The 72,089-nt window shown below is 38.1% G+C and overlaps 2 protein-coding genes, 1 long non-coding RNA gene and 1 other non-coding gene across 5 annotated transcripts; 2 read left to right on the top strand and 2 right to left on the bottom strand.

Annotated features, from left to right (window-relative positions):
* Positions 1 to 30,679: 30,679 nt before the first annotated feature.
* LOC110916080 lies at positions 30,680 to 35,075 on the top strand. 2 transcript variants are annotated; one of them, XR_002579485.2, is made up of 9 exons: positions 30,681 to 31,011; positions 31,937 to 32,063; positions 32,657 to 32,756; positions 33,810 to 33,914; positions 34,015 to 34,116; positions 34,217 to 34,270; positions 34,344 to 34,390; positions 34,665 to 34,746; positions 34,835 to 35,075. It is a non-coding gene; the product is annotated as an uncharacterized LOC110916080 (long non-coding RNA). The 2 variants fall into 2 exon arrangements; XR_004884924.1 differs by lacking the exon at positions 34,344 to 34,390 and having other exon boundaries at positions 30,680 to 31,011; positions 34,217 to 34,301.
* Positions 35,076 to 45,509: 10,434 nt separating this feature from the next.
* On the bottom strand, positions 45,510 to 46,577 carry LOC110918992 (meiosis-specific nuclear structural protein 1-like). Its single transcript, XM_022163272.1, has 3 exons — positions 45,915 to 46,577; positions 45,781 to 45,837; positions 45,510 to 45,710 (listed from the first exon to the last, which is right to left on the bottom strand). The coding sequence occupies exons 1-3, from the start codon at positions 46,575 to 46,577 to the stop codon at positions 45,510 to 45,512; spliced, it is 921 nt and encodes a 306-aa protein (XP_022018964.1).
* An 8,295-nt stretch (positions 46,578 to 54,872) lies between these two features.
* Positions 54,873 to 54,979, top strand: LOC118488765. The gene has a single exon (XR_004885300.1). It is a non-coding gene; the product is annotated as a small nucleolar RNA R71 (small nucleolar RNA).
* A 10,210-nt stretch (positions 54,980 to 65,189) lies between these two features.
* Positions 65,190 to 71,677, bottom strand: LOC110916635. Its single transcript, XM_022161342.2, has 2 exons — positions 71,161 to 71,677; positions 65,190 to 66,369 (listed from the first exon to the last, which is right to left on the bottom strand). Exons 1-2 carry the CDS (start codon positions 71,605 to 71,607, stop codon positions 65,302 to 65,304), a joined length of 1,515 nt encoding a protein of 504 aa, XP_022017034.1. The 5' UTR covers positions 71,608 to 71,677; the 3' UTR covers positions 65,190 to 65,301.
* Between the last annotated feature and the right edge of the window lie 412 nt (positions 71,678 to 72,089).

The following is a 72,089-nucleotide window of genomic DNA, read 5'->3' as shown; positions in this document are numbered from 1 at the left end:
AATTGAATAAGCTAACCGTCAAGAACCGTTACCCTCTACCTCGAATCGATGACTTTTTTGATCAGTTGCAAGGTGCTACGTGTTTCTCGAAGATCGATCTACGTTCAGGCTATCATCAATTGCGCATTCAAGAGGAAGACATCCCTAAAACCGCTTTTCAAACTCGTTATGGCCATTATGAATTCGTTGTTATGCCTTTTAATTTAACTAACGCACCCGCGGTTTTCATGGATCCGATGAATCGCGTGTGTAAGCCATTTCTAGACCGTTTTGTCATCGTGTTCATCGACGATGTCTTGGTCTATTCTAATTCGAAAGCCGAACACGTGCAACATCTGCATTTGGTTCTCGAACTACTCCAGGGGAATCAACTCTATGCCAAGTTCTCCAAGTGCGAATTCTGGCTGAAGGAGGTTCAGTTTCTGGGTCACATCGTTAATAGTCAAGGTATTCATGTTGATCCCGCGAAGATTGAAGCAGTTAAGAGCTGGATTACGCCTAAAAACCCGTCTGAAGTTCGTTCTTTTCTCGGACTAGCGGGCTATTATCGACGATTTATCGAAGGATTCTCTAAAATCGCTGTGCCGCTTACCGCCCTTACCCATAAAGACAAGCCTTTTGTTTGGGGAACTGAACAAGAGTCTACTTTTCAAACCCTCAAGCATATGCTTTGCAATGCTCCTGTTCTCACGTTGCCCGACGGAAACAACAATTTCATTGTCTATTGTGATGCTTCCAACCTTGGTCTTGGCTGTGTTCTCATGCAACGGGACAAGGTTATAGCTTACGCATCACGTCAGCTCAAAATCCACGAGAAGAACTATACAACCCATGATCTTGAGCTAGGCGCAGTTGTTTTTGCATTAAAGATTTGGCGACACTACCTGTATGGAGGTACGATCTTCACCGATCACAGGAGTTTACAATACATCTTTAATCAGAAGGAACTTAACATGCGTCAACGCCGATGGGTAGAACTTCTTAACGATTATGACTGTGAGATCCGTTATCACCCAGGCAAGGCAAATCTTGTTGCCGACGTGCTCAGTAGACGGAGTTATTTGCTCATTATTCGCAATACCCAAGCCTAACATGAGCTCGAAACCCTCATCCGCGAAGCCCAACATGCTTGTTTTAACGAACGCACCTTGAAGAAAAAGAGGATTTATCACGATGGAGCTCAGCTTGTAAGCAAAGCAAATGGGATCTTCTATTATCTGGACCGAATTTGGATCCCTAATCGAACCGATTTGCGAAAGATTATAATGGACGAAGCCCACAAATCAAGATATTCTATTCATCCCGGGGCCGATAAAATGTACCAGGACTATCGTTACAAGTACTGGTGGCCGGGCATGAAACGGGATATTGCTCTCTATGTTGGAAGTTGCCTAACTTGCGCAAGAGTTAAGGCCGAACATCAACGACGTTCTGGCTTACTCGAACAACCTCCAATCCCTATATGGAAGTGGGAGAGTATAGCTATGGATTTCATAACCAAATTTCTACCACGTCATCAGGTCACGACAGCATTTGGGTTATAGTTGATCGTTTGACCAAATCAGCCCACTTTTTGCCAATACGGGAATACTACAAGGTAGAACGACTAGCCCGAATCTACACCGACGAGATCATTTGTAATCATGGTACGCCTCGTGACATCATTTCAGACTGTGATGATCGGTTTACCTCGCGATTGTGGGAAACGTTTCAAGCAGCTCTCGGTACGTCGCTTAACCTAAGTACCGCATTCCATCCTCAGACCGACGGATAGACTGAAAGAACGATCCGTACTCTTGAAGACATGCTCTGCGCGTGTGTCATACACTTCGGTGGTAGTTGGAACAAATACCTACTGTTAGACGAATTCTCGTACAACAACAGCTATCATGCCAACATACAAATGGCACCATTCGAGGCCTTGTATGGAAGAAGATGTCGTTCACCTATTGTGTGGCACGAGATCGGTCATTCGCAACTAACTGGTCTCGAGCTACTACAAGAGACGACTGACAAAATCCTCCAGATTCGAGACAACTTGTCGAAAGCCTGGGATAGACAGAAAAGTTACGCCGATAGAAGACGCAAACCCCTTGAATTTAACGTTGGCGACTACGTACTCCTAAAGGTATCACCTTGGAAGGGTGTGGTCAGATTCGGCAAGAAAGGGAAACTAGCGCCTCGATATGTTGGACCTTTTAAGATTCTGGAGAGAATCGGAAAAGTCGCCTACAGACTCGAACTACCGGAGGAACTTAGTAACGTCCACCCAACTTTCCATGTGTCAAACCTCCGAAAATGCCTAACTGATCATGATCTAATTGTACCTCTCGACGACCTTCAAGTCAATGAAACGCTGCATTTCGTAGAAAAGCCTGTCGAAATCATGGATCGCCAAACCAAGCAACTCAGACGCTCGCGCATCCCTATCGTGAAAGTCCGATGGGAAGGCAAACGAGGCACGGAGTTTACTTGGGAACTCGAAAGCGACATGAAGGCTAAGTACCCGCGATTGTTTAAATGAAGATCTGAAGCGAGAAATTGGTAAGATCATTCACGGTGCTGTGCAGCTTTCAGCCTAATTTCAGGACGAAATTCCCTAAACAAGGGGAGGCTGTAACACCCCGTGTTTTCAAATGTCAAAGTCAAAGTCAAAGTCCAAGTCAAGTTTGACTTCTTTGACTGTAATTAGTCTATTTTATGTTTTATTATTTGTATTATGTGGAGTAAGTGTTGTAAATCAAAGGAATCGAAGTAATCGAATGTTTAATCGACGCGAAATGCCTTACGACTGTGAATTGTAGGAAGTAACAATGCGATAAAGTCAATCAATCAATAATCAAGCTAATCGAATCATCACTCGAACTCGAAACTCAATTATGCGACTTTGGTGTTATTATAAGTATGTGTGTGCCTTACGTGTTACCTGTGCGTGTTTACTTTATGTTATGTGTGGTGATCAATCGAATCGAAACTCGAAACTCAATTGAACTCAATTGAAATCGAATTATGGTGATTAGTGACGAAAGGATAGTGTGAAATATAGATGCTTGTATGTAGATATAGTGGATATAGTGGTTGGGATTAAAAGTAATTTGAATAGGAAACTCTATCATATTCATATCATCTTCAATCGAAATTGAATTATCAGAAATCGTCGCACCGAACGCTCAATGCACGCTGTTGATCGATCAGGCTCCTAGCCGATCGAACAGCCCAGCCGATCAGACGGACAATCCGATCGAGCAGGCTGTCCGATCGGGATGCCTGGCCGATTGGCCAGCTCTTTCCCTATTTGGAAGCCTATAAATAGGCCTGTCATTGTCATTCTTTCCACTTTTGGAAACCCTCTGACCGACCAGCTCGTGTTCTTCACTATTTCTCAGATTTCTCTCAATCCCGGTAAGATTTCATCCTAAATCTTGTACGTTTTTTATCTATGCTCACTCCTACACCTTTCTATCAATCAAATCTTGGTTTCTAACCGTGAAATCATCAAGATCTAAGTAGTCTAGGATGATGTCATCATGGTGTTCTTCAAGAACATCATGTTTTGGCCTCAATCCACCAAGAATCACTTGGATCTAGCCAATTTCCACATAAACAAACTAAGATCTATTACAAGATCTGAACATTTACATGGTGTAAAGGATTGAAAGAAGGATTTCCAACTTTCTTTCAACTCTTTTACACTAAATGCCCTCAAACCGGTAGAAACGGAGCTTGAGCCAACTCACTAATCATTCTACTTGTTGTGTGGTTCAAGATTCGGATTCTATCTACAAGGTTCACCGATTTCGGGTTAAACGTTAAACTACCGTTCCGAAACGTTCACCGGCCGGACTTGGGTGATTCCTGTCCGAGCAGGGGAAACAAGTAAGAACGAAGGTGCCATGGTTCAACTCATTGTCAAAATACCTCGATATAACGTCAAACAATCAGAACAACCAAGTGTTAGACGAACAGGCCGACCAGGTCAGAATGCTGACCGATCGAACAGGCTATTCGAACGAACAGTCCAACCAATCGGACATGTCAGCCGATCGACCAGGCCAGCCGATCGGCTAGCACATGGCCCCACTCCTTAACAATTTCAAGAAGCCTAGTATTGAACGAAGTGCGGTTCGATCGAACTACGGTTTGGGTTGAATTACTCTTCGGATCATGAGATACTATGCTTTAACACTTAATCGGTTTTTCAACTCGTTCGACGTATTGGAGTGCCACCCGATCGAACATGCTGTCCGATCAGGTGACATCCTACTGAGGACTTACTACCGAAGTGTCTAACCGATCGGTTAAGCCGGCCGATCGAACGGCCCGCTCGATCGATCGACCTGAAAGGTAAGAACACTTCAATGTTCTCAAATACTACAACGAAAACTTCAAAAGAACAAGCCATCATACACAAACACATCCTACTCAAAGGAAGAAACAATCCACTCGAACAGTCCAACCGATCGAGCCTACCAGCCGATCACACAGGTTGTCCGAACAGACTGTCTAACCGAACGAACAACCCGTTCGATCGAACCTACAGTTCGATCGACCAGGCTGTTCAACCCATTATCACTTGTTTCCATTTAACGCGTTACTCATCGTTATCCTATCGAACTATTTAGGCTAACCCTAATCTCAAGCGCTCCCTTCAATCCATCAATCAATCGCTGTGAGTATTCTCGAACCCTTTTTGCTTTAGCACTTTTGGGTGTTACATACATTACTTATCTAAATCACAATCAAACACACTACTCAAATATTTAAACGCTAACCGTTCTGCATGTATTACGTGACTAAATGAATGCTTGTTGTTATGTTTACACGTGGAATGCTGTCTACCTGCCTTAACGACGATAGTACTATAGTTTGGACTCAGCACCCATTCACATGGGGGTTGTTAAGGACAATTACTTGCATGGATTACGGTGGTAATCATGTATTGCGAACTGCCTCGGGCAGTCAACCCGCAGTCATTGGTATCGATAGATCCATGTCGATAATTAACATGCTTCGTTTTCCTCTGTGTACGTGCTGGTTATGCGTAAACTATTTCGAACTCTATATGCTATTATCAAACTTGTATGCTCACCTTTACATTTTATGTATTGACTATATTTTAACGTATGTGACAGGCAATTAGGATGCTTATCTGCTAGGAAGGCGAGCTTAGAATAAGCGTCTAGAGCATAGTTGTCTGTAGATCTTGCATATTAAGTTTCTAGAAGCATTTGATCAATATTTATATTTGAATCTGAGTTGTCGGAACAGAACATTTGACTAGTTGTTATCTGTAATAATTTGTTTTACTATTTGGGATACGGTATGGGACATATTAATTAAACTAAATAGTAATGATAGTTGTTGTGGAAACTTCTGGACAATTTGTTTCGCTCAGTGCCACGCCCCAATGATTCCGCCATCGGTTGGGGTGTGACATATTGGGTAGCCTAGCCTTAGTTAGGCAAGGACTGATCACCCATGCTTAAACAAGGTAGGGTTAACCAATATCCAACCATGATAATGACTAGTTAGGTGTACCATTACCTAACCTAGGATTATGTAATTGTGTTAGGACCTTGAGACATAACCCAGTCGTACTAGCGGCAGTTAAGCAATTGCTAATCAGGTGAGTCATCATACTTGTCTTTTAAACTGTGATAGTATACTCGTCCATAACTGGTAATAATGAGAATGCTGCAGTATGCATGTGTCTGTAGGGGTATATGGGATCCTATTATGCTTAATGAGGTGTGTCACTCTGGGAAGGGTAATAAGGTGTTGTACCCACAGGCATTTCGTGCTTATAAGGTCTAGCGACACACACTCATACCTATGTGACGGCCGTAGGGGGACACAGCTGGAGGACCAGTATGTCTCTTGTATGGTGGTTTATGACAAGTCAAATGTGACCTATAAGGTTCAATGAGGCCCAACCTGACTATAATGCGGTCACATGCCCATATTGTGTATGCATATAATGTAAATTGTGGTCTGTCTTTATAAAAATTGTATAGTATGAGCTCACCAGTATATATCTGATGTCGTTTTGAGTATACTTATCTCAGGTGAGTCATGAGGAAAGCTATAGGAACTACTTGACAGTTGTGGAGTTTTAAAAGATCAAGGAGTTCTTAGTTGCCAAAAGTTTGTATATAAATAAAGTGTTGTACTGAGACTATTATAAGCTTTAATGAAAGTTTAGTTTGTTTCCGCTGTAAGTGTATCAATTGTGCACAATCACCCGGGTTACGGGGTGGGTGTTACAGTTGGTATCAGAGCCCGAGGTTTTAGCGAATTAGGCATTGCAGGAATGCCAAATAACATGTTCTCAGGAAAAGTACTTGCATAGTCAATTGAGTGACGCTAGAAGAAGTAAAATATGTTGTGCCTTTTTATGTGCTATATATATGTGTAAATATATATATATGTGACGTATATAGTTGTTTTATTATAATGATGTATCATACATACTAGTAACTCTTTATACTCATATTCCTATAGGAAGGAGATGATGTCTGAACATAGAGATGAACAAGGGTCTAGAAATAATCAGAATAACAGAAGGAGAGAGGAAGATTCTTATAGGACTCGAACTCCCTCATAGTGTCAGGTCACGGTCTAGTACAAGCATGCGTCTAAATACTGAGGATATCCACAATATAGCTGTGGAAGTGGCTAAGGTAATGAAGAATGCACAAACCGGTAATGTTAACTAATCTGGAGAACGACATGAAGAAAGCTCAGCAGCCTCCATGCCAGTACAAAGGGAAGGAATGGGCGAAAGGAAAAACACTATTGCAACCATGCCACTAGAAGGAAAAGGTGAATATTCCAAATCAAAGGAATGTACACTTCATGTCCTGTAAACCTCAGTCCTTTGACGGAAGAAAGGGAGCACTAGAAGCTCAAGACTGGCTCAACAGAATGGAGTCAGTATTGGACATATGTGAGTGTGATGACCGCAACAAAGTACGGTTCGCCGTACATATGTTTGAAGCTGAAGCCCTTCACTGGTGGAACATTGTGGTCCGAACAGAGGGAAAAGAAAAGGTTAAGGAGATGAAGTGGGAGGAGTTTATTCATAAGTTTTTTGCTAAGTATTGTCCTCCCAGTGAGACTGAGCAACTGGAAGTGGAATTCTTTCAGTTAAAAATGGGAAATAAAACCTATCGAGAGTATGTTTCTCGTTTCAATGACATATCTCGATTGGTTTCTTATTTAGCGTTGACTGAGGAACAACTGATCAATAGGTTTATTTGGGGTCTACCCTCTGAAATGAGGGTGTTTATCAAATCCAAATCCCCCAAGACTTTTGCAGAAACTGTTGAGGCTGGCGTCGTCATGGCTGCCGAGATAATTCTGCGGCACGCTGAATCTCCCGCACCAAAAAGGAAGTGGGAAGAAAGAAAGGGGGACACCCAGAATAACAACTTTAAAAGGCCTAAAACATTTCCTCAATGTCAAAATTGCAAACGCTTTCATACAGGGGAATGTCGTTTTCCTTGTCCAAATTGTAAAAAGACGGGTCATGCTCTTCAAGAATGCAAGGAAAAGAAGAAGTGTTTCAAATGTGGAGACCCTAACCACATGAGATCTGAATGTCCCGAACTTAAAAGAAATGATAGGACACAACCAAATCAGCCAAAAGGGTGGGCATTTGTACTCACCACAGAAGAAGCCAAGACCAATACAGACGTTATCACGGGTACGTATCTCGTAAATGATGTATATGCGCGTGTGTTATTTGATACCGGTGCAAATAGAAGTCTAGTGTCGACTACCTTTAGACCTTACTTGAACCAGGCGTCCCAAACCCTAGATCATGCCTTTATAGTAAAAATGGTTGATGGAAGTCAAAGAGAGATAGTTGACATAGTTAAGAATTGTAAAATAAGCTTAAACAACCATGTTATCCCTATAGACCTAATGCCTATGGAACTTGGAGAATTTGACATAGTCATAGGAATGGACTGGTTGACACCATATCATGCGGAAGTTATATGTGACAAAAGGATCGTCCGACTCCGATTACCCAACGGCAAACAACTAACTGTATCGGGAGACTGCACTGGCAAGACTAAGAACCTCATCACGATAGCACAAGCACATAAATGCCTAAGGAAAGGGTATGTTGCCTTTCTAGCATATGTCGTAAACACTACAGAAAAGCAGAAGGTCGAGGACGTGCCAGTAGTACGAGAATACCCCGAAGTGTTTCCCGATGAGCTCCCGGCACTACCATCGGATAGACAGGTTGAGTTTCGCATTAACCTAGTTCCCTGTACATCACCGAATGCTAAGTCGCCGTACAGACTAGCCCCGACAGAAATGCAAGAACTCAAGAAGCAACTACAAGAGTTGCTTGACAAGGGGTTTATCCAACCTAGTTCGTCACCATGGGGAGCACCCTTCTTGTTTGTCAAGAAGAAAGATGGGACGATGCGCATGTGCATCGGTTATAGAGACTTGAATAAAGCCACTATAAAGAATAAATACCCTTTGCCCAGGATCGACGACTTGTTTGATCAATTACAAGGGGCAAGCTATTTCTCTAAAATAGACTTGAGGTCTGGATACCACCAAGTGAAAGTTGCACCAGAAGACATACCTAAGACTGCCTTCAGGACTAGGTATGGTCATTATGAATTTTTGGTAATGCCATTTGGATTAACCAACGCACCTGCAGTGTTCATGGACCTCATGAACAGGGTTTGTAAACCTTACCTCGATAAGTTTGTGATCGTTTTTATTGACGATATCCTTATCTACTCTAAGAACGAGGTAGAACATGAACAACACCCGAGAGCAGTCCTTGAATTGCTCAAGAAAGAAAAACTCTATGCAAAGTTCTCTAAGTGTGAATTTTGGATACATGAGGTGCAATTCCTAGGCCACGTGATAAATGAATGTGGAATACAAGTTGGCCCTGCAAAGATCGAGGCCATCAAGAAATGGGAAGTACCGAAGAATCCCACTGAAATCAGAAGATTTCTGGGGTTAGCAGGATACTATAGAAGGTTTATTCAAGACTTCTCAAAGATTGCAACACCATTAACCACACTAACCCAGAAAGCCTCTAAGTTTAATTGGGGACCTAAACAAGAAGAAGCCTTTAACATGTTAAAGCAGAAGTTATGTAGCGCCCCAATATTGTTACTTCCTGAGGGAACGAAAGATTTTACCATCTACTATGATGCATGTCACTATGGTTTGGGATGTGTACTCATGTAAAGAGGCAAAGTGATTGCCTACGCCTCTAGACAGTTGAAGATTCATGAACGGAACTACACAACCCATGATTCGGAACTTGGTGCCATAGTGTTCGCATTGAAAATTTGGAGGCACTATCTTTACGGTACAAAGTGCACTATCTATAGTGACCATAAAAGTTTAAAACACATATTTGAGCAGAAGGAGCTCAATATGCGTCAGAGACGATGGATGGAGTTATTAAGTGATTACGACTGTGAGATCCAATATCATCCAGGTAAGGCAAACATAGTAGCAGATGCTCTATGTAGAAAAGAGAAACCTCAACCAATAAGAATTCGTACAACCAGAATAGAGGTTAAAACTAGTCTCTTAGATCAAGTTAAGAATATACAACAAGAAGCCTTAAAAGAGAATCATATTGTAAAAGAAAGAATGATTGGGAGACTGAAGCAATTGGCAATGGGAAATGATAATATCCTTAGGTTCAACAATAGGATATGGGTTCCTAATTTTGGAAGAGTGCAGGATACAATCTTAGAGGAAGCTCATAAGTCTAAGTATTCCATTCACCCTGGCAGTGACAAGATGTATAAGGATTTAAGGAGAGATTATTGGTGGCCGAGAATGAAGCGATCTATTGCCCATTATGTGGAAAAGTGCCTTACATGCCATAAGGTGAAGGCAGAACATCAAAAACCTTCTGGATACTTGCAACAACTAGAGATTCCAGAATGGAAATGGGAGAAAATCACCATGGATTTTATCACGAAGCTCCCAAGGTCAAGTCACAGTTATGATACTATTTGGGTAATAGTGGACAGACTGACCAAGTCTGCACACCTCGTGCCAATTCGTGAGGACTATAAGATGAACAAGCTAGCTCAAATTTACATCAAAGAAATAGTCTCGCGACATGGGGTGCCTGTATCGATCATATCAGACAGAGATAGTTGTTTCACATCTAAATTCTGGCAAAGTTTCCAACAAGAGTTGGGAACCAAGCTTAATCTAAGCACTGCATATCATCCTTAGACGGATGGGCAGAGTGAACGGACTATTCAGACATTAGAAGATATGCTTTGGGCTTGTGTAATTGCTTTTGGTGGAAGTTGGGACACTCATCTACCACTCATCGAATTCGCCTACAATAATAGCTATCACGCCAGCATCAAAGGTGCACCTTATGAAGCCTTATACGGAAGAAGGTGCCGAACTCCTATCTCTTGGACGGAAGTAGGGGAAAGTCAACTATCAGGACCAGAAATCATTGTAGAGACCACAAAAAAGATCCAACAAATAAAAGAAAGGATGAAAAGTGCTCAAGATCGACAAAAGAGTTATGCAGATCAGAGGCGTAAACCCCTAGAGTTCCAATTAGGGGATAAAGTAATGCTTAAAGTATCACCTCTGAAAGGAGCGATTCGGTTTTGAAAGAAGGGAAAGTTGAAACCCCGATACATTGGGTCGTTTGAAGTAACAAGCAAAGTAGGACCAGTGGCTTATCGGCTAAAACTTCCTGAACAGCTGGCAGGAATACATAATACTTTTCATGTATCAAATTTAAAGAAGTGCCTAGTGGAAGAAGCCCAACAAATACCCCTGGAAGACGTACAGGTTGATGACAAACTCAACTTCATTGAAGAACCACTACAAATCGAAGAGAGGAAGGTTAAAAAGTTACGCAAGAAGGAAATCCCATTAGTCAAAGTCAAGTGGAACGCACGTCATGGACCCAACTTTACATGGGAACTAGAAAACATAATGAAAGATAAGTACCCTCATTTTTTTAAGTAATGACAAATTTCGAGGACGAAATTTTTGTAAGGAGGGAAGGATGTAATACCCCGAACCTTAATGTGCTGGTTATAAACGTGTGAAATATGTAATTTATATTTCATATATTGTTAAATGAGTAAGATGATTGTGTGCAAGGTGAAATAGCTTGACAAACCTTGGCTAATATAGGAGACCGTTAATATTATTAATTAAATATATTATTTTATTTACCTTACTCCGTTTTTAATGAAACTTAGGTTAAAACGTAGATAAAAATATGCTCGTTCTAATGACATATTCGTCGTTTTATAAAACGTCATATTTTAAAAGTTATACAAGAAAGACGAGTGAAGCAGCTGAATTAATATAACTAAGCTAGCTAGCTAGCACGTCAATTGTCCCACATCGCCCAGAAAGCCATTGAGGTGCTTGCTTGCTTCACATATATATAGGAGTTAAATTGTAGGATTTTAGATACACCAAAATTTTAACGGGAACGCTCTAGTATTGAGAATCCCGGGTATACGATACCCGTTGGGTGTTGTTAGTAGTCGTTTTTGGAGCACGAGTAGGAGCAGGAGTAGGGAAACTCTACATCAACGTGCCGTAGATAGTTTTGAGGTATACTCTCGTTTAAGTTTATGTTTAGTTATTTATTATTTATTTTTAGTAGTTAATATTAGTTTTATTATTAGTAATAATATATTAGTAGTAGTTGTAACGCTCCGCATTTCCGCACTTTCTCGTTTTAGCAAGTCATGTTGTACTTTCCATATTTGGACTCTTGTACTCTCTTTGTAACCTACTTTCATTTCGTTTGTAATTCGAGACTATTGATCATAATGAAAACGAAGCTATTTTATTCATGTTTGTGTTAGACTTATGTGCTATTGGTATTCAAATTTCACGTTTGAACGATATATTATCCTAGACTCTCGATTCGTTGTTACGCTCTAAGCTCGTTAAACTAATTGAAACTATTATGAGATTCGGATCCAAATTCTCGCAGGTCGAAAGCTTTGTGAAGCGAATAATCGTTTAAAGAATATTTTCTATTATTCATTATATTTGTGGTCATCATTTAAATTAATTAAATTAATGAATTTTGTTATTTAAAAGTGTATTTTTATTAATAATCTAGTTAGTCTCATTAAATTATAAAGTTAGTAAATATAAACTAACTTAGTTAGTTTAAACTTCAAAGTTAATCTTTTAAAACTATATAAACATAGTTAAATAAAGTTCAGGGACCGATTATGCAATTCCTGAAAGTATAAAGTGCGGGGACTATTATTGTAATTATTAAAAATTGGAATTTATAATAATAAGACACAAAAAAAAATAAATAAAAAGGATGCAGACCATGGGAATCGAACCCGGGTCTGTACCCTCACACACACGCGCATTAACCAGCTGAGCTGGGACTCCTCATTGAACAATATCAGCCCAGTAAAATATATATCAACTCGTTAAAACGGCCTGATTCACAGCCCAGCGTGGACAGACTCGTTTTGGGCGGGTTTTTGGTGAGTTTTTGAGTTTTAAATCATGTTTTAACATTAATTACTCAACCATAACCTAACCTAAACTCTCTCCTATAAATACACACCTCTTCCAAGCATTTTTACACTTTCACAACTCTCTACAACTCACAAATTCACTCTCAAATTAGTTGTAAATCTGCATTTTCGGATAGATTCATACTCTTGCACAAAAGTGAGTATAACTTGCTCATTTCTTAACGAAATCACCCGATTCTTTTTCCTACTTGCTTGGTTAATCATGGGGTTTGATTCCTTGACTTCTCCTTGGAGAAATCAGACCTGGAATTGCCCCGAAATTGACCAAAAACTTTCTGTTTTGTTACAAACTTATGTAAACTTCATCCAACTTGTGTCTAACACATCTCATACCAATGTCCTAATGCTTACAACCTCTCCTATGGTTGGTTAAGCTTAAAAACATGGTTGAGACACTTAAATCAGAGGTTAAAACCTCACAAACTTTCTGTTTTAATTAGGGTTTTACCCACAAGTAGTGTTCAAGTATGAAACTTGTTGAATGTGTGATGGTTGGACTAGCTTGGGCTATCCTTCATAAGAATCCACTCACTACTTGATGTTTTTCTATAAATTAGTTGTTGTTATTACCTTAATACTTGTATGTTCATGACCCTCCTTGTTGTTTATAACAACAAGTGTAGTGGTGAACAATAGAGGTGCCTAAATGGAAGCTTGTTCTTCCTACCTCATGTATGAACTCTATGTCACAAAGAGGTACCTAAATGGAGACATTAATCTCCTACCTCATGCTTGAATCTTAAGACTTGTAATCTATACTATCTAAGTTAACCTATATGTATATACCTAAGTAACTAAACTTGATGATAACTTAATAGTTACTTGTTAAGAATATGTTACATCATCTATGACCATGCCCTTGTTACGACTCTAATGGATCCTTGAATCCATGAAATCATACCAACTCTTTTGAGTTTAATAGTGTCAAGAACAAGAGTTATGTGTACAAGATGATTATTTTCACTTATGTTATTTTTATACATTTTAAACTCCGAATCTATAATCTTCCGATTTCCCCAAACTCACACACCTTTGCTTTCCCGTGTAGAAGGACAAGGTGCTCCAAACTAATTCATCCACCAAACTTGCTCTCGGAACATCAAGTCAAGACTTGTAAACCGTGAGTATACTCGATCCCTTTTTCCCCTTTACACTTTGGGATGCAACATGTATACCTAATCAAAACAACTTTTTATGCTTAAACAAAACATACTCTATCTATGAACGTGACATGAAACTATTATGAATATATGCTATGCTTGTATGCTCTATGAACGATTTGGAACGTTATATGCTCATTAACTTTGCTAGCCCACCTTAACAATTATAGCGCTATAGGATTAACGCCCCGCCCGCTATTCTAATTGGGTATTGTTAAGTTAAACATTACCACCCCGCTGAACGATTGGGATTAGGCTATTTTTATGCGTTGTATTCATGGGTTTGATCATATTGTGCGCCAAAAATTGCATTGCTAGTAAATTTATTCACTTAGTAACATGTTGGATATGAGTTTTATTCTATTATGCTATGTAGTCAAACTTGTATACTCGCCTTTGCTTTTGCATTGAACTCTATTTTAATACATGTTGCAGGTTAATTATTGAGACGATACTCAAGACGAAACAAGATTTAGGGTGGACTAGATACACACCTAGATTAATCTATCTTTGTTGTTATGTTACAATTTGAAACTATGTTGTTATTTCTATTTGAATCTTGTATGACAATTTAGTATTGCAATGAAATTTGAATTTAATTAAATATTGTCACATAGTGTTATGACGTCTCTAGCAATCTATACACACTTCGTCTCATCCCGATGTTTCCGCCATCGGTTAGGGTGTGACAGATTGGTATCAGAGCCATAACTATAGGGAATTAGGAAAATTGCCATGCTTTTGCCCTAATCTATAGTTCTAAGAATTTTGCCTCTTATGTGTTGTTTAAAACTTTTGTACTCGACCATGCATGCTTCCTAGCTATACTTTCGATTAAATTTATGTGCCTTTCCTAAGGCTAACACGAATACACTTATGCTATTTTTATACTCTTGTAACACCAACGAGAAGAATTTTCCAAAATAGGCGTGAAACCCACAATTTGGTAAACGACTCTCATTCTACCTTTAATCTATTTTTGCACGAAATTTCACCATTAAGCTAGGAGTGACATCCACAACTTAATGGTAATTTCCATTTCAACTCTAGTGGACCCTCGTTAAAGTGTCAAAATTTTATTTTGGCCGACGAGTACCAACCACATTTAGGGTACGAAATCGTCAAGTTAGGGGTGAAACCCGCATCTCGTCGATTAAGTCCCATTCCTCGATTTTTATTCTCGCCAAAGTCCCGAATGTTTCGATCATTTAGAGATGTGTAGTAACCGGAAGGGTAAGATACCGTTAATCGCTTCTCGACGAGAGTATCTTACTTATAGGCCAAAGCACAATATCTCTAAATCGAAAGAACTTTCGACCCACTTTGGAATAGTCGACGTTTCTCTACCCGAAACAATCCAATGTTTTATTGAGCCTCTCTTTTATGTATCTCAATTTACATGTGATTTTATACTTGAACGTTCATTCATTTCCAAATGTCGTTTTAATCATTTCGCACGTTATCGCAATCACAAACAATAATAATCCCTCGTGAACAAACTAAATTTACACTACTTTCGTTTATTCATGTTATGCTATGTGGAATTCATGATTATGCTATATGAGACGTTTAAACTTTTATGCTATGTTAATCAACTTGAAACTTTATGCTATGTGACCCTTTATGCTATGTGATCAATTTCATTTTTCTAAAACAAGCATTATGACCAAGTCTCACTCATTTCGTTATTTTGAATCTTAGATGTCTTCTCGTCACTCCAACGCGTCTAGGAAGTCAAAGTCTCGCTCCACCAAGAAGATGATGGCTTTCATGGCCGATCAATTTGCTCGCGTCGTTCCAAAGGTCATTTCCGAGATTCGAGCCTCTGAAACTCCTCACTCTTCCGTCGACTCTAAGGTCGAAGCACGCAAGCCCGTCTCGTTCAATTTCAAACACTTTTCATCGTGCAATCCAAAGCCATTCACTGGCAATGATGGGGTGACCGCCATGCTTGAGTGGTTTGACAGCATAGAGGTCACATTCATCAATAGCGAGTGCCCCGATGAGCTCAAGACGCGCAGCGCGACTGGGGTATTCCAAGCCCGAGCTCTCGAGTGGTGGACGAATGAAAGAAAGAAACATACGTTCGAACGAGCTGGCATATGCTTTGACATGGGAAGAGACTAAGGCCCTAATGATGGATGAGTTTTGTCCTCCGCATGAGCAATGAAAGTTGGAGGAAGAATTTTGGGTGTTAAAACAGATTGGTGATGACAACCTAGCCTACACCACCCGTTTCAAACAACTCTATTTCATTGTCCCTCACCTTGTTTCGACCCCTGATCGCAAGAAAAGCAAGTATATCAATGGTTTACCCCCTAGTATGCGTGACACAATCGAGGCAGCCAAACTCGATAGCATCGAAGACATTTACCGTTTGGCCGCGTCCTTGAACAACAACCGTGTTCGCGATAAGCAAGCCGCAAACCCCGTTCCTTCGAAGCCAGCCAATCAAATCACCCAACAATCGAATAACAATAGGGGAAAGAAGCGAAAGCAATCCAACCCCGTTTGTAACGCGATTGTGCCACCTGTTAACCCAAACCCTGTTGCTCCTGATAACGCCGAAAGGTCGTACACTGGGATTCACCCCAAGTGTGCCACTTGTAACTATCATCATCCCGTCAATGCTAGGTGTCGCCGTTGTGGCATTTGTAACCGTTATGGACACGACACCGCCTTTTGTCGATACCAACAACAACAAGCACCACAAGCTCAGCAAGCACCACAAGCTCAGCAAGCGCCACAAGCTCCACCTGCCCCTCAGAACGCAAGACCACCTAGGGCATGTTTCAAATGTGGGGATGTTAATCATCTTCGTCCCCAATGCCCTCAATGGATCCAAGAGCAGCAGCAACCTCCTCGTGGACGCGCCTTCAACCTAAATGCGAATCAAGCATGCAACGACAATAATGTCGTTAATGGTACGTTTCTTGTTAACCATCTTTATGCTTCGATACTATTTGATACTGGTGTGGATAAAAGCTTTGTGTCCCTAGAATTCGAATCATTGTTAAATTGCACACGCTCTAAGCTACCTAAGTCGTTTTCCGTTGAAGTCGCCAATGGCAAGTCCATCTTAGTCGATTCCATTCTCCTCGATTGTCGTCTTACTCTTAACGAGCATGCTTTCTCTATTGATCTCATACCCATGCAATTGGGTAGTTTCGACGTCATCATAGGCATGGATTGGCTTCAAAAGAATCATGCTGAAATCGCTTGTCACGAGAAATTCGTTCGCTTACCTCTTCCATCCGGTGACGTTTTACACGTTTATGGAGACCGACCTTCAAGGGGACTAAAGTTGATGTCCTGCACACAAGCGAACAAGTACTTACGCAAACAGTACTTTGCCTTTTTAGCCCACGTTGTGGAAGAAAAGGGCAAGGGAAAAAGTTTAAGTGATGTTCCAGTGGTGCGCGATTTCCCTGACGTCTTTCCTGAAGATCTACCCGGTCCTCCTCCTCCTCGATCTGTTGATTTTCGCATTGACCTCGTACCTGGTGCGACTCCTGTTGCCAAGGCTCCTTATCGTCTTGCACCTTCCGAGATGCAAGAATTGTCTTCTCAGCTTCAAGAACTCCTCGATAAGGGTTTCATTCGTCCAAGTACCTCTCCTTGGGGTGCTCCTGTGCTCTTCGTTAAAAAGAAAGATGGTTCTTTCCGCATGTGTATCGACTATCGTGAGCTCAACAAACTCACCGTTAAGAATCGTTATCCTCTTCCGCGTATCGACGACCTCTTTGATCAACTTCAAGGCGCTACCTGTTTCTCCAAAATCGATCTTCGTTCTGGTTATCATCAACTTCGAGTCCTCGAAGAGGACGTTCCCAAAACCGCTTTTCGCACTCGCTATGGACATTACGAGTTCGTGGTTATGCCCTTTGGCTTGACCAACGCACCCGCTGTGTTCATGGATCTCATGAATCGTATTTGTAAACCATACTTGGATCGCTTTGTGATCGTCTTCATTGATGATATTCTCATTTATTCTAAATCTCGAGCCGATCACGAGCATCATCTTCGCCTTATACTTGAACTTTTGCGTGTTGAACGTTTATATGCTAAGTTTTCTAAATGCGAGTTTTGGATCAAAGAAGTTCAATTCCTTGGGCACGTTGTTAGTGAAAAAGGAATCCATGTCGACCCTTCAAAAATCGAAGCCGTGAAGAATTGGATCGCACCTAAATCTCCTTCTGAAATCCGTTCTTTCTTAGGATTGGCGGGTTATTACCGTCGATTCATCTCGAATTTTTCAAAAATCGCCGTTCCTCTCACTTCGTTGACTCAAAAAGAGAAACCTTTTGCTTGGGGTCCTGAGCAAGAGGAATCTTTTCAAACTCTCAAGGACTTGCTTTGCAACGCTCCTATCCTCGCTCTCCCTGATGGGAATGATGATTTCGTGGTGTATTGTGATGCATCGAATCGTGGTCTTGGTTGTGTGCTCATGCAACGAGACAAAGTCATCGCTTACGCCTCTCGTCAACTCAAAATACATGAGAAAAATTATACTACCCACGACCTCGAGCTTGGCGCAGTTGTTTTTGCGTTAAAGATTTGGCGACACTACCTATATGGTACTAAGTGTGTGGTTTTCACTGACCATAAGAGCCTACAACACATCTTTGACCAAAAAGAACTCAATATGCGACAGCGACGTTGGGTGGAGTTGCTCAACGACTACGACTGCGAGATTCGCTACCACCCTGGTAAGGCGAATGTCGTGGCCGATGCACTTAGTCGTAAGGCTCATGTAGATGTCATTCGTTGTTTTCATATCTCGAGCGATCTTCACAATCGCATTCGTGAAGCGCAGTACTCCTCTATCAATGAAGGTTCCATGGCTGTAGAAATACGTGGAGCATCTGAAAGTCAACTCGTTTCAAAACCTGATGGTCTCCTCTATTGTTGCGATCGCGTTTGGATACCAGATCGTGACAATCTTCGTGACCTTATCATGAACGAAGCACACAAATCTAGGTACTCAATTCACCCTGGCGCTGACAAGATGTACCATAATCTACGTACATCCTATTGGTGGCCTGGTATGAAGAGAGACATTGCTGTGTACGTTTCCAAGTGTCTTACCTGTTCGAAAGTCAAAGCCGAGCACCAACGACCTTCTGGCCTACTCGAACAACCCGAAATTCCCGTTTGGAAATGGGATAGCATTGCGATGGACTTCATAACTAAACTCCCACGTACGCCTTCTGGTTACGATAGCATTTGGGTAGTCATTGATCGTTTGACTAAGTCCGCACAATTCATTCCCATTCGCGAGGATTTCAAGGTTGAACGACTTGCTCGTGTCTATACCAATGAAGTCATACGCCATCATGGTGTTCCTCTTGACATCATTTCTGATCGTGATGGTCGATTCACTTCGCGTCTCTAGCAAACTTTTCAGTCCGCTATGGGTACTCATTTGAATCTTAGTACGGCATTTCATCCTCAAACGGATGGACAGACTGAACGTACTATCCAAACCCTAGAGGACATGCTCCGTTCTTGTGTCATCGACTTTGGTGGTAGTTGGGATGTGCATTTACCTTTGATCGAGTTCTCGTATAACAATAGCTACCACTCCAGTATTCAAATGGCTCCTTTCGAGGCATTGTATGGTCGCAAATGCCGATCTCCTTTAAGCTGGCACGAGATTGGTGACAAACATTTTACTGGCCCTGAGATCATACAAGAAGCAACTGATAAAATTCTCCAAATCCGTGATAATCTACTTAAGGCTCGAAGTCGTCAAAAGAGCTATGCTGACAAGGGACGAAAACCAATGGAATTCAACGTTGGGGACCATGTCCTACTCAAGGTGTCCCCTTGGAAAGGAGTGGTTCGTTTTGGTAAAAAGGGAAAACTTGCCCCTCGCTATGTCGGTCCTTTTAAGATACTCGAAAGGATTGGTAAAGTGGCTTATCGACTCGATTTACCCCAAGAGCTCAACAACGTTCATCCAACGTTTCACGTCTCGAACCTAAAGAAATGTCTCGCTGATGAAGGACTTCAAGTTCCTCTCGAAGATCTTCAAATCAACGAAACTATGCATTTCGTGGAAAAACCTGTAGAAATCATGGACCAAGAAGTCAAGTTATTAAGGCGCAGTAAAATTCCTATTGTCAAGGTTAGATGGGAAGGGAAACGTGGCGCCGAATTTACTTGGGAACTCAAAAGTGATATGAAGTCGAAGTACCCTCATCTTTTCCCTACGTCTTCCTAAATTTCGGGACGAAATTCCCTAAACGAGGGGAGACTGTAACGCTCCGCATTTCCGCACTTTCTCGTTTTAGCAAGTCATGTTGTACTTTCCATATTTAGACTCTTGTACTCTCTTTGTAACCTACTTTCATTTCGTTTGTAATTCGAGACTATTGATCATAATGAAAACGAAGCTATTTTATTCATGTTTGTGTTAGACTTATGTGCTATTGGTATTCAAATTTCACGTTTGAACGATATATTATCCTAGACTCTCGATTCGTTGTTACGCTCTAAGCTCGTTAAACTAATTGAAACTATTATGAGATTCGGATCCAAATTCTCGCAGGTCGAAAGCTTTGTGAAGCGAATAATCGTTTAAAGAATATTTTCTATTATTCATTATATTTATGGTCATCATTTAAATTAATTAAATTAATTAATTTTGTTATTTAAAAGTGTATTTTTATTAATGATCTAGTTAGTCTCATTAAATTATAAAGTTAGTAAATATAAACTAACTTAGTTAGTTTAAACTTCAAAGTTAATCTTTTAAAACTATATAAACATAGTTAAATAAAGTTCAGGGACCGATTATGCAATTCCTGAAAGTATAAAGTGCAGGGACTATTATTGCAATTGTTAAAAATTGGAATTTATAATAATAAGACACAAAAATAAAAAGGATGCAGACCATGGGAATCGAACCCGGGTCTGTACCCTCACACACACGCGCATTAACCAGCTGAGCTGGGACTCCTCATTGAACAATATCAGCCCAGTAAAATATATATCAACTCGTTAAAACGGCCTGATTCACAGCCCAGCGTGGACAGACTCGTTTTGGGCGGGTTTTTGGTGAGTTTTTGAGTTTTAAATCATGTTTTAACATTAATTACTCAACCATAACCTAACCTAAACCCTCTCCTATAAATACACACCTCTTCTAAGCATTTTTACACTTTCACAACTCTCTACAACTCACAAATTCACTCTCAAATTAGTTGTAAATCTGCATTTTCGGATAGATTCATACTCTTGCACAAAAGTGAGTATAACTTGCTCATTTCTTAACGAAATCACCCGATTCTTTTTCCTACTTGCTTGGTTAATCATGGGGTTTGATTCCTTGACTTCTCCTTGGAGAAATCAGACCTGGAATTGCCCCGAAATTGACCAAAAACTTTCTGTTTTGTTACAAACTTATGTAAACTTCATCCAACTTGTGTCTAACACATCTCATACCAATGTCCTAATGCTTACAACCTCTCCTATGGTTGGTTAAGCTTAAAAACATGGTTGAGACACTTAAATCAGAGGTTAAAACCTCACAAACTTTCTGTTTTAATTAGGGTTTTACCCACAAGTAGTGTTCAAGTATGAAACTTGTTGAATGTGTGATGGTTGGACTAGCTTAGGCTATCCTTCATAAGAATCCACTCACTACTTGATGTTTTTCTATAAATTAGTTGTTGTTATTACCTTAATACTTGTATGTTCATGACCCTCCTTGTTGTTTATAACAACAAGTGTAGTGGTGAACAATAGAGATGCCTAAATGGAAGCTTGTTCTTCCTACCTCATGTATGAACTCTATGTCACAAAGAGGTACCTAAATGGAGACATTAATCTCCTACCTCATGCTTGAATCTTAAGACTTGTAATCTATACTATCTAAGTTAACCTATATGTATATATCTAAGTAACTAAACTTGATGATAACTTAATAGTTACTTGTTAAGAATATGTTACATCATCTATGACCATGCCCTTGTTACGACTCTAATGGATCCTTGAATCCATGAAATCATACCAACTCTTTTGAGTTTAATAGTGTCAAGAACAAGAGTTATGTGTACAAGATGATTATTTTCACTTATGTTATTTTTATACATTTTAAACTCCGAATCTATAATCTTCCGATTTCCCCAAACTCACACACCTTTGCTTTCCCGTGTAGAAGGACATGGTGCTCCAAACTAATTCATCCACCAAACTTGCTCTCGGAACATCAAGTCAAGACTTGTAAACCGTGAGTATACTCGATCCCTTTTTCCCCTTTACACTTTGGGATGCAACATGTATACCTAATCAAAACAACTTTTTATGCTTAAACAAAACATACTCTATCTATGAACGTGACATGAAACTATTATGAATATATGCTATGCTTGTATGCTCTATGAACGATTTGGAACGTTATATGCTCATTAACTTTGCTAGCCCACCTTAACAATTATAGCGCTATAGGATTAACGCCCCGCCCGCTATTCTAATTGGGTATTGTTAAGTTAAACATTACCACCCCGCTGAACGATTGGGATTAGGCTATTTTTATGCGTTGTATTCATGGGTTTGATCATATTGTACGCCAAAAATTGCATTGCTAGTAAATTTATTCACTTAGTAACATGTTGGATATGAGTTTTATTCTATTATGCTATGTAGTCAAACTTGTATACTCGCCTTTGCTTTTGCATTGAACTCTATTTTAATACATGTTGCAGGTTAATTATTGAGACGATACTCAAGACGAAACAAGATTTAGGGTGGACTAGATACACACCTAGATTAATCTATCTTTGTTGTTATGTTACAATTTGAAACTATGTTGTTATTTCTATTTGAATCTTGTATGACAATTTAGTATTGCAATGAAATTTGAATTTAATTAAATATTGTCACATAGTGTTATGACGTCTCTAGCAATCTATACACACTTCGTCTCATCCCGATGTTTCTGCCATCGGTTGGGGTGTGACAGTAGTAGTGTTAGTATTATTTTTAGGTACTAGGGTTATTGTCAGGGGCGGGTATTGGGTAGCCTAGCCTTAGTTAGGCATGGACTGATCACCCATGCTTAAACAAGGTAGGGTTAACCAATATCCAACCATGATAATGACTAGTTAGGTGTACCATTACCTAACCTAGGATTATGTAATTGTGTCAGGACCTTGAGACATAACCCAGTCGTACTAGCGGCAGTTAAGCAATTGCTAATCAGGTGAGTCATCATACTTGTCTTTTAAACTGTGATAGTATACTCGTCCATAACTGGTAATAATGAGAATGCTGCAGTATGCATGTGTCAGTAGGGGTATATGGGATCCTATTAAGCTTAATGAGGTGTGTCACTCTGGGAAGGGTAATACGGTGTTGTACCCACAGGCACTTCGTGCTTATAAGGTCCAGCGACACACACTCATACCTATGTGACGGCCGTAGGGGGACACAGCTGGAGGACCAGTATGTCTCTTGTATGGTGGTTTGTGACAAGTCAAATGTGACCTATAAGGTTCAATGAGGCCCAACCTGACTATAATGTGGTCACATGCCCATATTGTGTATGCATATAATGTAAATTGTGGTCTGTCTTTATAAAAATTGTATAGTATGAGCTCACCAGTATATATCTGACGTCGTTTTGAGTATACTTATCTCAGGTGAGTCATGAGGAAAGCTATAGGAACTACTTGACAGTTGTGGAGTTTTAAAAGATCAAGGAGTTCTTAGTTGCCAAAAGTTTGTAAATAAATAAAGTGTTGTACTCAGACTATTATAAGCTTTAATGAAAGTTTAGTTTGTTTCCGCTGTAAGTGTATCAATTGTGCACAATCACCCGGGTTACGGGGTGGGTGTTACACCCGTGATTTGGGCCGAGAGATATCGGCCCATAAACTTTTCTAAAACCTGTTTTTGATCATAAGCAACATGGCTAGGCAGTTTTAAAGCCCAAAAAAGCGGGCCATAGCACGGCCCATTGGACCCTTATTTTCATTGACCCGAACATGCGCCGAGAAGTCTGTAATAGGACGATCTGATTGGCCTGGCCTGTGCCTTGGGACGAAAGATATCTGCCTGTAAACTTTTCTAAAAACCTGTTTTGGATCATAAATAACATGGCTGGGCAGTTTTAAAGCCCAAAAAAGCGGACCGTAACACGGCCCATTGGAGCGTTTTTTTCATCGACCCGAACGTGCACCAAGAGGTCTGTATAGGACGGTCTCATTGGCCTGGCCCGTGCCTTGGGCCGAGAGATATCGGCGCGTAAACTTTTCTAAAAACCTGTTTTTGATCATAAACAGAATTGTTAGGCAGTTTTAAAGCCCAAAAAAGCGAGTCATAGCACGACCAATTGGACCGTTTTTTTCATCGACCCGGACGTGCACCGAGAGGCCTGTTATAGGATGGTCTCGTTGGCTCGGCCCGTGCCTTGGGCCAAGAGATATCGACACGTAAACTTTTCTAAAAACTTGCTTTAAAACATAAACAACATGGCTAGGAAGTTTTAGAGCCCAAAAAAGGGCCGTAACATGGCCCATTGGACCGTTTTTATCGATCTGAACGTGCACCGAGAGGGCTGTTAGAAGACGGTCTCGTTGGCCCGACCCGTGCCTTGGCCCGAGAGATATCGGGCCGTAAACTTTTGTAAAAACCGGTTTTCATCATAAACATATAATAACAAAAAAAAACTTCCGATAGTATATAAAAACCAAAATGTAATGTAGTTACGTATTATACAACTTGTACATGAGGATCATTTTCCATTGACTTGCACGTTCAGACGATATCAAAGATTTTGGGTAAGAGACTATCGAAGAATATTGCAAGCCTTTGCTTCATTTGGTACGTAACCATAGCGGTGCCTTCTTTTTGACATATGGGTTGCTTGTTGATCAATATTTTTAGGAAAATGCAAACCCAAACTTCGTAATCTCCCAACACCCTTGATTGTTGAGAGATCTTGTCGGGGTAAACAACCTTGAATGGGAAAGACATCATCAATGGCTTATCCGCATAGTAGTCTTTGATGCGTAGCCATATGTCGAAGGCAAAATTTTATATGACAAATGACTTATGTTCTACCTTTCTCCAAAGTTCCACTATCCAATAGACTACACATGTAGACATATGTAAGATAAGCATTGCTAAAAAAGTTTTCAATATATAGTGGCATATATAATATAAAATTATCAAGAACCTGTCATATATTGTAAGAGTTTCATCGCGAAGGTTGAACACCCCCAAAAACCAATGCAAGTTTCTAAGATTCAACGGAACATAAACCTATACAAGCATAAAAAATGTCATTTTTTGCTATATAAAGAGTTCAACATTGAAACATAAGTTACCTCGTCAACTTCGATAATTCGTGGAACAGGGTACATGGAGCCATCAAAATAACACTTCAAGTTCCTGGTCGACTCACAATCAAATACGGCCATTTGGAAATACGATGGTAGAATGTTCCAACAGTTGGTTCGTTGCCTCGATTCATACATCTTAATCATCCAATCGTAGAAATGTTGTTTTTGAAAAATTATATTAATTATAAAGATTAAGAAAAATAACAAAAAAAGAGAAAAATATTTTTCTTACATCATGATGACGGACTCATACGACCGAGTGGTCAAACGACAACTAGGTTAAATAGGTGACAAAGATAAGAAATACAAGATGAAAGTTACGGTCCGTGAGGACTTACACATGAAAGATACACACGTCAATGCAAAGATACAAAGAATGAATGCCTTGAAAACGGAATTAAGTTCGTTTGGTCTAAACCAATGAACTAAGTAAAGAAGGTTTCGGGGACAAAACCTCTTTAAGGGGGTAGACTTGCAACACCCCAAAAACGGGTTTGGTAATCAAACCACGTTAATATTAATGAACGGGTAAAATACCGTTAGTGGTAAAAATTAACCCCGCAAATGTTAGGATTTAAATAAATAAACCTGATATTAAATAAAAGGAGAATAAAAGCTTTCGAGGAAATGAAGTTCATAAGAGGCCCGAGTTAACGGGACTTAAAATAAAACGGGTTATAACTTCCCCGAACCCACTAAGTAACTAGGAATATTAACCGAGTTAGTTAAGTGTTTTTAAAATAATAAAGAACTTGATTTAGTAACCTTTTTATAACCTTTGTATATTAGAGGGACTAAAAGGGTTAAAAGTGGAAAAAGGTTTTTAATTAAAAACAAGAAATTAAAACCAAAACACACGCACGCACACACACACACACACACTTGTGATCTGGTCGATATTTGCACAGAGCCAAAAGGGTTCTCTACTTTGAAACCCTAAATCAAGAAATTTGACAAAATCCAAGAAGGGGAATGAATCAAATCAAAAACCAAGCTAAAATTAGTGATCACTCTAGTGAGGGGATCACAAGGTATGTTTAATTTTCCAGTTTACTTAAGTTATGATTCTATAATGAACACTCATAATCAGAATTCTGGAATGAACGTAGGATGAATGAGTGATATTGTGTTGAATCCATGTTTAGGAACAAACCCTAGTTGAAAAACTTGATGAATTAGTGTTGAAAACTAGGAATTTGATGAACACCCATATATGTGTTAAGTGGGTTTTTATAACAATGTGATGAACACATGAATTTGAATGTTAGATTGTGAAAATGATGATGTTATGATGCGAGTCTTGATTGTTTAAGAATGCTAGACATAAGGGCTTGATTTTATGATTGAAACTTGGTTAAGAAGTTAGTAATGAACTTGATAAAAGATGTATAAGAACCCGCAAGGTGCATGCTAAAATGCCCGAATGAATGTAGATATGAATAAAATCATGAAAGAAACGCGTAACTGTCTAATTTGATTAATTACGTGTGATATGGGATAATACGGTTTCTAATCATGATGTTTAAATTAATGGTACATATCATATGATTAAAGGTAGTTGACTTTTTAAAGTCAAACTAACCAATGATGAAGTCGAATAGTAGTTTCGACACAAAATCTGTAAGATGGAATAGTCGTAAGCATGGTTGCAAAAGTCGCTAGGCGCTCCCTAGTCGGTCGACCGGGGAGTTGAGAGTACTCGCCCTAGGCGGAGAGTACACGGGGAGTACTCGGACATACCAAATTATAAAGAAATTAGTTTTCAAAAATTAAATATGTGTCAAATGAAACAAATTTACTAATATTTATAACAAAATACATGAAATTGATATTCATTCTTTAATATGATAGGCATAGAAATTATGTTTTATTTTATTTTAAGTCAAACTCGGCCCGAGTTGACCTACTAGATCCGAATTTGGCCGATGTTGACCGCATTTGATCGATTCCAAGTAATTAGTCGGAGTTGAAGAAAGTCGCCTCGGCAGCCTACCTTGTAGCGACTACTCGGGGAGTACTCGGCCTTGGAGACCTTGTTTTACAACCATGGTCGTAAGTAAGGATGACTAATATAACCGTCTTATGAATATTGATGATAGTTTGACGCTTGACAAGCTAGGTGAAGCTTGGGAAGGAAGCGGGTCAAACGAATCAAGCATGAAGGAAAAACGTATTTAGGATGCAATGTAAGTAAAACTTACACCCTTTTTGTAAGATATGCATTTATTTGTAGGTTATAAATACGACAAAGGTTATATCCGAAATATGGTTCCGACACGAAATGATACAAGTCGGAACATATAAAAAGATGAAAAAACCATGTTTAATGGTAAAAAGGGGCCAAATGGTAATTTGGTCATGAGATGACATATATAAAACGAGTTTTTGAATGGCTACTTTATAAGTAAGCCTAAACAAATAAAAAGGGTAAAACGGTGATTTAGTCACGTGTAGACGGATAAAAGTTGAAGTTTAAAACGACCCCATTTGGCATAAGCCATGTCGGGTTAAACGTGTAAGAAACGGATTTAAGAGACATAACTAAATGGTGAGAATCCGAAATTAGTTAATTAACGAAATGGTAAATAAATACCACTCAAATATAAGCGCAAAATGTTTGATCGTTTAGACCAAACGGGTCAAATGGTAATAAGTGCTTGTCGAGTCTAATGCTCACAGGGTAAAACGGCTTATGGAAATTTGCATTGCTATGTATTAGCAAATTATTGAAGCAAGGTATTTAAACGGGTCAATACTTTGACCCGAGCCAGGTACGCATAAATAAGATTATAGTTAAACGTGCGATTTTGGTCAAATATTTAGTGAAAGTCCTTCGTCGTAATATGAGGGACTAAAATTGACCAAAATGCCATTGATCAATAAACCGGGAAAACGGCCTTTAAAGGTTGTTTAGAAATGAGTATTATTATCAAGTAAGACTTTGATAAATGTAAAAGTTATTGGCATAATCCTTTTTAGGTCAAACGCCCAAAAATGGGTCTTTCCGTAAAATTGACTAACCAAAGAGTAAACTTCGGAATAATTAGATTACCACAGTAAATCCACCACAAATATAGTTGTAGTGGAAGGCAAAACGGATATCTTAAAGTAGAAATAAGATGCGAGTAATGATGAGCGAAATTTATGCTTATATGCTAAAAACCTCTAAACGGGTCAAAATAAAGTAAGTGGTTAAATGTTGGTTTATGTGTTTAGAAAGTTGCAAAATAAACCGGTGAATGTAAACGCGTATGCAAACCATGTACTGGGAGCGAAAATGCTAATTTTTGACAAGCCCGGGATAGATAAAAATGACAAGAAATAACCATTGTTATATAACTTGTAGTGTGATGTTAAAATGAAATGGGTCGAATAATCACATCAAGGATTTATAAGCCATTAGCTTATAAATCAGATTTTATTGTGAACAGAGGTGATAAGCGCATCCATAATTTTATTACGGTCGCACAGAAACAAGAATCGTGTAGGATCGTGTTCGGCCCTAATTGAGTCGATCAGAAGAATCCCTATCCAAATCAAGAGGCGGAAACTAATGATTTGGTGCAATTTCAGCCAGATTCACTTATAATTGCTGTTGTATTGATCTTGTTAACGTTTACAGACTCTGACAGCATTTCGGCAGCACTTTGTGGCTCACCGGAAGAAAAACACCTTCAACACACACACTAGGTTCGCTTGAATGACCCTTTATATAGGCCAACAGGTTTCGCTTATACGGTCATGTCCGTATAAGCGGACCTATATGAATGACTAATAAGCGGACCTAACTTCTTGACATATAAGCGGACCTATATGAATGACACATAAGCGAAACCTTCTCTAACACACATTTCTTGGTTTTCGTGCCATGTCTAATCTATGCAAAACTAAGACTCGATGTAAGGCGTAGTCGACAGACGTAGTGCACCAACAAACTCCCCCTCGGATGTTGACGGAGTCTTCGAGTCTTCGATTGTCAATCTACAGTCTTTATCAGTCTTCAATCTTTCTCTGAAGTATTTGTCATTTCAAGAATCCGCAAACTCTATCTTCATCATCAACAAACTCCTCTCTCTCGGATGTTGACACAGTGTCTTCAGACTCCCCCTCTCAATCTGCTGGGATCGTAGTCTGGAATTCACAGCTTCAAAATTTATCTCAAGATTGATACCTGACTCTATTCCATCACAGAATAGTCACCTGGCACACATTTACTTGCACAATCTCTTCCCACACATAAGTTTCTTCAAATATTAAACCTTTCCAACAATTAGAAATTTTTGCCAGAAACTATATTCATAATTTTAAATACAGGATCTTTTATTGGCTCTTTTTCAAGCAAACTTAACAACATCACATACTCTCTCCCAAACCTATTCTTCATGTTTAGCACATTGAACTTCGAAAATCAGCTTTTCAACACCAGTTGTCGAAAATCTTTTTGGATTTTACAAAAATTTAAGCTAAAACACACTAAAATCTTTTTGGATTTTCTGAAAGAAAGTAACTAACACCACTTTGTAAAAACACGAAACAATGCAAAAAAAAAAAAAATATATATATATTTTTGTGAGTTTTTGCAAGAGGATCATATCAGTTTCTGAGACATATCATCAACACCGTTAAGCTTGATTTCATTTTAAGTTTTAAACAATTTACCTAGATTGTCAGTATGTTTGTCCTCTTAAATTTTCACACAATGTTCAGCTGTTTCGAGATACGCAATTAGTGTCTTAGATACTTAAACTTATCCGTGTGTCCCACTACTTGAATATACTCCCGTATCCAGATCCCAATATTCAGTCTTACAGGTGAGTATACCACAGCTGATATCTGTAAAGGGGTTATGTGCGAGGGCCGTGAGAGCTCAGGTCGATACTTCCGTATACGCAGAGAGATGACGGCTTCGACTTTTGGGGTGTCCCCTTTAGAGGATCTTTTCACTACAAAAAAAATGCCATTTAGTGGCACACACTTTTAATGACATTTAGTATTTGTGCCACTAATTTAGGTTTTTAATGGCACTTTGCGTAAGCCACTTTCATTAGCACACACTTTTAGTGGCATTTATCATTTTTGCCACTATGTTACATTTTTAATGGCACTTTGCATATGCCACTAAAATTTTCAATTGGTTTTTAATAACACTTTACATATGCCACTAAAGCTTTGGAGCATTTCTTTTGAAATTTTTCTTATTTCCCTCCTAAACCCTTTAATAAAATTTCTCTAAAAATTTGTTCCCTCCCAATATATTAGTTTTCCTTCTAAAGTCTTAAAAACACAAGTTAAAAACTCAACCAAAACCAATAAATCATCTTCACCAAAGTCAATTTCCCTCCGTATTAGTTTTTATGTTGAAAATCTTTAATAGCATTTTTTTATTTACATTTTTAGAATTTTATAGTTATGAATGTTTTTTGTGTAATGTTACTAACCATTTAAAAGCATCATCATTATTTATCTTATATAACATAATGACAAATTATTTATTAATTTATATAAAATATGTATGTTATATTTCTAGTTAAAGCTAGATTTTGTTACAAGAATACGTACTTTCAAATTTTGTTTAAAAACTTTAAGCTTCCCTCCCACTTATCAATAGAAATCTAATTCCCTCCTCTCAAAAAGCAATAATCTTCTTCCTCCCACCTTCTTTAACCTAAAACAGTTATCTCATCCTGTGACCCTTACCGATCAATCGATCCTCACTCTTACTTGAAAAATGACTCACCTCCCCTCAAATCGCTTTCACGAGTCTACCTTTGACCATCACACATCAACAGGTGTGTGGCATGTTGATTCTTTCAGCCTTCATCCGTATCATATTCTTCATCGCAGCTGTTGCAACCGTTCTACACCAGCAATCGGCTCTCCTGGATTACTTCGATTACAATCACCTACATCACCTTCCAATCGACCTCTCTTGTAAGTCTAAAGTGAAAGGTTTGAAGATGCATACCAATTGCTCGATGAAATGCATCAACCAAAATACTTTCTATTTCACACGTCTTACTAGATAAATGGGTATATGTCATTTTTTTTTTATGAAACTTGTGTTTAGCATGTGTGGGCCTCTAATAAAATAAACATGGGATTATGACCTTATATGGAAAATTTTGTACAGACCCCAACTCTGACATTGTCCGAGACTTATTCTGGTTTAAAGCATTCAATAAAGTTTAGTAATTGAACCTCCTGATCCTAAAATAACTTGCATCAAGAGTGGATGTCGACTGAAATCTTTCTAATTAGGAGGAGGAACTTGCCTGTGCTGAAAGATCTCCAATGCCTTAGAATCTTCTATATTGTAACAACATCAAATGAATAAAAAAAACTTGTGTAGTTGCTATTCGGCACCCTGTAGGCTTTAGTATTAACCATATATTAATTTAGATTAAAAATGTTTTACTTGGCTGATTGTTAATGATTACCTTTGGAGTCTTCTGTAGACATTGGAAATAGTCAGGTGCAACCTAAGAAGTTTTTTATGGATCCAACAATGGTTGTTTACTCCAGTGGTTATATTTCGACCCCTTATTATTATGAAGGTAATTGGTACTATAATATTGACTATTTGCATAATTTTTAAAGAAATTATAGCCATGGTTAGCGGGTCCAGTTTGTTAGTTGTGTATCTGTTTTAGGTAATGATGGGATTACGAGTGATTGGGCGTGACTACTCTAGATATGTAATCATAATGGAGTTAATTTGGCTCATATAAGAACTTGTAACATCGTTTTTCATCTATTATCCTATTTGCATTGTTTTAAACTAGTTTTCGTGGTTTTAATACAGGGTGTATATCGTTATGGTGCCCAAACTTACTAATACACTAGTTTTTATTTCCAGCATTTGACTTCAAACCGTGGTCTATACTCTGCTAATGTCATCGCTTCTACGGGTGAGATCACAACACCTGCAGCTATGGGCCAACAGCCTTTGACTGCTAGCACAATTAAAGCAATCTCTTTTAAAGGTGAGATCTCTCTTGATTCAAAGGGTCAGACCATCTATAATTTCTTCCAAAATCGCATTGCTTCAGACCATTTATTTTTTCTTGTTAAAAAACATATTGGTTGTTAGTTGGTTGTTCAATGGCTTAGTGATAATTACATACTGGCCTCTAGTTAAAAAACATATTTATAAAAGTTCCGTTTCGCCTTAAAAAAAAGAAGCCATCATGTGTAGGGATTTGTAATACATTTGAATCCAAGGGTTATGAGTAGCGATGCAAATGAGCGGAGCCCGAGTTGATAAGTGATTATAAAAATATGTAAATAATGGGCTCGTTTAGGCTCACGAGCTGGCTCAAGATCGATAAGTGAAGCTCGGGCTCATTTACTAATTGAGTATATAATAAGTCATTCTTATGTGGATTGTAAATTTACATAAGAACTGATGGGTATGAAGTGGTGACACCAAGTAAATAGATGAGAAACAATCAAGGATCTTGATTTGCTTATGATATGTCTGTAGAGCCATACTAGCTGTTGAGCAATTTATACGAGTTGATAATTTTTTAAATCTTCACAAACTGTCAACTAACCCTTTTAATTTCCCATTCAACAGATGTACTTAATTGTGTCATTTGGATGTGCATGCCTTTAATGGTTGAGGTTGGTTTGATGCAATTTTTAACTTCCCTTTGGAAACAGTCCCGTTAAAGCAGGTATTTTTTCCCACATAATCTTTTTTTCTTTTAATCCTATAATTGTTGTCATTTTCATTATTCCAGTTCGCTAGCAAATTTTGATCCAATTACTTTGAGTTTATTTGTTCTGCACTATATTCTATATCTCTACGGTGGAACAGGCTCACTTTAGAAATTAATTCGAAATGTAGCTGGTCAATTGGGTCAAAGTACCAAAGTTTTTTATACCCTTACGCCTCTTTTTTTATTTGAAGGCAAGGAACGACGTGCCAACCACCGTGACACCGAGCGTTGTGGCCAAGGTTGACGACCGTCGTCAGCCCCTTGGCTTTCCCCAGATGCGCGGAAACCCGACCTCCACTCGCCCGAAGGCACGACAGTGGAATAATCGGTAAAATCTCGCCTCCCATCCAAGTCGAACTGGTGCCACCTGTATTCTTTCTTCACCTGGATGCCGCAGAAAATAATGAGGAGAGTGGGAATCGAACCTGGGTCACAAGGAACACCAATTCTTTCCCCAACCACTCCACTACTACCTCATTGGCCTTATTTTTATAGTGTTATAGTTTTCTCCTCATGCTTAATACATTAATTATTTTATAACTAGGTTCGACTTGTATCACAATTATTACACAATCCATTTGACCCGCAAGTGATCCTCTAATTAATAACTTACCAGCATTAATGGGGACATAACGCCACAACCAAGACCATGGTTAAGGATGTAGTCTCTTAGTTTTTTTATCTTCATGAGGTTACCATACACCTTTTTTGTGCTTTATATTCAGTAAGAATCAATTGTGAGAAGTAAGAACAGTTATGTGTTGACTTTAGTGATCATGCTTTAGTCCATAACCAAAATCATGAACATGTTGATGGCGAAGGGGTTGATGCTGGTCAATATGGTACAAATTGTAATCATGTTACTGTGGATAAACTTGTTTACGTAATTCCCCAAACATGTGTTTCCTTGTTTTGGCTTTTTTTTTTGTTTGTGTTGGTGTAATGTATGCAACATTTTAAATAACTGATACTTTAGTTATAATATATATCTGTGTTTTGCTTTTGTAGGTTGATCCACTATGTGTTGCTGCCAGACAAGATGGGAAGATATTAGTCTCTAGTCTGTGGGTTGATCACAGTTTTGATGTCGGAGCGTCTGTGGATACAACCTTGGTTAGTACGCAAATCCGATTGGTTTTAGGTTACATTATGAATCTATTCAGGACTGAGTTACTGGTTTGTAACTAAGTATGTGCATTTGTATTTTTATTAGGTAATATACGTACCGGTGAGAGATTTGAATGGGATTCCAGGTGCAACGTCACTAGTTATATGTTTGACAGGATATCAACGTGAAAATCGAGAGGACATTATGGTTAGTCTATTTTCAATCGGCTTTTTTTACTGCAAACTTTCTTATTATACAAATAATGGATTTACATCATATGAAATTTTTGTTATGTGCTATATTTCAGACCATGGTTGAATTGATGGGGGCACAAGTTTCGAAACCGTTGATTGCAACAAAGGTTACTCATCTTATATGCTACAAATTTGAAGGTGTGTTGTATTAACTTTAATTCACTTATGCATTTTTTCTAGGTGGCTTTTTTACCGAACAAGATATTAAGAGCCTACCATGTTTACAGGTATGCGTGTGTTCTATTACTCCATCTAGAGGGGTAACTTCTAGTTAGCGGGTTTTAATTGATTAAAAAGCTACATCAGTACAAAAAATAGAGATTGCATGCTTAAAGAATATACTTTGGGCATCTTTTGACAATTGACCCTATTGACCCATTCACCGTATTTTTAGCAATGTTTTAGTTCATCAATTGACCTGTCTAAGACAGAAGATAATTGAATTTGACTCATTATAAACTGAAGGGTAAACATTCTCATCATGAACTCTCTTGTTGTTAGGTGATGGGAATTCTGACAACTAGGGGTATTGAAAAAACCACCCAATCTTTTGGCTGAAGAGCTTTAAGTGGTGTCAAAAGAAGTAAGTTTGCCTTTTATTAACTGCTCTTACATCTTGATAGTTATGGTTATCAGAACTAATCAATTTAACATGAATTGTGAAATTTCAGGTTGAGTATAGTCAGTTGGCTGATGTAGCGACAATAAGTAGTAAGTGCTGGGAACTATGAAGTGGAAGTATGACTACTAAGAAAACGTTAACACGGTGATTATTTAACTCGCATGAAGATTGTGAAAGAGGTCATGAACACAATGAAGTTTGGAGTTTTTATTCATACACTTGTTAGTTTATTTGAGTTATATGTTTGATCATTAGACGTAGATCGACACTTATTAGACATTTGGAATCTTTGGAAGATTGATTGAAATTTTAATTGAAGTGATTATTTTATGATTTCTACATTTTACAATTTTGTTTTTATTTTTTAATGTAAATAAATGATAATTGTAATTAATTAAAATTAATATTATAAACGTCAATGGCATTTAAATTGATGTGATTTTTGTGGCAAAAAATATGTGCCACTAAAAGCTCAAAAGTTTGTACTGGCAGATAAAAAAGTGCTACAAAAAGCCTAAAACTTTGTGCGGCACATTGAAAAAGTGCCACTAAAAGGCTTTAGCGTCAACGCTTCTTGTGGCACTTTTTTTGTGTGCCGCCCATTCTTACAAGGTTCTTTAGTGGCATTTTCTTGTTTTTCTGTGGCACTTTTTGCATGCCACTAGATGGCATTTTTTTGTAGTGTTTAATTAAAACAGCAGCGACTATCAATTTTATTGTTTCATCAACTTGCTGAGGGCGAGCTTATATTTCAAAGCTTTTTGCAGAAAGCATTATCCGGGGACTAGGTCAGTATTTCCATACAGCAGAAGTCCCGGGATAATACCCCAGATATCACTGAGCATAAAGACCTAGTATCTCAGAATACGGGACCTTTCAAACAAGATTTCAGGGGTTACCTATATATCCAAGCAATTTTGTTAACCCACAGAATAAGCAAGTTTGATTTTAGGTTTATATCTCGTTACAGGTTACTAAATGTGCGAAAACCTACTGACACATCCACAGTAAGATTGTTTATCACATTTTGACTTTACATTTCTTTAGCATGTCGTGATAGTCCACTGATGTATCAAAACTCATTTTTCAGTTTTATCATGTTTTTGACTTTTTCAAATTTTCTGATGTTTTTGGATTTTCTAAAATTTTCTTACTCCCCCTAAAATTCAAATACATCTTAAGAAAATTGAAAACAAACTATACAGAACATGACAACTGATATCGAATTGCCTCAATTCTCCATCCGTTTGGCGTAAACAATCAGAACTCCCCCTCACAACAAACTATTTTCCCATAATGATTTCAAAACACTCAAGTTTGTTTTAATCAGAATGGTTTTTCCGGAAAATAAGTTTTGTTGATTTTATCACTTGTAAAGTTGGGGATCAAATCATCACATTGTTTGCCAACTTTATGAATGATAGTTAACTCAAGTTCAAATTAATGACCTTGATTTAACCACTTGTAAGATCAACCTAGTTCAAATTCTGAACCACTTGTAACAACAACAATCATACAACTCAAACCTGTTTTTCAACCAATTACCATCTGTTGGTTGAATTCTCAAGGTGCCGATTCCTACTCCACGCTTACAAACCTGGGAGTTCCGGCAAGTCCTGCAATAACTTCTCAAACATATTATACAAACATGATAAAGAATGATGCCGATTCATGATCCACGATTACCAACTTGGGATCTCCGGCAAGTCAGGTTTTTACTCTTTGAAAAAAATATCCACCCAAGCCTGACCTTTCTTGGGTGTAACAATCTCATCATATTTTCTTTCAACAGACTTGTGAACACGTCGTTTAGAAGCATAAAAATCTTTGACACTTTTGGCCTTACCATTGACCATTTGTCCAAAAATACGTTTCACATTTCCGTTGAAAGTCTTTTCAACATCAAATTTTTTCTTGTCAGAATAAAATTGATTTGAAATTTCAACTTTTCCAACTTTCTTCATAAACTTTTCAGCATGCAACGGTGGAAAATTTTCATTGTTCATAGTTGGAACTTTTCTATCAATCTTTTTCTCAACACGTGGCTCCTCTGATTTTGTGGAATCAGATTCATCACCAGACTTGTTACCTGAATCTTTCACAACCCATTTTTGATTCTTTACATTTTCTTTTCTTCTTGAAGCACTCTTTGAACACTCTCCTTTTTCAAAAGTTGAATTTTCAAAGCCAGTAAACTTCCGGGTTGAAAGTTCAGTTTTCTCGACAACCTTTTCTTTCATTTTACCAGAGACTTCCTGTTTTGGCTTGAATGTCTTTGGACAATTTTTCGCAACATGACCAACAGTTTTACACTGAAAACAGGTTCTCTTTTCAATCTTCTCCTGAACAACATTCTTCTTTAACTCTTCTTGCTTCTTGGCAAGGAATTCCTGATTTGTCTGCTTTCTGAATGATTGTTCTTTCTCAGCTTCTGTTGTTTTCCCTGAAACAAACACAGTTTTTGGTTTATACATTTTTTCATTTTTATAGTTTTTCGGTGGAACAAAACCTAATCCTTTCTTTTTGAAATTACGATTATGGTTTGGTTTCTTTTGGAAACTATAACCACAATTGTAACCCATTTTCTTGTTAATTCTTTGTTGATATCTTGAAGTGTATTGTTTAGGTTTTCCGATAAGATTTAAATATTTTATTTCAGAAATATTAATTTCTGTTATTTTGAAAACCTTTTGAATCATTTAAAGTCTGACACTTCTTATTGGAAAAGCATCATCAGAATATAATTTGTCAGAATCTTTCAAAGTATATGCCACTTTGAATGATTCATCCTTCAAATTAGATTTTGATAGCAAAAATTGTTTGTCATAAACCCGTTTGTCCTTTTTGACTGATGGCTTTGACGCATCGGACTCAGACTTTGACTTGGGTTTGGACTCCATGTTTGACACCTCACTGTCATCTTTATCTAACACCTAATCGACCACACTTTTTATCAACTTTGACTCATGATTAGTGTCGGATGACGTGTATGTCACATCAATATTTTCAGGAAAGTTATACGATGGCCCAGACTCCCATTCTAAGTTTATTGCTTTTTCGACTCTCTCGGAATTTGGATTTCGAGGTGAATATCCTTTTTTGACCGGGGGCGGACATCTATTGTAGACCACACTTGATTTCTTACCAGAAGTCTTCACTTTTTCTTCGTCTTTTGTCACATATTTCTTTTCTTCGGACGTCTTCTGTTCTCCAAACGTCTTCAAATTCTCCACAAGCGGATAAATCCTGTCAACAACAAAAGTAGAACATGAGTAACTTTCTAATAATTTTTTAACTTTCTCAGTTTCTATCTTTTGTGTTGCTAACTCCAACTCCAGATCAGCACATTTCTTTATATGAAAATTGGCATCATCAAGCTGTCTCAGATATGCTATCTTCAGTGTATTCATTGCCACAGCTTATTCACCACTCGAATCAGTATACTTGTTGATTTCTCTGTTCATTGTATCATAGGATTCTTTCAATCTATTTATATTATGCAGCAATTCATTGTTCTGTTTGATTAAAGAATCACAATTCATGCACTTTTCAGGAATTTTGACAGGTTCTGCATCAACTTTGACTTCAAATTCAGGAACCTCTTTGACTGTTCTGTTTGATCGTAAAAATTCAGCTCTTCTCTTTTTCTCAGCTTCAGCTTCAGCTTTTAATCTCTCTTCCTCTTCTTCTTCTTCTTCTTCTTCGAGCTTCCTTCGTCTTGCTTCAGCAGCTTCTATGACTTTTCTGCTTCTTTCTGCACATTTCAAATCATAGGCTTTAGCAATGAAAGCATTAACATTTGAAGTGTTTTTGGACATCTCTTTGGCCATGAGATCTTGATCTGGGCAAAAATCGTCCCAACAAAAACCTTTATCCAACTTTTCATCATCTTGTTCTGCCAAACCTACTTTGCTGTTTGTTGGAATATATTTATCCCATGAAAAATTTTCATATTTGCTTAGACATGCTCTTTTTGAACTATCAATTCCATCTCTCCCGTGAGCAGTTTGTGCCTGATGTTGTGCTGGTGGTGTGACTTGATGATAAATCGCCTTTTTGTGATAATCGTTGTTTCCAAAAGGATTCTGGGCTCCAGTAGCTTCACGATTTTTGCACTCCCTCTTGAAATGCCCCTTTTCCCTGCAACGAAAACACGTAACTTTAGATTTATCAAAACCTAAAGTTGAAACATTTGCATCACGGAAATCATCTCTTCCCGTAATTTGTTTAAACTTCTCAGCTCGTCTCATCACACTAGCCATGCACCATTTTATGTCCATTAATTCCATCTCCTCCGCATCAATTTGATCGTAATCCTCTTTCGTGAGCATTGGATTACCGATCTTTCCAGCCACAAAACTACTATAAGACTCAAGAACCATTCCCAACAAAGACATTTGATTTTTAGCAATCTCTTCAGTGTAATCTTGATCATTTTCAAGACTAAGAACAATATTGCACTGAAGTTTTCTTCCATTATTTGTTACAGAAATGTTTGGATCGAATGATGAAAATCTCGTGCTGCTTGATCCCTGGGATGATTTCTTTTCAGAAGAATCTTTCACACTGAATGCGGTTTCAATATTTTGAGAATGACTTGTCGTTCCAGGAACACCACTCTTGTAGTATAAGCTGATGTCTTGTTCTCCATCATAATTCTTCATCCTGGCTATCTTCCTTTGTTCCATCTCTTGAGCTTCCAGGTGTTTGATGAAATCTCCCAGTGTCATATTCTTGTAATCTTTTCTGTTGGATCTCAGCATCATCAGAAACGTTCCCCATGTTTCATGTGGTAGCGCATCTGCAAGTTTTTCAATCAATTCGTCAGTATCTTTCTCAATTCCAAGTTTTGTCATATTTCTCACCAAGTTACAATATCTGTCAATTATTTGCTTGGTGTTTTCAGTTTTCAAACCACGGAATAAATAGAATTCTTTCTTCATGAGAGACATCTTATTTTTGAGCATATCATCACTTCCAACAAATTTTGCTTCCAATTCTGTCCAGATTGAATAAGCAGTTCCATCATGTTGAAGCAATATCAAGATATCTTCTTTTATCGCTTGCTGAAGCAGACTCACCATCAATTTCTCATCTCGATATTTCTTTTTATCTTCAGTACTCATTTCTCGAATTGTTTGTTGCACACTATTTGTAACGGGTCTAACATATGGTTCTTCAGTGTGTTCCCACGCATCCAAGTGATAAGCCTCGACCCAGTTTCCAAATCGTTCAGACCACACGTTATAATCATCAATATCCATGAGTTTAGGCGGTTTCTGAGACGTTCCGGTTTCATGTTCAATTAAAGCATTCTGAGTAATAGAGATCGGGCTAGCAAAGGCATTATAGAATTCAGTGTCCATTGTTCAAAATTCAAAGTTCACAAAATTTCCAAATTTAGACAATATGTTCTTTTAAGCGAAACACTAGCTGTCACTATAAGCGAAACTAGGTTTGACCAGATAAGCGAAACCAGATTATACAAATAAGCGGAACTCCAAATTGTTACAAGAGCGGAACCTTCAAACTGTCTTATAAGCGGATCTCTTGAGCGAACCCTCAACAATCAAGTCCCTATAAGCAGACCTTTCGAGCGGAACTACAAGTTGTCTGTTCAAGCGGATCTACCTTATGTCTGTTCAAGCGAATCTACCTGATGTCTGTTCAAGCGGATCTCTTGATGTCTGTTCAAGCGGATCTCTTTAGCGGAACTACAACTAAGTGTCTTTGGAGCGGACCTGTGATGAACACAAAAGCGGAACTACTGGTGCATTTTGAAGCGGAACTATCAACTTAAGTGACACTGAAGCGAAACTAACTGTCCCTTGGAGCGAAACTACACTGTCACTCAAGCGAAACTACTGACATTTTCGTCCACAAAAGCGAAACTATCAAGTTCCTTCAAGCGAACCTATCTGCTGATGTCACTTTTTGAACATGCTCGTATAAGCGAAACCCCAAAAATCCTACTTTCTAGGTCGATTTTAAATCTGAAACTTTCAAGGGTTTACTAACACATGATTCCGAGTGCAATGTGTGAAATTGAGCTGGTTTTACCGTAAAAATTTTAGAAATATTGAAGAAAGTGTAGAAAAACAGATGAAATGCAGCTGAAATGGCAAGAACTCCTCCTCCTGAGCTCTGATACCACTTGTAGGATCGTGTTCGGCCCTAATTGAGTCGATCAGAAGAATCCCTATCCAAATCAAGAGGCGGAAACTAATGATTTGGTGCAATTTCAGCCAGATTCACTTATAATTGCTGTTGTATTGATCTTGTTAACGTTTACAGACTCTGACAGCACTTCGGCAGCACTTCGTGGCTCACCGGAAGAAAAACACCTTCAACACACACACTAGGTTCGCTTGAATGACCCTTTATATAGGCCAACACGTTTCGCTTATACGGTCATGTCCGTATAAGCGGACCTATATGAATGACTAATAAGCGGACCTAACTTCTTGACATATAAGCGGACCTATATGAATGAGACATAAGCGAAACCTTCTCTAACACATATTTCTTGGTTTTCGTGCCATGTCTAATCTATACAACACTAAGACTCGACGTAAGACGTAGTCGAAAGATGTAGTGCACCAACAAATCATGTAAAACGGGTGTGTATATTGAAAGTTATACTAAGTTTAAGTTGAAAGTTGGATAAAACACATAGCTGGCAAATGCAGCAACAAAAAAAAAAGAAACCTTCTATCGAAGTTGGATCCTCACGTCGCGCGACAAGTGGGGAGTAACCCCGTCGCGGCACGCGACACCTGTCGCGACACGTGACAAAAGAACACCAAACCCGTCGCGGCACGTGACGGGTGTAAAACCTGCTGATTCTTGTTGTTTTGTTTGTTTGACTCAATGGGCTTGTTATAACTGGTTATAAAACCATCAAAACTAACTTTTATGTTGGTTTTGATTCTAGGTGATTGTTATAGGCCTCCAGATGAAGATCAAGCTACGAACAAGAACCGAACACACGTCTAAATGAAGCTTCCGCAATTGATCTTGTTTTATTTTATTAAAAGTGAATTATGTAAACACTTATAACATAGTTTTTGAATGTTTTGAACATGTCTGAGTACTTTGACGTAAAAGTTTTTGTTAAGTGGCATTTTTGATATAAAATGCTTACCTTAATGATATAGAAATGTTAAAATTACTAAGGGTCTTACATTACAGCTTTAATCATTTGATCCACCATCTTTGGACAATCTAAACCTTCTTTTAGTTCAATCATTTGTTTTAGTTCTTGTTCCGGATGTTCCAAAACCTCACCAATACTCCTTTTAGTTTTTTCCCCAATATATTTGGAAATGTGATATTCATGTGTGTTGAAATCACAATCCCAGCTTTCAATATCATTTCCGTTTATATCTTCATATGAGAATATAGTATTCTCATTACTACCCTCAGTCTCGCTTTGATCTTCATGATGAGCATCATCATTTATGGGGGTCGGTGTAGCAGTTGAGGTTTTGGCGTTTTGGTCTCCAGTCATCTCCCCTTCCCCTTCTCCTTCTCCTTCCCCTTCTCCTTCCATTTCAACTTCATTGGCGTTTTCGTCAACTGTTTCCACTTCTATGGCGTTTTGTTTTCCAACCATCTCCTCATCCCATTCTCCTTCATTTTCACCTCCTACTTCCATTTCCTTTTCACCTTTAACTTCTTTTTCAACCTCATCTTCATTTTCACCTTCTTCTTTCTCAGCTGCCTTCCTTGCCGTTTTCATCAACAAATTTTGACATGTTCTCCAACAATGTCAGACATTGTGAGGTTGTTTGGTGGCAACAATGTGTACCAAGAGGAAGCCTGGGATGATGCCACGATGAGGACATTATTAAAACAGTCAAATATTGAACATCCAACAATGTCAGACTTGCCCACTTTCCACGTGGCATCATCCCAGGCTTCCTCAAGGTCACGATGAGGACATTATTAAAACAGTCAAAGATTGAACATCCAACAATGTTAGACTTTCCTACTTTCCACGTGGCAACACCCTAACCGTTGATCGAGATCACGATCCGTGTGCATACACACTCGTTAGCGATTAACGGAAGGGAAAAATAACCACTCACGGAAAAGTACTTTCCGTCAACTTTTCATCAACAAATTTTCCCGCCCAAATTTCGGCTATAAATAGAAGGATAATTCAGGTATAATTCTCAAGTTACATTCACTTCACCTTCACTTCTTCTTCTTCATCAAAACCTGTACTTATTCTCACGCCGGAGGGTGGTCACGGAGAGAACCTCCATTCTCCCCGTGGTGAGTCTAACGACTGTTGTTTTGCAGTGATTGGTAGAGGAAGAAGATTATTCACCCACGAATCGAACGAGAAGGTTTAACCCCTTTTATGCAGATTCAAACCCCCTGGTACACTTGATTCCGGTCAATTAAACCAGTGTTTCTTCATTGGCGCCCACCGATTTCTCAGTTTTAATTCATCTCTTTTCATTTCGATTCACTTTTTCATCTCCGTTTTTCAAATGAAAGAAACCCCGACAAACCGTCAATCCGGCCCTCGGCCAAAATTCGCTCACAATACCCAAGTCGAAGGGATTGTGGAAGAGGCTTCGGATGATAACGAAGTTCAATACAATGATAATCATCCGAACAATCCTGTTACTCCAGGAATACAGCCTGAAATTCCAACAAGTTCAATATTACCTCCCGGAGAGACCCCTATCTCCTGGTATGTCAGATCCCAGGGAGCAATAAATGCCGTATATGCACAACTTTCTACACAGACTGATCTTCCCACTCAGTCACGAAGACCTGCGTCTCGCACACGAGTACCATCTGTGCCTCATGCTTCCCATCATGAAGAACCATCACGAATTCAGGTAGAAGACACAGAAGTTTACTCTAGATCTCCCGCAAGGTATGAGTCTACTCATTCCGAAAATCGACGAAGAGAGTATCACGATGAATCTCATTCTCACCGAAGGCAATCGATTCACTCCCGGTTGGGTCCGCGTTCCTACCAGAGGTGGGACACCCACACCAATGAGTATGACAGAACATACCACGAGGGAGACAGTACAAGTGTGTTCAGCCGGTTGCAACCGGATTACAAAAGTTATAAACCTCGCGCGATTTATAATCCAGAAGCAGAACACGATTACAATTTAATCTACCGCCCGGCGGAGGCAGCGGAGAATTCCAAGTTTATCAGTGAGAACGCTTTAGCTCCCTTGGAAAAAGCAAAACTCTCATCCAATGTTGGCAAATTCAATGGCATGGCAGATCCGGATGATCACCTTCGTGTTTTCACTAGTGAAGGTCTGGTAGGAGGATGGACCTTGCCAATGTGGTGTCATCTATTCATCCAAACTCTCACATGTGCCGCGCGGCTATGGTTCGATAACCTACATGTCGGTAAGATAACAACGTGGGTAGATCTGAGAGAAAAATTCCTAGTGCATTTTAGCCAACAGTGAAGGTCTATAAGGAGGCGGACGTAATAAATATTTGGAGGCGTGATGACGAGAGCTTAGAAGATTTTATCACACGCTACAACAAGGAGGTGCTAGAGATCGGGGATGTCCATGAACACTTGGTTAGAGCGCAGTTCAAGTATGTTGTCCGCTGCGATGACATGATCAAGGTCCTGTCCGGAACAGAAGGGCTACCAAAGAGCTGGGAGAAGCTGATGGCGGTAGCCAAAGTATATGCCAAGACAGAGAAAAACCTCAGCACTAACAGACCACCACCACCGCACAGTCGCCACAAGATATGAGCGCGAGCAGCGGAAAAAAGTTCAAAAGGAATTGGCGCAATTCAAATTCAAGAGCGTACTCATCCGAAGACGCGCGAGCTACCATAAACAAGCTTGCGGCGCAAAGGGAGACAAAGCAAGAGAATAGAGAGCGGCAGTGGACCCCCCTAACGAAAACTCCGGCGGAGGTGCTCAGCACAGAAGACTATCAGTTTAAAACCCCTCCGCCAATGAAGAATAAGAGGGGCCAAGATCCGAATCAATATTGTGACTATCACAAGGATAATGGTCACACCACGAACAATTGTATCTCTCTCCGCACCGAGATTGAAAAAGCGCTCAAAAGTGGTGAACTCACCCACTTATTGCAGAACGTGCGGAAGGATATAAAGCAAATTACTCGCGGCGATGAAGGCCCGAGTAAGAAAGCAAAGAACTAAGTACCGGAAGAAGCAAGTAGCATACAATAGTCTCTTCACATGTTGGTCAAGTTCTTTAGCTTACCAATCCATGGCGTAGGACTATAGTATGAGTAAGTTAAGTTTCATTTAATTATCCTAAATAGACGACTTTGTACCACGGCCTCTACGCCCTATCATGAATCAAAGCAAAGTTCTATTATTTTTGTGTTTATTACAAAGTGCATGCAATTCCTTTTGGTAAGCGCAAAAACATTATGGTAAATATAACACAAGTCTCATGAGTGGTTAGCGATCATACACATCGCACAAGGCCCAACCTTACGTTCACACATGATCTTTATACCACATTTATTCGCCTTACTTAACCAAAGCAATTGTACTCATGCAAAATATTGTAAGTCAAACACACATCATACTAGTTACTGGCGTACCACACGCCTTAACAAAATAACTATAAACTTACACGACAGTGTATTAAAGTTACTTGCGCAACAGCGCATTAACAAACCGGGATCCACATCCCAATACCTATAATTAGCTACCAATTGTTCATACAAAGAAAGGAAAACCTAAGCTAGGTCTTCGTCTTCACCTTCTTCCCTGTCTGGCAAATTTTCTCTTAAACGCGTCATAAACTCTTCAGAATGTAGCGCGGCATTAATAAGATCCATGACCGGAAGCTGTAAAGTATTAAATTGTGTCTTCGCAGCAGCGAGAGCAGCTTCAGTATTAACACCATGGGTTGCAGACTTACTAGTGTCCCAGACAACCTTTAAAGCATTAGCCACATGGTGGGAACACTCCACATACCCCTGGGCGTAACCATCATTCCGAAGCAACCAACAAATGAGCAACTGTCTTGTCTAGTTCTTCAGAATTAAGAACTGATTCAGCGACCTACACAAAAAGAAGAAACAAGAATCAAAAGGCGCACCAGTATCGCCAAATATTATCAGAGATAAAGATAAACTTACGCTTGCAATCCCGTGCTCTTTCAACCATAGCATATCACTCTTCAACGGTTCAAGCTCACTCTCCGCCGTTGCTCGCGCTGTTTCAGAGTTCTCCAACTTATCTTCTATTTCAGTAAGAAGGAGGGAAGTTTCAGCCTGTTTGGTCCGCTCAAGATTTAAATCTTTTTTGGCAGTCTCAACCTCCGTTTTAAGTTGTTCCTGCTCAGATAATAAAGCAATAAGTTCTTCTATCTCCTTATCCCTAAGAGCAAGAGTAGCGCAGGTATGTACCTCTCTATGTTCACTCCTTTCCCTATGGGAACGCGCCTCATCCCACGCTGCCTCAGCTTCAGCTTTTTCTTTCTTCAATTTTTCAAACTCCGCATCTTGTTTTTTCAACTTCTCAACTTCAGCTTTAAAATTGTTGATAACATTGCGGAGGCTCATCTTCTCAGCATTATCTTTCTCAAAAATCTCTTTCCAATTTTTGCGCTCCTTGGAAAGAAGGGCAGCCTCAGCTTCTGCTTTTCTCTTCCATCCCGCAACCGACCATTCTTTAGTTTTTCGGTCATTCTCAAATTTGGCCTGATCAGCTTCTAATTTAGCCCTCAGCAGGGCAGCTCGGTCCTCATCCTCAGCGGCTTTCTTCTTGAATGCTTTAAAAGCAGCCCATTCCTTATGCATGCTATGCCATTCACGCACTATACGGTGCGTAGTGGATGTATAGGAAGCAGCCTCTTCAAGATAGGCATGATAAGTCTACTCATGAGGACGCCACTCTTGGAACTTAATTTCCCCTGTAGGAAAAGTTCCTTGCAGCCACTCACGGCACACATGCCAATCAGAGAAAGTATCCCCTTTCTTCAACTTCCACACCGGCGCATGAACTTCATCCGCCTGTTTCTCTAAATAACATCTATAATAATAATAATCCCCCAGAGTTTCATCCGGGCGGATAGGGGAATTTTCATCAGCTTGAATAAAAGAACCTGGGTCTCCACCAGGATTCTTCTCGATATTCTCAGGGACATAACCAAACGCCGCGGAAGGAGAAGTTGTTATAGGAATCTCTTGAGCAGATTTTCCTTTCTCCGGGTCCCGCACAACAAATTCAGGAGACTGTGGATGCCCAGCATCAACATCCACAGCCTCCGGGCTAGTAACTTTCTCCGAATCCACAGCAACATCAACAGGTTTTTCAACCTCAGGGTTCTCTGCCCCAGCAGCCTTCTCCGCCTCATTATCGCCAGCAGCTTTAGTGCTCTCTAACTGCTCGTTAATCGGGGCGCGAGGAAGAGAGGGCAGAAGATCCTCATTAACCACGAATGATGGCTCCACGTGAACAAGAGAATTTGGCTTTTCTGCAAAAACAAAAATATATATTACAAACATTCAACGCGCATAAAAGGTAAACAAAGAAAAACACCTACCAAGAACCGGTTTCGCAATAAAGGCATCAAGGTTGCCTCTTCTGGTGATTTTCTTCTTCTGAACCTTCTTGGCAGGCTGACCTTCAGCCTCAACATCAGTTTCTCTTTCCCGCTTTCTTCCTCAACAAATGCTCAGGACTTGACTCTAAATCAATAGGGTCCTCAGGATTTGACGGAGGGAGGTCAGCAGTATCCCTAGGTTCCGGCTTAGGTTTCCTCACAACTGCAGGCGCAAGACCCTCCAATGAATCAGATACCACCACATAATCACACCAGGAGTCAGAGGAATGGCGCATACCATTCCTCTCTCCTCTCACATTTTTGGCTTTGGAAGATTGAGCTTTCTCCGCATCACTCTTTTTTGGTGCAGCTGTGGCAGCAGGCACGAGTTTTTTCTTTTCAGGACCTATTCCTAGGTTAGACAGATCACCTACTAAAAAACACAAAGTTTGCAAAAGTTATTCAAACGCGCAAAAACAGCAAAAAACAGTATTGCAATTATAGTAAAATTACCAGCGCCAGTTGCGGGTTGCGCGGCCAAGCCCTCATCCCGTGGAAGAACAAAATTCTTCAAAATCCGAAGTTACCAAAGCTCCTCGTCAGCTTTTTTGGGAACAGTGGCCATCTTCCCACCTTCTCTCTCAAAAGCAACAACATACAAAGAAACGACTGCAAAAGAGAGAAACGGAGACAAATTCAAAAAAAAAAACAGCAAAGAAAGGGAAGCGAACAGGGCAAACCCCAAATCTTACTTTTACCATCTTCCATATACACCGGTTTCTCCTCCCGATTCATCCGCCAGTTAAGACTCATACTAGCACCAACCAGGGCTTTCTCCGGCAGAGCAATTGACGGAACATCCTTCAAATCCTGGTACCAATTCTCGAAAAAGGGAGTTTGAATGGTCTCAGTTGGAACATCCTCTTTTCCCCTAAAAGTCATCTTCATCGGAATCACCCCAACTTTAATAAAAAAGAACTTTTGTTTCCAGTCATGAAACGACTTTGGGGGTTGCAGCAAGATATTCTTCGCAGATGCCCTTTGCATAAATGAGTAGAACCCCTAGGAACAGTGCATCTGATGAAACACCCGGAAACGGGTAACCGTCGGATTGATATGCATTGTACGGCAGACGAACTCAAAATGACGAACCCTAACCATCCCAATAGGGTGCATCTGGGAAATATGGAACTTGTAATACGAAAGAATGTCAAGAAAGAATTTCGTTGTAGGCAATCGAAAATTGCCTGCAGAGAAAAAACCCAAAATAAAGTGATATACCCGGCAGTAGCATTCGCCGCCGTCTGACCCTCATCAGGGTATCGAGCTTTCCAACTATCAGGGAACTTGAAGTTTCGAACCAAACCATCGAAGGTTTCTTTAGACCACTTCAATGGTGGAAGACCAGTAGCCATTTCTTCAGAAGAATCTTCGTGATGGTCTCCGGTTGACATAGAGAGGAAAATAACAAACTCTTTCAAAAAACTGACAAGGAAGACGAAGAAGAAAGGGTTTTCAAATGGCAATGATTGACGAGAATGAGCAGTTGGAAGATTTATATACCCACCGCCATAAATAACCAAGATAACTGCAACAACACCTTTTTCGGGATTGGCACGGTTATCCAAGCATCAGGGGCGAGTGGGAATAAGCAATAACGCGTGTTCACGCGCGCGTGAGAGACATGATCAGCAACATACAACTGACAGCGACAACCTGTCACATGTCAACAGTCATCACTGTACCTTTTCACCTGCCCAAAGTCAAGATTTTCAAAATCAAAATCATGAGCAAGAGTATCTTCCACAAAAAGATTCTCTACTTTCGCGCCAAAAACTCTACAGCAAAAAACACTCATCTCTCATAGTCCAGTGCTCCACTTATTTGCATAAGAGCAACACTAGACTTGGGGGGGGGGGGGGACTTGAAGGGGTAAGGTCCCAAAAACCTTGCACAGGTGCTTGAGACCATACCACAACCTCGTCTTAAAGCCTTCTTTAATAGACCTTGCGCGGCCGCGCACTGGTTCTACAAAAAAAGAACTTAGAACGAAAACAATGTTCAACATTTGCACGCCAAAAGGAAACTAACAAATCCTTGCGCCGACCTCCATAGAAGATAGGATAAAAATCCTAGCAAACACTTCCGCATAAATAATATCCAGAGTTGGATAAAAATAACTTTTCTGTTACCACAAAAATTAACGTGAAGAAGAGCCACACAGGATTACAGCTGTATCCCTCTAGAAGGCTCCATCATGTACCACCATTCGGTTATAACCGAATGGCCACGTGGCATCATCCCAGGTTTCCTCAAGGTCACGATGATGGTACGAAATTGAAGGAAGATCTACACTTGCCCACTGATGCGTGTGTAGTGTAATATATTTTAGGTGTATATTTTAAGCCCTTTTACACTTTTTAGCCAAGTTTTAAATTTACAAATACGATATTTACTAACACTAAACACACATATGGGCAAGTGTACCCATCGTGGACGTAGTATAGTGTTGGTAAGATACCGAGGTCCTCCAAGGACACAAGACCTTTTCGTACCGGTTAATCCTCAACGTCTAATCAAATCAAAAATTAGAAAAAAGGTTTTTAAACTAGAAAAATAAAACTAACTAAAATGCTGAAAAATAAAAGTAAAAACAGATAGACAAGATGAATCACTTGGATCCGACTCGTGTGTAGTGTAACCTTTGATTATTTCCGCACTTTTGCACTTTTTAAGAGATTATCTTAGTTATTGTAGTAGGCCCCTCTTTTGAAGGTGACGTTACCCTCAACCCAGTAGTTTGAGTCAGCAAGGATACAATCCTAAAGGGTCGGATTATTGAAAGATAATTAATTAAGTTACTAATGCATAATGTGGTAGGCCCCTCTTTTGAAGGTGACGTTACCCTCGGCTAAGTAGCCTGAGTCAACAGGGATACAGTCCTAAGTAGTCGGGTTAAAGTTTTAATAGTAGTTTAACTTATGAGGGGATCAAAGAGTTTGGACCCCCGCCATCCAATACCAGTGGGTATTGAAGGAGGTCCTACTAAATTTGACTCAGGTCTTTGCAGGATCTATACAGTGAACAATGGCAAGACTCTTACCAAACCGTTCCCTAAACCCCCGACCAGGTAGCCAACATATCTCCATATAGACCGTGGAGATATGAATGGTGAAAATCTTTTATTTTATATAGACAGTAAAATAATGCCAAGACACCACGGACAAACGATAAGGAAGAATCAGCTTGAACATAAGAAACTAGTTAATAAAGTCATTAATACATAACCAAATAAAAAGTGTGAAAAGATTAAAAATAAAAAGTATTACACTAAACACTTGTCTTCACCAAGTGATGTAAGAGTCTTAGGCAAACATGGCCTTTGATTGTCAAGAACTCTTACGATCAATCTTGGATCCCGAGACGACTCACACACTCTATGATGGACAATGGATGATGGTGTTGTGATGGTGGTGGGTGGTGGGTGAAGTGTGAGAGAGGTGGTGTGCCAAGGGATGAGTTGCAAGTGAACCAAGCACCCCTATTTATAGGCTGAATAGAAGCTCGGGCACGGCCTCGTGTCCATTAGGCACGGCCCCGTGTCCATTGGGCACGGCCCCGTGTCCATCCTTCTCTCTTTCTTCGTTAATTGCAGTTTGTCTGCATTAGTTGATCACGCCCCCGTGTCCGCTGAGCACGACCCCGTGTGCAGAAGCGTATCTGTACTATCAAGATTTCCCTAGATCCTGCGAATCTTAGAGTTGACCACGGCCCCGTGTCCGCTGAGCACGACCCCATGGTGGGCGATAGAAGCTTCTACAACTGTCTTTTCTGCTGACACTTGGGCACGCCCCCGTGCTCATTGAGCACGGGGCGTGTTCAGCCTTCTGTTCTCTTGTTTTGCTTGGGAAGATGATGTCGGGGAGGCCAGGCATGCCACGTTTGTCCCTTTTCTTGTATTTATGTTAGATTTAGCTGCCTTTTTGCTTCTTTTGTTTATTTGAGCTCATTTAATCCTGAAAATACAAAAGGAAGACAAAAACACACTTTTTCCAACATTAGTACTAAAAAAGGGTTAGTTTTATGCCACAATTGATGTAATTTATATGTTGCATTTTGTGCACATCAAATACCCCCACACTTGAATCTTTGCTTGACCTCAAGCAAAACTCCTTATAATGTGGCTTTACACTCCCAAATGGAATGGGTAGAAGAGAAGGTTTTTTTTGGGCTTGTCATAGAGTGTCGGGATTTGCAAGATTCTTTATTAAGTTTTATTCTTATTTATTTACAATCCTATTCGTCATGATTTATTAAAAACATTTCATAAGATAAATTACTTATTAGGGTATAACATGCCTTTCTTAAAATTTCATTTATATACAAGTTCACATACCTCACGGGGGAATCACTCAACACTCGGCTGAAGATGTATTTTAGTGAATCACTCGAGAGCGGCATGGAACTTAATTCTACCATAAGCTTGCCAAGCAATCAATCCTCCTCCTTTTTAACTATACACCTTTGTAAATATCAAGAGGACTTTTGGGTGAAGGGTTAGGCTTGGGCTAAAGGTGGGTGGTTGGGTTAGTGGTTAGAAAAAGGCCGAAAGGCGTAAAAAGCGTCGGTTTTCATAAACTCGTTATTTTTTAAAACTTTTTATTTTGATGAAGCATTTCTTTCAAACAAAGTTATTTTTGATAAACTTGTTTTTTTTCAAGAGTCATAAGAAGAACCGAACTTGTTACTAAAACAAAGGGTTTAAAATGAAAAAGGGTTTTGGTGGGTAAAAAGGGTGTTTGGTTTGGGTTAAGAAATGAAAAGGTTTATGCTCAAAGGGGTTAACTAGGGGGATTTTGGGTAGGTGGTAAAAGAAAAAGAAAAATAATGGTGTAGAAATAAAAAAGGTTAGTCCTAATGCCTCCATCATTTATTTACTTGGGTTTAAGTTGGTAAGAACCGGGAATGTATCGTCGTGGCAAGTTCTAGAGTCATAAGAACCAAGCGGCTATTCACACAAGAAACGAAAAATGAGCATTTAGTTTAAAGATATGTATTTGTATGCTCAATAAGGGCTCAAAACTCACTTTTGTGGGAATGGGTTTTTATGTGATCAAGTATATATAATCAAATTTTAACTAAGCTTGTCATGTCGTTTCGTAATTTTCTTATGTTGGTTCTTTTTATCACGACGCTATCGGTTGTAAATTTGTAAAAATATAACCTTTTTAGAACTTGAATTTCCCAACTTAAACCTAGACAAGTAAAAAAATGAAAAAAAAAATTTGAACAAATTTAGGGTGATTAGCGGTTCCAAAAGAGTTTTGTGTAAGGCTTGTATTTAGGACTTGCAAGATTCAAAGTTTTAGCATCCCCCCCCCACACTTAAATTACACATTGTCCTCGATGTGTCCCAAAAATAAGTTTTTAAGTTGATTGAATGTGCAAAAAGGTGTGAAAAAACAAAATTTTCTGTTACTGGGCGTCTGGACACGGCCCCGTGGTGTCCGGGCACGGCCCCGTGTTCGGATCGCTAGTAACAATAATTTGTAAAAAGAAACAGAAGCCTGGACACGGGGGCGTGTTCAGTGAGCACGTCCCGTGTCCAGTTACCTGAACTGGGCATTTTCTGCAGATTGTGCAGCCCGGGGCCGTGTTGGGCGGGCACGGCCCGTGCTGAACTTGCTGTAATGAAGAAAATTTTGTCGGATGGCCCTGTTTTCGTGCATGGGGTGCTGGTGCAAGTTTCCCTTGTTATCCTTCACCATCCCGGGTTTGTTTTATTCCTGAAAATTAAAACTAAACTAGAAAACATAAAAATTAATCTAAACTAAACTAAGGATAGTTCTGCGGAATGCCTCCGTGGTGCGCCACGTTTATAAGGGTCTTTGGCTAGACCCAAAGCCTGGTCATATGTTACCCAAGTGGGATGTTTTGCATCCCATGCTACACCATCGAGAGCATCATCCAAGCTTGAGTCGATGACCTTCATGTAGTTAACCGGGTCTTCGTCTTCTACTCTTTTTCCAACCCCAAACTTCACTTCCTCCTCCCCAAACTTCAATGTTAGTGTTCCGTCATTCATGTCTACCACTGCTTGCGCTGTGGCTAGAAATGTCCTCCCTAGGATGAGAGGGACTTTGGCGTCTTCTTCCATGTCTAGTATGACAAAGTCGGCCGGGAAGACGAAATTGTTGACTTTGACCAATAGATTTTCAGCGACACCTTGTGGATATTTGACGGATCTGTCGGCAAGTTGTATGCTCATCTTTGTAAGGCTCGTTTTTCCTAGGCCGAGTCGTTTGAACATTGATGCGAGCATGAGGTTTATTCTAGCCCCAAGATCGGCTAGTGCATTGCGAATGGGGGATTCCCCAATTGAGCAAGGAACCGTGAAGCTTCCAGGATCAATCTTCTTTTGCGGGAGTTTGTTGAGTAGTAAGGCGGAGCATTCTTCGCCTAAGTTAACTAATTGCAATGATTCAATTTTCCTTTTATGAGTGAGGAAGTCCCTCATAAATTTTGAGTATTTAGGCATTTGAGTTAGGACTTCGATAAATGGAATATAACATGCAATTGTTTTAGTAAATTTTCGAACTTTGCGAATTGCTCATCGGTCTTTTGACGAATTAACCGACCGGAGGAGTCTTAGTAGGCTCTTGAATTGGTGGAGAAGCCTTTTTCTTGTTGTGGCGTGGGTGGAGCTATGGATTGGCTTCTTTCAGTTGGCGGTGACGGAGCCTCTTCGGAACCCACGGTACGGTTTCTCAATGTTATGAGATGTACTTGCGCCTTTGGGTTGGTTTCGATATTACTTGGTAACGCGCCTTGTGGTCTCTCGAAGAAATTTTGAGCTATTTGATTTAATTGTTTTTCAATGTTTTGAATACTAGCTTGTTGATTTCTAAAATTCAATTCCAATTGTTGAACTCGATCCGAGTTTTTCTTTTCGGTGTCGGAGATGAGGCGAGATACAGTATCTTCAAGCCTTTCTCGTCCACCTTGTTGTTGAGAGAAATTTTGTGACTCGCTTCTTGGTTGTTGAAAGTTTGTTCGTTGGTTTAGATTTTGTTGGTTACTACTATTGCTGGGTTCTCTCCAACCAAGGTTAGGGTGGTTACGCTATCTTTGGTTGTAGGTACCCGTTGGAGGACCCGACGGCCTAGGTCTATTATCAATGTAGTTTACCGATTCTGTTTGATCATCTAATTCTTTCATACAACTCCAATTTTCGTGTGGCCCACCACACCTTTCACAAGCCATGACCGAGGCTGTTTTTGCCATTTCTAGTTTTTTGAATTTTGAAGAAAGGGCCTCGATTTGGGCTTGTAAAGAAGTGCTTTCATCAACCTTATGGGTGCCCGGGGCAATAGATTTCTTGCCTCGGGGAGTGTGCCACTGAAAATTGGTTTGAGCAATTTCCTCAATTTGATTGTATATTTCGTTTGGGCGACGATTACCTAAAAGTCCCCCGAAGCTAGAGTCAAGTGTTTGTCTTGTTTGTGGCAACAACCCATTGTAGAAAGTGGATACTTGTTGCCACACCGCAAGACCGTGATGAGGACACTTTCTTAGTAGCTCCTTGAACCTTTCCCAAGTTTCATATAAGGATTCCCCATCCTCTTGTGAATATGTATTAATTTCAATAATTAATTTAGCCGTTTTAGCAGGAGGAAAATACTTATATAAAAACTTTTGGGCTAGTTCATCTCAGGTGTTTACCGAGCCAACTGGGAGCGCGTTGAGCCAAGCCTTAGCTCGGTCTTTTAATGAAAATGGAAACATTCGAAGGCGGATGGCGTCGTTTGATGCTCCATTGATCCGAAAGGTATCACATATTTCTAAGAAGTTAGTAATATGTAGATGAGGATCCTCGTCCGCAAGCCCGTGGAAGGTTGCAGAGTTTTGAAGCATTTGTATCAAATGTGGCCGAAGTTCGAAGTTGTTGGCTTCGACATTCGGTGCATTCATAGCGACGCCTAGATTACCTACGGTGGGTCGTAGGTAATCCATGAGGGTACGTTGGTCCACCATTGGAAGTGGGTCCCCCAAAACTTTCTCTTGGTTTTTAGCTTTAAGTCTTTTTTCTGAGTAAGCGTTCGGGTTCTTCTAGAGGTTCTTTTATGTCTCTACTAGAACTGGAGCTCATACACTACGTAGAAAGTCCAGATGTGGCGCCTGGGTTCCAAGTCCTGCAATAAAAACAGAAAAGAACGTTGTTCAGAAGGTTCACCACCGCCCCGTGCTCAGATGAACACGGCCCGTGGTCGGAGATACAGTGATTGTTTTCCGGATCCCTGTTACTGGGGAGTTGGACACGGCCTCGTGTTGCACCGACACGGCCCCGTGTTCAGCTCTCTGTAACTCGGAAAATAAAAACTGTCAGTGACAATGCTCGGCACGGCCCGTGCTGATCTCTGCAGAAACTGAAAAAATCAAGAAAATCCTAAAAAAAAGAAAAATTAAAAAAAAATTAGGCCGTTGATTCCTAATTTTCTTAAAATCCTTGTGTCCCCGGCAACGGCGCCAAAAACTTGATGCGTGTGTAGTGTAATATATTTTAGGTGTATATTTTAAGCCCTTTTACATTTTTTTAGCCAGGTTTTAAATTTATAAAACACGATATTTACTAACATTAAACACACATATGGGCAAATGCACCCATCGTGGACGTAGTATAGTGTTGGTAAGATACCGAGGTCGTCCAAGGACACAAGAGCTTTTAGTACCGGTTTATCCTCAACGTCTAATCAAATCAAAAATTAGAAAAAATGTTTTTAAACCAGAAAAATAAAACTAACTAAAATGCTGAAAAATAAAATAAAAGTAAAAACAGATAGACAAGATGAATCACTTGGATCCGACTCGTGTGTAGTGTAACCTTTGATTATTTCCGCACTTTTGCGAATCTTAGAGTTGACCACGGCCCCGTGTCCGCTGAGCAAGACCCCGTGGTGGGCGATAAAAGCTTCTACAACTTTGTCTTTTCTGCTGACACTTGGGCACGCCCCCGTGCTCATTGAGCACGGGGCGTGTTCATCCTTCTGTTCTCTTGTTTTGCTTGGGAAGATGCTGTCGGGGAGGCCGGGCATGTCACGTTTGTCCCTTTTCTTGTATTTATGTTAGATGGGTGGGGTTCTAGAGTGAACACTAATGTATTTGCGAACTGAGTGAACAAATCCTGGCCATTGATCTACACACGTGTATGGCCAGGATCTCATCATCAAATCGTAAAATACACTGGTGTATTTCAACATCAAATCCTGGCCATTGATCTACACATGTGTATGGCTAGGATTAGTTCACTCAGTTCGCAAGCTACACTAGTGTTCACTCTTGAATCTAATCCTATGTTAGATTTAGCTGCCTTTTTGCTTCTTTTGTTTATTTGAGCTCATTTAATCCTGAAAATACAAAAGGAAGACAAAACACACTTTTTCCAACATTAGTACTAAAAAAGGGTTAGTTTTATGCCACAATTGATGTAATTTATATGTTGCATTTTGTGCACATCACCCACTTTCCACGTGTCAACACCCTAACCGTTGATCAAGATCACGATCCATGTGCATACACACTCGTTAGCGATTAACGGAAGGGAAAAATAACCGCTCACGGAAAAGTACTTTCCGTCAACTTTTCATCAACAAATTTTCCCGCCCAAACTTCGGCTATAAATAGAAGGATAATTCAGGTATAATTCTCAAGTTACATTCACTTCACTTTCACTTCTTCTTCTTCATCAAAACCTGTACTTATTCTTACGCCGGAGGGTGGTCACAGAGAGAACCTCCATTCTCCCCGTGGCGAGTCTAACGGCTGTTGTTTTGCAATGATTGCTAGAGGAAGAAGATCATTCACCCACGAATCGAACGAGAAGATTTAACCCCTTTTATGCAGATTCAAACCCCCTGTTTCAGTTGATTCCGATCAATTAAACCAGTGTTTCTTCAAATTTTTTATTAAAATCGCTAGTTTTTGTATATAAAAAAAAACTTTTTTTCAAAAAAAAAATTTGTAGTGCACATGTGTAATAATACACATGTATAGTACACATACACATGTGCACTACAATTTTTTTTTTAAAGTTTTTTTTATATACATAAAATAGCGAAAATTGGTTTAAAAGAATTTTTGGTATGTTTTTTAGGCTTTTAGTTAGTTTTTGAGTTTTTGCGATAAATAGTGGTTTTCATTTGAACCTTCCCCTATATATATATATATATATATATATATATATATATATATATATATATATATATATATATATATATATATATATATATATATATATATATATAGGGAGCCGCTAGAATGAAAACCACCCCGAGTTGTAAGAACCGCGAGAACTACACCCCACGGGTGGGCGTTCACCATGATTTTTTTTTACAACTAGATGTGTGTATTATAAACACAGCCGTAAAAAAAAATTTTAAACGCCGCGGCCGAGGGGGTAGTTTTTTACACCACAAGTTTGGTGAAAAAAAAAAAGAAAAAAGAAAAAAATTAAAAACACCAAACTTGTGGTGTAAAAAACTACCCCCTCGACCGCGGCGTTTAAAATTTTTTTTTACGGCTGTGTTTATAATACACACATCTAGTTGTAAAAACAAAATCATGGTGAACGCCCACCCGTGGGGTGTAGTTCTCGCGGTTCTTACAACTCGAGGTGGTTCTCATTCTAGCAGTCCCCTATATATATATATATATATATATATATATATATATATAGGGGGCTGCTAGAATGAGAACCACCCCGAGTTGTAAGAACCGCGAGAACTACACCCCACGGAGCGCCGTTCGCCGCGATTTTTTTTTTACAAGTAGATGTGTGCATTATAAACACGGCCGTAAAAAATCACGGCGAACGGCGCTCCGTGGGGTGTACTTTTTTACACCTCAAGTTTGGTGTTTTTTAATTTTTTTTCTTTTTTCTTTTTTTTTTCACCAAACTTGAGGTGTAAAAAAGTACACCCCACGGAGCGCCGTTCGCCGTGATTTTTTACGGCCGTGTTTATAATGCACACATCTACTTGTAAAAAAAAATCGCGGCGAACGGCGCTCCGTGGGGTGTAGTGCTCGCGGTTCTTACAACTCGAGGTGGTTCTCATTCTAGCGGCTCCATATATATATATATATATATATATATATATATATATATATATATATATATATATATATATAGGGTATATATATATATATATATATAGGGTGGGGTTCTAATCCTATATATATATATATATGTATGTATATATATAGGGTCAGGATTTAGAGAAAACGGTGGAAAGTGTGAGAACGGTTATGGATTGTCCGATCAAAACAATCTATGGACGCGGTGGCGTTTTCGTAAATAACATCAATTTTATTACGTGGACGCGCTTCATTAAGGGTAAAAAAGGTAAAACATCATTTCTCACATAGAACGCCGTTGAAATATAAAACGCCAAATAAATACAAAACGCCAATTTTATCACTACGTAGTTTTTTCTGTGTTTTTATTTAAGCTCTTAGGCTACAAAAACGCCACAAAATGTGAAACGCAATAATATATAACGCCAAGCCTTACATCCGGATAAATGTTAATTACATTATTTGTTATAAAAATAATATCCCGCCTAAACTACGCGCCAAAAAAAATCCTATAAATAGAAACGTCTCACCACATTCCGTTTATCACACAAAAAAACACAAAAAAAAAACACAGTGGTTGCTAAAAAATACAATTCACTGTAAATCGCTAAAAAATACAATGATGGCATACATCTTTTCTTTGATACTCAGTAATATTCTGCATAAAGTTTCGCTGAATGATTTGTTAGGTGAGTGGAGTAAGATTTTGCTGCATGAGATGGTCAAAATTCAAGAAATAGGGACTGATGACACCCATATGTCATTTTGTCTTCTTTATTCTTGAAGAAGGTTCGGATGATTAGAAGAGACCTATCTCAGTGTAAATGCTACTTTGGCCTCGATGATTATAAAGAAGACGACGGGCAGATAGCATCCACCCACACGGGGTCGATCTATGTCTCCAACATCCACAAAGACACTTCAACACATGAACAAAGAAAATAAAACACGCCAAACCCAAAACGTCATTTATTTGTGACAGTTCTTGTAGTTTCTAAAAAAGAAAGAGACTGATGACACTGAAGAGTTAGAACATAAATTGCTTCTATTTGTTTTTTTTTTTAATTTTCTTTATCTGTTGTTTGTTATGTAATTTCAGCTAAGAAACAACAAAGTACATTAATCCTATAATGAAAAAAAATAATAAAACGCCAAACGGGCAAATGCTTGTAAAATGCTATCATGCCATAAAACGCCCCAAAAACTACCAAACTATAATAAAATTACTTTGAACAAGTACTATTATAATATATCTAAAAAAGCTTAAAACAATGTGCAAAGAAAATAAAACAAAAAAGTCCCATTGTTATCTAAACGCCATTGGAAAACAAAACGCCATAATTACAGCCGTCAAGATTAGACGTGTTACACCATAAAAACAGATGAATCTGAAAACAAAACACGGTAACTGCAAAAACAATAAAATGAAACGACAGAAACATAATTACTAACATTTATCATATTGAAAGCCAAATACTTGGGGAATTAAATTTATTTATCTTTTTCAAAACGCCATAATTACCTGTCATGCGTGGGAAAAAAAGTCAATATAAAAGAAGACCATGAGAACACAACCTCAAACACGCCAAAAACATTGACTAAAAATGCCACATATTGTCCAAAACGCCAAAAACTTCAAAAAATGGCTAAACCTATTGCATGGAGGTTTGAAAGGAAAGAGAAACGATTCATCATAAAGTTCTCTGATAGGAGAAGGGTGAAGTTAAGGACAATCAAAGCCATGCTTGGTATGAATGAAGGGGTTCAGAGGGATATCCTGGCACTTGGGATTCCAATGGCCAACGATTGTGAAAGAACCCGAACTGTAATAAAAAGATTTAAGAGAAAATTTCCAGCAGAAGATGATGATATTGACGATACTCCTCTACCAACACTTAGCAGTTGGGTGATGCATGAAGAAGCAGGAACGGTTGAAGTGACTTATCAACACGGGGTGCAATATTCATTGCCAATGGAGGAAATGTTGAAGACAGGGAGGCTATCTCTCATTGAACAACTCTGTGATTCAGCACCTTCGCACGATCCAAAATCCAGGGTTGCAATGATATTCAAGAATAGGTTGCAGCAAAGAAGAGACGAGCTAATGGCGTTATACGCCAATCTAAAATTTGATGATGAATCTGAAGAAAGTGATGAACAAAGCGATGGGTACATCTCTGATGTAATCCCATCCACGGAAGACTATTAGTTTATTTTAATTTCGTATTATTGTAATTTTATAAAATATTAATCTATGGTAATCAATTATTAACAAAAAGACCCAGAACGCCAAAAAATGACCTGAAAAACGCCATAACGCCAAAAAAAATAACTATGTGACACAAAAAGAATTAATTCAACGAGAAGAGATCTGGGAAAAACAGTAACACGCCAAGTAATTAATGATTCTAGTTAACGCCAAAATTATCTTGCACGCCAAAAATGAAGCAGGATGTCACACGCGAAAAACGGGAAAGGAGAAGAATATTGAAAAGACAAAAAAAACCCTCGGACCCTAGTCATGTCCCGCGCCACGTGTTGGGCCAGGATGCGTTCTCACCGTTCTCACACTTTTGGGCGTTTTCTCCTGATCCCGTGTATATATATATAATTTTTTTACTAATCTATACTATATAATAAAAGAAACCAATGAGATGACACATGTCATTCATTGGAGCCATCTATTTTTTAGTCTCCTACTTAATAATAGAAATAATTAATACTAATTAAAAGATAATTATAAAATTAAATTTCATACAAATTTAAACAATTCGTATAAGAGATAATATAGTATTTTGAAATATTTATTAGATTTCATAATTAGTTATCCTGAAATTAAACACTAAATTTAAATGACTATAAAATTTAACTGATTTGTTTATTTATTAAACTAAAGTAGTTATGGGAAGAACCTATTTCAAAAATGTTTATAGAAACATTAATCAATGTATATTGGTTCTATACTTTTATTTTTGTGTTCAACTCTCAACTCAAATACGGTATTCACTATGTTTACGTGACACTTATAAGAACCATCACCGCAATCACCCTATCCATTATATATCGAGTATATCCGTTAGTTTTTTTTTAAAATATAATTTTTTGTTAGATTCATTCAACTCGTGTAATAAACGAAGTTTTTTGAATATATAATATTTTTATTATTTACTATGCAAAATTACATCTACGTAACTCATGTAATACACCGGGTTTTTTTAAATATACTTTTTTTTATTATGTGGTATATAAAGTTAGATTTATTCAATACGTATAATACACAGGGTTTATAAAGATATAAAAAGATATAACTTTTTATTGATTGGTATATACAATTACATGTACTCAACCTATACAATAAATGAGATTCTTAAAAACGTAACTTTTTTATTATTTAATATATAAAATTAAATTTACTCAACCCGTACAATACACGGGGTTCTTAAAGATATAATTTTTTTATTATTTAATATAAAAATTACATTTATTCAACCCATGTAATAAACTAGATTTTTAATGATATATTGTTTTATTATTTGGTATATAAAATTACATTTCCTCAACTCGTGTTATAAAGGAAGTTTTTGAAGATATATATATATTTTTTTTTATTATTTGGTATATAAAATTACATTTATTCAACCCGTGTATTACACGTGGTTCTAACCTACTATGGTATCTAACTTATAATAAAAGACTCCAAATAATGACACATAACATTCTCTCCTTTAACCTCATATATTTTATTTATATTTGTTTAACTAATTTTTTTAATTGATATTAATTAATAATCAATATATAGATATTACTTATTTTTATCTAAAATTAACAAATAACTTCAATTTTGCAATTTAGACCCTTTTTTTTTTTTTTACTTTTAACCCAAAGTTTTTCATCTTTTACAATTTAGGGCATGTTTGGGTAAGCTTATTGAAACAACTTATTGACTTATTGACTTCTTGGAAAAGTCAGGATTTTGTGACTTATTGGCTTATTGGCTTTTCCCCCTCACATACACCCTCTTTGCCAAACATCATTTTAGAGCTTATGACTTTTCAAAAAGCCAATAAGTCAATAAGTTGTTTCAAAAAGCTTACCCAAACATGCCCTTAATCTCAACTCTTTTTTATTTTCAATTTTAGTCCACCATACTTTCATCTTTCCCAAGTTTTTCATTTCGTTCTAAGTTTTTCATCTTTTACAATTTAATCTCAACTCTTTTTTTTTTCCGTTTGACTGGCCCGTCGCGACACATCTATTTTTCTGCGTTTGACAAGTTCGTCCAACACGCGGGTCCTGGATGGACTTAGTTATTTTTTTCTATCTTTTACATTTCGGTTTAATTTCTTAGTAACGAGCGTGCGTGATTCAAAGATTTTACGTCTGTTTTTTGCTCGGCGTTATTTTTTTCCGTTTTTATTTATATTGTTTTTACGAGCTTTTCCGGTGTTTGTGGTCGCTGACAATGGTATAGTATTACTACTACTTAACACAGTTTTATGACAAATGCAGGGGCTTAATACTAGTATATGATATTTAGAACTCAATTTTAAATATATATGATATTTGTCAACTTTATTATAGGAGTATATATTATTATCCCACTAATTTTAATATTTCATCCACTTGGACATCGTGGAGACAAGATAGGGGAAATGAAATACTTTTTATTTGCTTTGGATATTTCAAAGGTATTGTGGTGATGATTCTTATGATCATTATGATCTTCTACATTAATGTCATGTAATCGACCTTTAATCCATCATCTAAAACTATTACAATAAAGGTGTGGTCATAACCCAAACCACTGTCCCTTTATTTATTTTTATTTATCTTTGTTTAAAGAAAAAGGAAAAAATTTCTTGAAATATGGAAATGAGGACCACGGTTGTCATGACTTAATCCATAAAAACCATGGTGGATCAGGGAAATTGATGGTGTAGCCTTTCACTCATGTTCCTAGGTGGCAAATCATGTCCCAATCATGATCTCGCACCCTTTAGCCTAAGTCAATAAAAAATATAAATTATTTGCAACATGATATTTTTTAAATACGAAATGGAAAACTTGAAAATTGAATTGCCAACTAAACAATTTAAATTATCATTGAATCTCTTTAAAAAGACGACAACTAAACAAATAAATAGAATTTATTAGTTGCTTTAAAAAATATAATCTTATAAGTAAACAAGTTTCTTCCATTCTCAATAAAGTTACTTGATGTTCTCTAACACCATCTACAATGGTGAAATCCAGACGGATGTATGTCGCCACTCGTCCGGAGATGCAACATTGGAAGAAGCATTTAGCACATCGTTCGTTTGTTGCCGTGTGAAAGTTCATACTATCGAGGATGGATCCCTTTCTTGTAGGACACAGGTCACAAATCTATTAACAAAACATAATAAAAAATAATAAAGATAACTTCTTTAAACATTTGGGAAATTGTACTACATAAACCGTGTAAAAATCCAAACGAAAAATAAACATGAAATACAACATAGGTAAATAAATCAATTCAAATTGTTGTCTTCGACAAGAACTTGAACCACTTCTTATTGTACGATCTTCGCTTTGTCTTTAACGAGAACTTGGACCGCACCTTCTTGTACGACCCTTGGTTGCAAGAAAGAACAAACAAGTGTTGATGATTGCGAGTGAGGCACGTGTTCATATGCTTCCCTTAAAACAAATTTCACATCTCTACTAAAGACGACGCGTCTATATCGCAGGGTACAACAGCTGAAACAGTCTATATTGCCGGAAATGGCCACGCACCCGAGGTTACACTGGATAAAATTATAGTGTTTGAACTTATGGAACGAATATAGATGTGATGGTGGTGGAAAACGAGTAGAGAGTACTCCTCTCACTAGTTGGTCTTCAAGTGTTCATCCTTCACCAAATATTCTTCATGTATATAGCTATGTAATTTTTGTTGTAACAAATGAGGCACATGTCCTACTAATTATACAAGAGTTACGTGTTGGTGAAAAAAAATAGTTTCTCTTTTATTGTAACCTCGAGAGTTGAATATTGGATGATAGGTAGGTATTAGTTTTGAACCTTTTTTATGAAGCATACTTAGTCTCCTAACGTTTTATAGACGCGATGTCTTTAAACAAACCTTATTTGTAGACGACAATACATTTCACACAATACTTTCCTTAACTGAACCATCCCCTCATATGTCCTAATATTAATTTTTAGGGTTTCATACAATTGGACTTTTATACAATTGGACTTAAATTGTGTCTTGCATATTTTTTAATGGGTTTACAATCTAATCTTCTAACAAAGCCCAATTATTTTTTGATTTTTTCCATAGAACAAATATTCTTTGTGTCAACAACGTCCCACTCCCACACCCCCCAAACCTCACTAATAGATTTATCATTTGTGAGATTTATTGGGTAAAATTGTTGTTATTTTATAAAACAAGTATTCTTAACGATAAAAACAAACATAACATTTTCTTTTTTTTTATTTTATTGTTTTAAGATAAAATTATATTCAAGTTTATTGTTGCTTAAACTACAAAACTATGTTTACAACAAATATGTGTTTTTTAAAGAATTTTGACACAAGGGCCTCCTAAGATCCATTTTTCCTTGAAAAATCGTTCTGAAACCCATTAAGTTTCACTTTTCAGCATCCAAGTTCAATAATTACACCCTTACATATATATCATCTCAAGCACGTTACTGATTTCTTTATAAATATGTCATTCACACTTATGTAATTTGAAAGCACCTTATCTTGTTACAGAATTCTTATAAACAAAAAATGTAAAGACATATGTATCATATATAGTCCAGAATTAGTAAAATAAAAAAAAAACTTTTTCACTACTAATATAACTGCTTCCGTCTTTTTTGCAAAATTGAAGCATAGAACCCTCTTGTGCGAAGAAACAAGACGAAGGAAAAAAGAACCCCAAAAACAGAAACCCCGACAAATATAAAATATGAAAGCATAAAGCAATGAAGCCCGTGGCACAACCCCCCTGTTGCTTGTGCTTCCTTATCATAGATTTTTCCAATCACTTGCACAGAAAATATATATGAACCAATAGGGATAGCTGCACCAATAGAGTTGAAAATAGTCCCCATATGTTTCACCCCAAATATCTCCAAAGTGATTGTAGGCATTAAAGACCATTGTGATCCGAAGCAAACCCCCACAATCACTGAACCAATGTACAAATTCCCACTTAAAGCAATGATCAAATAGCCTACGACCATAGTTAGTTGTGTAAGGCTGAAAAATAATGGCCTTCCTACACCATATCTATGTATGAATAAATCAGACACAAATCCACCAACAAACCGACCAAGAAAGTTCCATATGCTCCATAAAGAAACTATGGTGTTGATTTCAAGTGTAGAGTAATCAAGCGACTCGCCTATTTGAGTTATGTTGTTGATTGTTGCTAACGCTGACCCTGATGTGCAAACCATGGCAAGAAACAACAACCAATAGTTGATTGTGCCCATTGCCTGTAGCAAATTCATTTCCACCTCTTGATCCTCTATAGTCGTGATTAGTGGAGTCATGGCAGGAGATGGTGGTCGTTGTTCGCTTCTTTGAGCTGTGAGGGCTACTTGAAGAGGTGATAATGCCATAATCAAAAGAATTGTTGTTGTGAGAATATAAGCCCATGATGGGAATGTGAAGATGTTTTGAAAGATGAGTACGATCATTAGATATGTGGCGATTATGAGCGCTATCAATGAGAAGCGATTCAAATGAGGTTTATCATTGCTTGTGTTTGAGGGGTTTATGTGAACGAGAGACATGCATGCGAGAGACACGAGTGTTGGAAATACAGCTAGCATGAGTAAGTAGGTGGTTGGTTTGTTGTCAAATAGTGTGTAGTAGATTTGAATTAGTATTGCTCCGCTTAGCCCAAAGAAACCCTGTAATTTCGAAAACAAACCGATGATGGTAAAAATACGTTGAATGCACATATTTAAAGACCCAATGATACATGTCACGAGAAAGGTTATTGTACAGGAGGAAAAAATGTACGAAGTGTAGGAGAGAAGTTTGGCCCTTGATTTGCAAAATTAATGGTTGAGATTAAGTGATCTCCAAATATAGAATTCACATAACTAAAAATAAGCGAACAAGTGGGGAAAATGTTAAAATAGGAAAATCCAATATTGTTGACTCATAAATCCACTTCCTCCTTGATTTTCAAACGTCTATAAGTTTTTCATACGTTAATATTTTTTTTTTATAAAAATTACACCGTATTAACGAGCATTTCATTCTCCTTAATTCGAGCAGCCTATTGCTATATTTTTCTTAAAAAATTTTGAAGGATTTTGAACACCCATTACGTGATTACATGATTTTGAATACCCAGTAAGTGACTACGTAATTTTGAATACCCATTACATGATGACTTGATTTCGTTATAGTATTTTATGTGAAAACCCACTAAGTGATTACGTAGTTACGTAACAATAGTTGACTATGTATTATTACATAACTATATGATTTCAAATACTCGTAATTACGTGATTTCATTATAGTATTTATGTGAAACCCTACTGAGTGATTACGTAATTACGTATAAACAAAACATGTAATAATATTTCATATGGAATACCTAATATTTCAGGTATAATCACGTATTAAGAATAAATTATATACAAAACATTAACCAAACCAACATATAATAACAACATAATGTCGTATATTAGAGATTTAACCACGTAATAAAGCATCAACAATCAAGTTCTTATTATTGAATATGTAATCACGTAATAAGCATAATTGTATTAACATTATTTATAACAAATCATATTGAATGTGTAATCACGTAATGAATTTACATTGAATGAGTAATGATTTATGTTGAATGTGTAATCACGTAATAGATATTCAATCACGTAGTCATGTACCTGGTATTCAAAATCACGTAATGGGTGTTCAAAGTCCTGTAAATTATTTTTAAAAATATTATAGCAATAGGCTGCTCGAATTAAAGAGAATGAAATGCTCGTTAATACGTTGTATTTTTTTTAAATATTAACGTATGAAAAAGTTATAGCCGTTTGAAAATCAAGGAGGAAACTAGTTAAACAGAGAAAAAACCATCATGCCCTTCCCTTCTTAAATTGAGAAAAACAAATGTGTGATCATGATTCTCTCCTACACTTCGTACGGAATTTCTATCTTGTACATGTCACAAAATCTTCATCCGCATCTAATCTAAATTCTAATAAAGAATTCAGATTAATGCCACGCGACATTCTCTCCTTCATCCTTAAAATTTTACTTATATTTTATTTTATTTTTTTATAAATTAATACAAGTATATAACTAATACTTATCCTTATCTTTAATATAAATTATTATTATTATTATTATTATTATTATATATGTTAAAAGAAAGAGCTTTTAACATAACTAACATCTATTAATCCACATGTCAGGTTTTTATTGATGTAACTTTTTTTTAATTACTAGCATTTTTTTTTTGTATATAACTTTGTTAGTTCTGAATAGTTACTAAAAATGGTCTGTGCAGTGGTTGATGCGCTATATCTAGACCAATTAGATCCAAGTTCGAATCCCACAAAACATTTATCTCATCTACCACTTTCACATTTTTTCTTTTTTTTCCGTTGTACACGTCTTACTATTTTATGTTTATTTTTATTTTGACTTTATTTGATTTCTTTTAATGTTTTTTCTTTTTTTTTTCTAGTTGTACACATTTTTTCTTTTTTTTTTTCCGTTGTACACGTTTACCAACACGGTCCTCCTACTGCCTCATTTTTCTTAAGCCAACTCTAGGAGGACCGTTTAGACAGTCCAACATGGTCCTCTATAGGGCCCCGTAACAACAGTGCCTATTTAAGCATTTTAGGTGTTTTGCATTAAAAAGAGGCTGGTTTAGGGATGCTTATGGTGACGATTTGGAGCATTTTTTAAGAACTTTTCATGGATCTGGCTTGGATTATTAAAGACCGGTGATTATATGTTGGTTATCAACTTCGATTTTAGGTTTTCACAAGTTTTTAGACTCGTTTATGTTAGATTTGTCTAGGTTTGATCTTGTGATGTATTTTGGAACCATTATTGGCTTAATCAGCTATCATTGTCTGGATTAGGATGAATAATAAGTCTTGTTGATTGACTATGGGATTTTGGATCTTATTTTCGTAACCGTTAATGTAAAAATCGAGTCTTTTTGGGTTTTTGTTGCAACATGTAACCATGATTATGTTTGATGTATATTTTTCTATCCACATTTGATCGTGGTTTATTGACTTTGTGTTTTTAGGCTGTAAATTCCATGTTTTTATCGTTAGCTTCATGTTGTTGATTTGATAAGTTAACTCGTCGAGTTGACTTAGGATCTATAAAATGCATGTTAGGTTGTGGGTTATTAAGGTTTGTTGGTTTATAGGTTAGAAATTGCACAAGAGTGAATTTCCTTCCCGACATCCTTTTTATCCGCTTTCCATAACATTTACCCTTAGGACTAGATTCGCCCCTTGATATCATTAGATCTTTTGAGATTAGTGAGACCGAGATGAGAACTTAAATTTGGGCGCGTAAATATTTAGTGCATAGTGAGACCGAGAGGTGATCCATTTTTTACTTAGTGAGCTTCACACAACTTTTAGGTTTGGCTTAGTTGTCCTAGTGAGACTGGGTGGAGATCTAGGATGCATTTGTGATTCTTGAGTTAGTTGTATATTTAGATCCAAGTGGCCTTTCAAGTATCAATTTCCCTATCATAGTTAGCTTTCTCATTAGGATCCTGATCTAGAAAGTTATTACCTCCATATCTGGTTTCTCTTAGACTCTTCGTATAGTTTTTCCGAGCCTACTTCTTTCCTTGACCATTCTGATTACTTGTTTACTGCTTTTTCTTTAGTTGTTAGTTTAGTAGGAAATCATACTTATTACGAGGGATGCATATCAGTGTCCATGGATTTATACTCGGTCTTATCGACTTTATTACACTACGACCGGTACACTTGTCGTGTTGTGTGGTTTAGTTTGGTGATTCCATTTTAATACCTGATGTGTGAGTTAATGATATATATATATATATATATATATATATTTGTGATGTTCGATCTAAGGTATTCGGAATCAAGATCCGGATAGAATAGAATTGTTGGCTTTCTTAATAGCTTTCTTGAGTTGCTGTTGCCGAAGCTGAGCTTGAAGAGCGGAGTTCGGCGAGAATTATCTTGACACACACACACACCCACACACATAAGATATGTAAGTAAATATGTAGATGTCATCACCACTCCACACATAAGATATGTAAGTAAATAGGTAGATGTCATCATCACTTTGGTAGGGTGGTAGAGGCCAGTGGCGTAACCAGAACTTCTTTGTTAGAGGGTCATCATAAGACTCTCTTTTCTACCGGCTACAACTAGAGGGTGTAAAACATGCTTTTTCCTAGAAAAACCACAGATTGTGTATATAAAAATTTTACAAATTTCTATGTTCGGGGGTCAGCGGACCCTTTTGACCCCCTCTGATTCCACCCCTGATAGAGGCTTTGTGCTCAGAGAAACCAGGGTTCAATTCCCGGCATTGGGTAAATTTGGCTCAAATTATATTTATCCGGAAATAAAATCTTTAAAAGCAAAATAAATAAATAAATAAACTTAATGGGTGGATACCACACATTAGCAAACCTTAGGTGGCGCATATCAGTAGAATGACACTATTAAACTTTGTGTAAAGATTATATACAAATGAGTTTTAACATACAGAATGACCTTAACGTGAGAAGTGAAGGAAATCTTTTTTTTTTTTGTATTTTTTGTCATCTACTTAATAATGATATTTAATTGTAAAATGTAAAAAAAAATCATGATTTTTTACTAGTAGAGTAATTACTGTAAAGTCATTATAATTACTCTACAATTTCGTAGAGTAATTATAGTTACTTTAGAAAATTACATAATTACTCCACTTCTCTAAGATCATGATTTTTTTTTTTTTTGGATTGTGAAACTAAAATACGTGCTTATAAGATGGGAAAGTAAATTCATAAAAAAAGTTATCTCATTCATTTCTCATGTTAAGAGATTTTTGTATGTTAAAGATTATTATTTGTACAATAACTTAACCATAATATATAGATAATATTATTTTAAAAAATGCTTGAATAACATTTTGGACCAAAGCCCAAATTTCTCATATTCAAGCAGGGAAGCTGAAATTTTGAGATATCACTTGGAAGGTTGGACGTAAATTACACTCCTAGAAAAAGATACGTATAATTTATTATATTAAAAATAAAAAAAGGTTGGACGTAAATTACACTCCTAGAAAAAGATACGTATAATTTATTATATTAAAAATAAAAATATAATTTATTAAAGTAAATTATTTTAGCTAGCACATGTTAAGACTAAATGCAACGATTGTCAAACAATTATATTATTGTTTTTGGCCAACCAAGAGGAGAATATACTAATAGATATTTAAGTTTATAAGCTAATAAGAATTGGATTAGGTTTATTCTAATAAATGAAAGATATCTAAAAGATCCCAGAATAGTTATTTAAGTTATAAGTTAACAAGAAGTCAACTCTGGAATATATGATTTACTATAGTTATATTAACTACAATTAAAGGAAAAGAAGAATATATAACTATAAAATAGTGATCGGAACAAAGATTCCGGTCGAAATAACATTGAAAGAATTAGTTACCTTCATAATGCCAACGCTAGTTCCACTATAATCTGGGAAGTTACGAACGGCAACAACAATATCGGGGGTGCTGAAGAAAGTCTGAGCGTGTGCAGCCATGAACATGAAGAGGCACATGAGCAGCACGTGGGGACGGTCAATGACTCCGGTCACAGACAACCATATAAAGAAGTAACCGGTAAAGAACTGAACCGCTCCGGCCAAGTAGACCAGCCAAAGTCCAGACCCGAAACGAGATAATGAGGTTACCGCACTGTAGAGTAGACCGGATAAAACTCCGATGTTAGAGCCGATGTCCTTGAAGACCGAAACGGTGTCTAGAGTGGATTGATCATAACCTTGACTGGATTTGAGGGTGGCTGAGTATATTCCGAAGGTGCTGGAGGCACCGCAGCTGCACTCGATCCATATGCTTGCTACCGTCGCTAACCACTTGTTGTTTGCCATTAGGCCGTCCGGTATATATTATCACCAGGCCTTGTCTATAATTTTCAAATGATGGCTAACAGGTAGGGCCTTGGCCTCTATTTATTTCGTCTATAAGATATAGTCAATCTATTAAATAGTAATATATTTTTATTCTATGATGATACAAAGTCAATTTAATTTAATATTATGTCATACACATCTTTAAATTATGTTCTATTATGATGCATATTTAAATTTTAAATTAAATTTATAATCTAAGAAAGCTAATAAGTTTCATATAAAAGTGTTATATGAAGACATGTTTTCTTTCTCCGATATCTCTCTATCCACCTTCGAGTCTTCGACACCATCATTGTCGTTGACTGCCATCCTCTCTCTCCACGTCTACCCCATCTATGCCAGTTCAATAGTGCCCGATATGTAGTTTTCGTATAGAATTTTTTAGGTATACACATTTTCAACCCACCCGGTTTTAAATTTTGTTAGGTATATACGTTTTT

The sequence above is a fragment of the Helianthus annuus genome, chromosome 16, assembly GCF_002127325.2.
Source record: "Helianthus annuus cultivar XRQ/B chromosome 16, HanXRQr2.0-SUNRISE, whole genome shotgun sequence".
NCBI lineage: Eukaryota > Viridiplantae > Streptophyta > Magnoliopsida > Asterales > Asteraceae > Helianthus > Helianthus annuus.
This window is presented reverse-complemented; position numbering and strand designations above follow the sequence as displayed.

Excerpts from the sequence above, each read along its gene's own strand:
- LOC110916635 (XM_022161342.2), bottom strand. The coding sequence starts at position 71,607 with ATGGCAAACAACAAGTGGTTAGCGACGGTAGCAAGCATATGGATCGAG. Across the intron at positions 66,370-71,160 it reads CTAGCGTTGGCATTATGAAG|GGTTTCTTTGGGCTAAGCGG; the intron begins GTAACTAATTCT and ends TCGAAATTACAG.
- LOC110918992 (XM_022163272.1), bottom strand. The coding sequence starts at position 46,577 with ATGCATAAGGAATGGGCTGCTTTTAAAGCATTCAAGAAGAAAGCCGCT. Across the intron at positions 45,838-45,914 it reads AAGAGCACGGGATTGCAAGC|GTCGCTGAATCAGTTCTTAA; the intron begins GTAAGTTTATCT and ends CTTTTTGTGTAG. Across the intron at positions 45,711-45,780 it reads AGACAGTTGCTCATTTGTTG|GTTGTCTGGGACACTAGTAA; the intron begins GTTGCTTCGGAA and ends AATGCTTTAAAG.